Source organism: Tasmannia lanceolata, unplaced genomic scaffold, assembly GCF_043159265.1.
Source record: "Tasmannia lanceolata isolate RefF3 unplaced genomic scaffold, GAP_Taslan_0.1 ptg000008l, whole genome shotgun sequence".
NCBI lineage: Eukaryota > Viridiplantae > Streptophyta > Magnoliopsida > Canellales > Winteraceae > Tasmannia > Tasmannia lanceolata.
In genome coordinates this window covers 14,195,062-14,259,777 of record NW_027518685.1, presented here as the reverse complement: position 1 = coordinate 14,259,777, position 64,716 = coordinate 14,195,062, and the positions used below count along the sequence as shown (strand labels likewise).

At 38.1% G+C, this 64,716-nt stretch overlaps 1 protein-coding gene and 1 long non-coding RNA gene across 4 annotated transcripts; both read right to left on the bottom strand.

Moving 5' to 3' along the window:
• Positions 1-21,415: 21,415 nt before the first annotated feature.
• LOC143884475 (protein NSP-INTERACTING KINASE 3-like) lies at positions 21,416-30,518 on the bottom strand. The gene is made up of 11 exons (XM_077388077.1): positions 29,870-30,518; positions 28,703-28,835; positions 28,499-28,570; positions 28,104-28,247; positions 27,513-27,584; positions 27,333-27,392; positions 27,147-27,238; positions 26,864-27,013; positions 24,857-25,198; positions 23,703-24,094; positions 21,416-21,983 (listed from the first exon to the last, which is right to left on the bottom strand). Exons 1-11 carry the CDS (start codon positions 29,982-29,984, stop codon positions 21,666-21,668), a joined length of 1,890 nt encoding a protein of 629 aa, XP_077244192.1. The 5' UTR covers positions 29,985-30,518; the 3' UTR covers positions 21,416-21,665.
• Positions 30,519-37,472: 6,954 nt separating this feature from the next.
• Positions 37,473-54,556, bottom strand: LOC143884474 (uncharacterized). 3 transcript variants are annotated; one of them, XR_013252929.1, is made up of 7 exons: positions 53,900-54,556; positions 40,739-40,782; positions 40,429-40,643; positions 39,462-39,527; positions 39,149-39,258; positions 38,823-38,892; positions 37,473-38,350 (listed from the first exon to the last, which is right to left on the bottom strand). It is a non-coding gene; the product is annotated as an uncharacterized LOC143884474 (long non-coding RNA). The 3 variants fall into 3 exon arrangements; XR_013252928.1 differs by having other exon boundaries at positions 37,473-37,970; positions 53,900-54,555; XR_013252927.1 differs by lacking the exon at positions 37,473-38,350 and having other exon boundaries at positions 38,358-38,892; positions 40,429-40,651; positions 53,900-54,554.
• Positions 54,557-64,716: the final 10,160 nt, after the last annotated feature.

The following is a 64,716-nucleotide window of genomic DNA, read 5'->3' as shown; positions in this document are numbered from 1 at the left end:
GTAATGTATATATTTGCACTAAAGAGTGGCGTAGTATGATGAAAAAGGCCAAAATACCCTCGTCTTCTTCTTCTTTAATGTTTTTTTATTTTTATTTTTTTCATCTCCACGATTGCCTACGACCATCAGTCCATCACTCCAAATCGAAAGAGGAGGAAGACGAACATAAAGAGGAAGAAAGGAAAAGAAGAATCTAAAAGCACCAGAAAAATGAAAAAAAAACACAGAAAGAAAGAAGAAGGAAAAATGAAGCATAACGTCAAAAAAATAGAAGACATCGGAAAAATGGAAAAATGAGAGAAGGAAAAATGAAGAATAAAGTCGAAAAAATGGGAAAAAAGAGAGAAGGAAAAATGAAGAATAACGTCGAAAAAAATAGAGGACACCGGAAAAAATGGGAAAGAAGAGAAAGAAGAAGAAGGGAAAAAGAATAATCACAACGAAAAAATGGAAGACATCAGAAAGGTGGGGTCATGTCAGAAAAATGCCGGGTCGTATTGAAAAAATACCAGGTCAAGTAAAAATGGTGAAATTTTGGATTGACTCAATAAAAGTTGGGGTGGACTTGGTGAAAGTTGAGGTCGTATCAGTGAAATGTGAGGTCGTGTCGGAAAAACTGGGATCACTTATGCTCTGTTTGGTTGCTGGGTTTTTTTTGTTCCCAGGATTTATGTGGGTAAATGTTTAGTGGTCACATCAGCTTTTTCTTACTAACATCAGCAAAATCTTGTCTTGAAAAGGGTGTTCTCTCTTTCTCTCTCTACCCTCTCTCTCCACTCATCATAATATCTTTCTCTAATTAATGCTTGTCCCCTCTTTTGTCTCTTACCTTTACCCACATAAATCCCAGGAAAAAAAAAAACCCGGCATCCAAACAGAGCATTAGGGTGAATGTTAGGTCATGTCAAGAAAAGTGGGGTTGAGTTGGGAAATGAGGAAGAAGGACGTAAAACCGCCTCGAAAGGTATTTTTGTCTTTTGCCTCGTACGGCGCAATTCTAACGTAAAATCAAAATACGTTGTCATTCAACCATTATTTCAAAAATAAAATGCAATTTCAAGGTCTTTTTCCCAAAATGAAACTTCTTTTATAATAAAAGTCCATCACAATTTGTTCACAATCTTAAAATAAACATTAAAGACTCCTAATCGAAGTAAGACTCTAATCAAACTCTACTTGCATATTTACTAAAAATAGCAATTTTTCTAAAAGGGAAATGATAAATGCACCCCTTTCATTGCATGGACACCAAGCTAGAGTGTATCTATGACTGTAAAGGGGCAGATGTACTTCACATTTGAAGGAATGAAGTGATCTGATTGCCACGAACAATTAGCTTGGTGTCCCTAGTGATGAAAAGGAGCGCATTTATCATTTCCCTTCTAAAATCGTAAAATTTGACTTTCATAAAATAGTAAAATTTGACTCTATCTAAAACTGACTAAAAATCCTTGATTAAGATAATTGGCTAGGGAATGAGTCTTAATTAGAATTTATAGCTGTTTGATTTTCTTCCTCCCTAATTTCTGCTTTTCTTTGTACCATGTTTCTCTAATTCTGTCTCCATTCTTTCTCATTGTATATTTGGGTTCCTCTCAGTCACGAGTTTATTAATGAAATCATTTTACCATTTTTTTTAAAAAAAAGTTCTAATCTAATGGGACACTGACACACTAAAATGACTCAAAACATGTAAGATGAAAACTTTCTAAGAATAGTAAGTTTTGAATTCGAACTAAAATTTAAACATAAAAAAACCTCTTTTGTGATGCCTTAGAATGGTCAATGAACCAAGGTATGGCCCGTCCTCCTCCTTTCCATGGCATGCACAATAATAGTGAATCTGACAAATGTAACTCTAGACTAGGTATGCCATTCGGAAGGTAGGATGTACGATGATGAATGGATGCTTCATCATCTAATTAAAGATGTTTGATTAGTAAAAATTAAACCTGTTTTGGCGTTCGAAAGAAAAGGATCAGACATACCCAGTCTCACAACAGTTTTACTGATATCTTCTCCAAACCAACATTTATTAAGGGCTAAAGGATATGATATGGCGAATGAAAATGCATTGATATCGTCACACACAAAAAACTCGTGCTATGATTGAATTGAAATCGCAATGGCTTAAGGCGTGAATGGGCATTTGAACCAGAATTGTGTTTCCTGGTTCATTGGTTTGCTTGTTTCGGATTTGGGTTCACAATTTCTGGTTTGCAGCTTTCATAGGAATTGGGTTCTTTAGGGGTCGAGTTTAGTTTACTGTAACTCCACCATTAATTGTACTTGGCAAAAAGTTTACATTTATAAGATGTTTGATAGTTAAAAAAATTTACAATTATAGGTAATCTTATAGCTAATTGGAACTTTACATTTATAAAGTTGTAAATAACCTCAGGAGCCACCCAAGTTTTCACATGATAGAGTCTATAAGTTTTTAAATAACCTTAGGAGCTACACAAGTTTTCTCATTATATAAAGTATAAATAATTGTGTTTAATACATATGGAGATATGGACCCAATCACAGTTATTTCCATTAGCAGTTGTTTTGAAAATCTCGTATGAAGATCTCGTAGTCCCCAAAACACACACACACACACACAATTGGGGATTAAGCCTGAAGTCAACTCACAGTACGGGTAATTTGCTAAGATTTAACTTCCATATAACTAATCACAGAATTCCAACATATCAAAACTTTGTAAATACTTCATGAAGGGGTCATTTAAAAATGGTGAAATTTTTTTGAATGGCAAAGAATTGGATTAATACAACACTTAAAATCGTTCTGATCTCCACTTGGAGCCTGCAATCCCAGTGGGGCCTAAGAAAGCCCAATTCGTTCCGCCACCATAATTTTGAAGGAGACCACCACCTACGCTTAATTGCTCGGGTTCCTCAAGCTTGAACCATCAAAGTTCAACTTAAAATATCCACAGTTAGGAGGATCACATGCCTGTGCAATGGACGGCCTCTGCTAACTAGTGGTGAGCACCCCATAAGTCGTATACTGACACAAATCAGATATTAAGAAACTAGGCAAGGCCCTAACCCAAGTTTCTGTCAAGGCAATCATCATAATTAAAAGGTAATGAGGGGTTTTTTTCTAAGCCCCTAACCACCCCGGTGCTCCTCTCTTTCCATAAGTCCCAAATGGTGGTTAACAATGTCGCATTCCTCTCTTTCTATAAAAATTGGCAAATTATTCCGTTATTCACAGGTTTTCGTGAAAATTCGTTTCCTAAAAAATCAACGGGTTATGATACATAATTTTACAATTTTCTAAAATTTTACAAGGATGACTTTATATGAAATAGTAAGAAGTAAAAAAAACATCTTAAACAAATGAGGACAATTCGACTATGTAATTGACACCATAATACTACTAAAATTTTGTTGGGGGGTTCCACATGAAAGCAATTAATCCTACATCGGATAAATGAGCGGATGTGGATGAGCTTAAAAGGATTCGGGCACTCTCCCCTCAACGGCTAGCTTTTGAGGGCGATTTCTACCCGGTTAAATTCCCTGCAAATGGTATCAAAGCCGGGCCGTGGTAACCCCGGTGTACCTCCGAGTACAGAAAAATCCCTCGGGCAAGAATCTCGGTAATCCCAATATGCCTCCAAGGATGGAAAAATCCCTCGGGGAAGATCTCGTAGTCCCCACGTTGCCTCCTCGTGGAGGGGTGAGATTGTCCACGGTGCTTCCACATGGAGGGGGAGATTTTTTTGGGGGTGCCACGTGAATGCAATTAATCCCACATCGGATAAGTGAGTGGATGTGGGTGGGCTTAAAAGGATTCGGGCACCCTTCCCTCAAAAGCTAGCGGTGGCGCCATGGACCGAGGCAACGTGGGAACTACGAGATCTTCCCCGAGGGATTTTTTTGTCCTCGGAGGCACACCGGGGTAACCGCGGCCCGGCGGGAATTTAACCGGGTAGAACTCGCCCTCAAAAGCTAGCCATTAAGGGGAGGGTGCCCGAATCCTTTTAAGCCAATCCACATCTACTCACTTATCCGATGTGGGATTAATTGCTTTCACGTGGAACCCCACCCCCCCCCCCCCCCCCCCCCCCCCCCCCCCAACAAATTTGACATGTCCACTCAAACCAAACTGAGTTACTCAATTGGATAACAAATAGAGAACTTTTCAAACACGATCTACAAAGGTGCAAAACCAACTTTCTACGCACTTTAATTATTAAAAACTATGAAGTGTTGAGAATAACAAAAAAGTCAATTTTTTTTTTCGAGTCATTGATGACTCAATTTACTGTACTAACTCACCTTTGAGGGCCTGTTCAGTTGCGTGCAGGAAACGGAAAGGAAAAGGAAATGACGTGGCAGAAGGAAACGGAAAGGAAAAGAAACAGCTAAAAAAGCAGTAAGAGTGCGCATTCAGTTGCCAGGAAACGAAAAAGAAACAGTAAAGAAACAACAGGAATGTGCATTCAGTTGCCAGGGAAACGGAAAAGAAACATCATAAAATATGTTCTTTACCACATATTAAGCAAGTTATGCCCCATAAGCCTACCAAATAGTCTACTAATACAAAAAAATACTCAAATTGAAACCACAGGGGGTCTACTTGTAACTTTTTAAACATTACAGGTTAAGTTGAATGTGTCAGAAACCACAGGGGGTCTAAGTGTATTTTTCCCTATTTGTTATTATACCCCCTCTATTTTTTTAATTCAAGGTAGTATTTGAAAACTCACAAGCATGGTTGGTGACTTCTTAGTAAAAATATGTGATCTCATTTATGTGCCATGAGCACATTTTACTTTGTTAAAAAAGCAAGGAAAATTATCCCATGAGATATTTGATAAAACACAAATTTTGGGTGGGACCACCCACATGATAATTACCATAATAGGCATGGGAGCACCCAATTTAGATCGCATTGAAGACACGAGAGTGGTCCTAGGGGTGCAACTCGGGTCAATGTTTGGCAAATTGGGTTGAGCTTTTACCATAAAATTGGGTCGGGTTCAAGTTGACTCCAATTCATTTTTTAAGCAAAAGATCAACTCAAACTAACCCAAATCACACCCCTAAGTGGACCCCATTATGAGTGCCCTATAAATCTAAAGGTTACCCTTCCAAAAAACCCAGCCACAAGGGCACCCCGTTAGATCCGGATTAACCGCATTTCAGACTGCATTGAAAATGTAAAATTGAAGAGATGATAAATGTTGTTGGATGATTTGCATCCAATGGGACTCCCTTGTGGTTAGGTTTTCACAATTTCTCACATATATCTATATTAATTAAAATGATGAGGCGGACTCTCCCCATCAAGATCAATGCTAATGGTCCATATTTATGTCTTCGATGGGGACATAATGTGTAATCGTAGCCCTTGATCCTGTTGGGTCTTGTTCCATGCCAAATTGACATCCCATGCCTAACAGGACTTTAAGCGATCAAAGGGCTAAGATCATCTGATCAAAGTATTCTCCACAAAATTGTCCCATTAGGGGCCCCCAAAATTCCATCACTTTTACAATGGAGCCCAAAAAATTGTCCATTAGGAAAGATCCTAACAAGTTGTAGTCATATATATGGTCTGTGAACTTTAATTTCGTTTTGAAGGTCCACACATTAACCAATTCTTTTCTTCTTCCTTTTTGTTTTTGGACTCTCGAAGGTTTTGTTGGGCAACCTTTTTCCGAGAACTGAAAAAACATGTTCCACAAATACCCAATTCTCCAAACCCATCAAAATAGAAAGAAAGAATCAAATTTTCAACTCTTCTTTTTTTCAAAACTTGGTCGACTTGCTTCAGGCAATTCTGATCCCCCCGTTTCTGTCCCCTTTATACCATGAGAATCAGAATCGACAGATATCTGATCTGTGGGTTCCATTTTTTGGTTCTGACCATCCATGGTAGCCCCATCATATAAATGCAAAACAAGCTTAGAAATGAAAAGATAAATGGTATTGCTACGTTGAAGATGGGTTTAGGGCTGCTGTGTTGAAGACGAAAATGGGTTTAACACTATTCTCGTGACGGAAGTCTCGGAAAATAACAAAATCCAACTAAATCTTACGGATTCGAAATGGGGGAAATGGCTTTCACAGGTGGGATAAGTCGGATTCCACGTCGGACTTGCGCTTTCCGAGCGCTTTCCTTACCTGCCAACAAAACGGGCATTTTAGCTCATTTCCACGGAAAATACCCTCCTTTTCCGTTTCCTTTCCATTTCCAAGGCGCAACTGAACACGCCCTGAGTGAAATCGAGTTTGAGGTTTTGAACTATGATTTACAAATGTTACAAGAATGTTACCATGAGGTCCATGACGCCCATGTGAGACGGCAGGAGGTAATTAAGTAGGACACCAGTGTCTGGGTCACAGAACGAGGGTGGAGAGGAGATGGGAAGGGAAGGAAATCCCAGTTCTTGAGATTTCAATATCCTCGAATAAAAAAAAGATGTTTAAATATCTTTCCGTCCCTCCCCCCCCCCCCCCCCCAAACACCAAAGTACATTCTCAAATAAGTTTCCATGCTCCTTGTTTTACATTTTACAAGTGTCAATAAGGGTTGGGACCCATGCACTTAAGTTAACGTTACTCCACGTGGACTTATGTCCCATGCACCTATTGAGGGAACACTAGGACCCCCCATGAAATGATAGAAAAGCCTTTAAAATTAAATGGTTCCAACTTCTACTTATGGGAACATTGACCACAACTTTCACAGTTTGTACAATGGTATGGGTTCTTTACAATGTTATGAGTAATATGGCATGTGGGAGCCATACCCAATTGCTACCAATTATACCTTCACCAATAATACCTTGTTGTTTTAGTATTTACAGCCCCCTCTTTATTTGACACTTTTCACATTAGTTGTCAGAATTCTTTACAACGTCATCTCAGTATCCGATCGGAATGGTTCAAAATAACTTGTCTTAGTGCCAACATCAAAACAAAGGAGTGAGGATATCATCTCTAAGGGGCCATTTGGATACGTGGATTTTAGAATCCGGTATTTCTTCAAAATTGTAGATGAGAGACATGAGAGGAAGCAGACTAGCCATTGTTTTTGATTTCTCGCCCTTCTTTCTGTCAGCAAGAGAGTAGCAGATCATCCCATATTTTCAGGTTTTAGACATCTTAGGATGCGGGAGAGATCTCTAAAACTTGGTTTTCTTACTTAAAATCCAAGAAACGTTGTTCGGACACCTGACACCATCTTGTCATGAACCCTCTTTTACACTGTTTTCAAAGGAAAATCTGGATTCTAAAATCCGCGTATACAAATGACCCCTAAGAGTATTTCGAGAAAAAAAAAGGAAAAAAACATAGAGTGACTTCTATATACTAATCAAACATGCAATCAAAATCAGTTATGCTTTGTTTGGTTGCTTGTAGATAGGTGGGAGATCTAGAGAGAAGAAGAAGTCAAAGGGGGAATTAAAAGCAAATCAGTCAATGGGGAGATTGGAAGCAAATCTAACAGATGTTTGGTTGCGTAGGGAGATGTGAAGGAGGTTGTTGGTAAAATGCAAAAGAATTTGCCCGAGAATTTCTCCCATTTTTCGTTTTGGAGAAATTTATTGAGGGAGTTTAGAGGGTTCCACGTCAACAGACAAGGGCCCGACAACTTTAGTGGTCAAACTCCCCATTTTAGCTAATTTCCAAACCAAATAGCCTTAAGCAAATAAGTAGAATAACATTCCCTGGTATTTTTCTCAAAAAAAGGTAACCAAACAGAGCATTAGAAAACAATAGGGACCATGAGGAAAGAAATACTACATCTTTAAAATAGCTTCTGTGCATATCTCTTTCTTCTTGTGTTTTACTTGTGGCAAACCATAGGAAAACACAAGCGTGTTTCCTTTTTTTGTGAACACAATCTATCCCACCAAATACCTGTCACTTTATGATCATAAAGTCGTCTTTGTGGGTCATCACTAATCTAGCTAGAGAAATTATATGATGGAGGGCATTATGAACAAGTAAAGGTGGTACGATAAAGGTACCACCCTTGATATTTGATCCAACAGCAGGTCCTCAAAAAGGGAGCTGCTGTTGGACCAAATATCAAGGATGGGATGATGAGTACGTGTAAAGGTGGGTACGATAAAGGTACCACCCTTGATATTTGATCCAACAGCAGTTCCTCAAAAAGGGAGTTGTTGTTGGATCAAATACATGGGATGATGAGTACGTGTTCATACGGTCCTCCATCATATATGTCACGCCCCAAACCCCACCCTGGGCATAGGACGTGGCAGCGTCGTACAGTTGCAAGATAAGTCCTACAAATGTACAAGGCTACATAACAATAACAGACATAACCTGGCATTTCATAACTAAAATATTAAAGTCTTAATTAATGCGAACCCAACAAAGTCAAATCAAATCTCAACTCTCCCCTGAGTCAGAACAAAATAAAATAAATGAGGCCTTTACATCTTATTCAAAGTATTCACTTCCTTATAGATTGAAAATAACTAATCTAATCTCCAAGCCAAATTCTGGTTCAAGTACTAAGCGTCATGATCCTCGTTAACCTCACGAGGCTCAAGACCTAAAAAATGTCATATAACCACAGTCAGCTGAAAAGCTCAGTACATTATAAAGCATTACTCTAAGTACAGACCTAAGCATGTTAAGGCTCAATAGGGGTCAGGTAACAGAATCCAAGTTGAATACTGAGGTCTCAACTGAAATAATAGGCACAAATATGATGTAAGTGCATGTCAAATATGGTTCTGAATTAAAGGTGCAATAAAGCGATTCAATATCTAAGTTTTGATCAAAGTCAAAAGTGTTCAGAATTCGAATACACTTCAGAATCATCTGCATGGTCCAGAAGACATGTTATTGCTTACACCGACAGTCCACGGTGTTGGAACTAGTTCCTCATAGTTCAGATACAAGTCGACAGTGCCAGCGTTTTATCCCACTGATGGGCCAGAAGTTCCAATGTACTACCCCCACGGTGGGTTTCAGAATTCGCCAATTATACTACCCCCATATGGCAGGGTTTTAGAAATACCCAAGCCTCCACAGAAGTGTCCAGAAATAGGTTCAGAGATTCATATTCAAATAGTTTCAAAGATTCAAAATTCAAACCGATAGTTTCAAAGGTTCAGAGTTCAGAACAGTTATTTCAAAGGTTCAAAGTAGTAACGGTATCACACTAAATAGGTGAAGCAGAAATAGGCATGCTAGACCTAAGGCTATTTCAAAGGTTCAAAGGTATCAATACAGGGTTCCAAAGTCAATAACTCAATATCAATTCAAGTGCATATGGTTTATAAAATACCTAAAGTAGTACGTTATTACGTACCTCAAAGATGTTTGTTTCCTTCCTTGAATCCGTTTAGGTTTCAATATCCTGATCTGAACAGAACATAGCCCTAGAAGGTAACCCACAAACCAAAGGATCGGAGTTCAAACCCAAAAATGAATTTTCAAATTCCAGGCGGGTTCGGACTCCCGAACCAGATCTTCGGACGCCTGGACGCCCCCTTCGGATCGTCTCTGAGACTTTTTTCCAAAATCCAACTCTCGGGTTTTTAAACCCTTCACATTCGGACGCCCGGACCGGACCCTCGAACAGCCCCTTCGGGCGCCCGAACACCCTAAGTCGGGCATCCGAAGTGCGGGCTGGGTTTTTGACCAAAAATTCCAGATTTATTCCGATTTTCTCAAAAATTCAGAAATTCATATCTTATTCGTTCAGACTCCAAATTGCGCAAGGTCGAATCCGATGGATTCGTATCGACGAGAGCAATCCACTAAATCCGATTTCACGCTCCGAATTCAAACATACGATTTAAGAAAAATAGCTAAAGATTCTATGTTGAATCTCCAAAACTCTAATTTCTTGATCTTGAGTTTGTTGGAATTAAGAACGATGCTAATCCCAAGGAGTTCAAGATCAGTTCTTATTTCTTTAACGAAATCAAACATCTAAATCGATTCTTATAAACCCTAAAACTCTTAAGTTAGAGTTTCTAACATACGAAATCTCACAATAAACATAGATCTTATCTTGGTTCGCGGCTTCGACTCCGGAATCGCGATCTCCTCGGTCTTCTCTTTATCTTTCTTTGATTTCTTTCTCTAGGGCTGAACAAAACGTTTAGGGTTTGTTTTAACCACAAAATGATATATTTATAGGCTTTCTTAAGAAGCCCTAATCAAAGCCGAATTCCAACTGACAAAACCGCCCATCTTATTATAGGGGAACGAAATTTTAATAGGGGGTATTTTTGGGTATTTACAATGTAATTTCTCAGCTAGCCATTGCCTTTGTTCCCACCAAGATTGGAAAAGCATGTTTTAAACCTCAAACTCAACTTGGGATCGTTCCATCGCAGTGAGACCAAGTGTAATGAGTTAGACTAGTGGCCCACCATATTGATGGACTCTGTCACAGTTTCACCCTCAATTAAGTGTGACGTGTTTTATGAAAAAATGTTTGTGTTTTCTTAACTGCCTTTAGAATTTTGAGAAATTATATGATGGCCGACTGTGATAATAAAGGGCGGAGAGAGACAAAACCTCTCTCCCTTGATTTTAAATCTAAGAGAAAGCTCCGTTTTGACTTTTCCTTGGTTTTTGCCGAGGCATCATGTTTTGTCTCCTTCCACCCTTTACATTCTCACGGTCGGGCATCATATAATTTCTCTAGAATTTTAATTAGAAAATGATATCCACGCTAGTCCCTTATTTAATTAAGGACAAATCTTTTGTGATGAGCATTGTTTTTGTTAAGAAAATCATGGCATTCGCCATCATAAATCCGGCCCATTGCCCTAAATCACTCTCTATAGGATGATTCTAGACGCTTGATCAAGCGTGATGATCCTTGAAGTTGTCATTAAACAAGCTGTTGATTTTGCACGCCTCAATCTTTGCGAATGAGATCTTTCATTTGAACGTTCCTGACCACCGAGCATGTGTAACATGTGCAGGTCATGAACTTCTTAGTTTGAGATTGTTCTGCTACTCGACCTTTATAATAAACACACTCCAAAGAAATGCAGTTATATGTGTAACACATGTTTTAATCACATTTTTTTCAAGGAAAAAAAACTGCCATTGAAAACTGCATTGTTTTGAGAAATAGTAGCAAGTGCATAGCCGTCATGTCCAGACTTAGACAACATAACACGCCTACTTTCCTCACTTTATACGTAAGCATAAACTTGATTGTGTAAAGAGGGAGGAGGGTTCTGTAGAAATTTATGTAGTAAAAATATAAAACACAAGAGGAGAATAAAGTTTTTATTGAATGTTGAGAACACAACAGATAGTGGACACGATTTTTTTCTTCTTCTTAAAATTTCCTCATACTAAACAAATAACCACAACAGCCCTTAAATAGACTTGTGGCTTTACACGGTCAACATCCCAAAGAAACTCACGTTTTACACTTTTACCAGTTCTATTCTAACTCTACCACACATTTGACTGGATAGACCATGTTGCCTATTAAATAGCTATAGAATAACAATAAACAAAACTCATTCAAGATGGAAAGTCAATTCCTACTCAAACTCAAAGAACTCTATACCGACTTGGGTGGCCCCACATGATTGAATTATTAATTCCAACAGGTTCTACCAATTATTTAAATTCTAGAGTGCTCATACTCTGAATTCAACGCTGCTAGAAATTCAAATGCCTAAGTCTGGTCAATAAACTGCTTAAATTGTGGAGCATCTAAGGAATATATTTGGTGTATACTACTGCTAGAGATTGTAGGATGAATGTTGCACATTACTGTCTTGATAGCAATGCCGATGCAGTAGATTTTTTTTTTCCCACGCTAGTAATTCAAACATGTTCAAGCTCACACGCTGCAAGAAGGTGTTCAGCCTAGTCTATCTTGAAGCTTAATCACTTTTCTCTACTAATGTAGATCGGGGTTTGGAGTTGCTTCATCACATACAAATAACTGGCATCTTTGACATACAATGGAGTCGGGGGGGGGGGGGGGGGGGGGGGGGGGGGTACCCTTCTCTTGCCCTAGTTGATACTTATAGTTGTTTGAGACTACATGATTAGGAGTGTCAATGATAATTTATAGGATTTTGGAACAGCTAATGGATCCGAACCATGTCCATTGGATTCATATCCTACGGTCCAAAAGTGTTTCAGATCGTGAGCAACTGTAAACACAATCTGATGGACCGTCCTAGACCTGAATGGAGGGCATCAATGTACAAAAATATCCTTCATATTATTGTACATTCATGTATATTCACTAGAGGTATTTTGCAAAATTTAAAAAACCTACTCAAAACGACATGAGGGGTGTTTTTTAATGTTAAAAGATGATGAACCCCCCCCCCCCCCCCCCCCCCCCCCCCCCACACACACACACACACACACACACACACAAATCTCTCTCTCTCTCTCTCTCTCTCTCTCTCTCTCTCTCTCTCTCTCCTAGGGGTGTAAACGAGCCGAGCTTGGCCCAGCTCAGCCAGGCTCGCTAGCCTTACCAAGCTTGGGTTATATTAAGGGCAATGATATATTCACACCCCTCATCTTCCCTAGACACCCCTATCTAGTGTAATTTAACTACTCTTTTCACACCACGGGGGGGTGGTCCAAGTAACAAATGGGGTTCCAAAAAAGAAGTGACATATTTTGCCTCCCTTTTTCACTCCCTGGACAACCCTTATAGTGTATATATATATATATATATATATATATATATGAGAAAACGGTTCCTACACATATGTGTAGAGAGTTCTCTACACACTAGCTTAAAATACAATGGGGGGCCACATTGTTTGGGTGATCCAAGCCATCCATTTTAAAGGCCCTCACATAGATAGGGTGTCTACAAAAAAATCAGATCCATAGGATCATCGCAACCCTACGATTTGTGGAGGTAAAATGGATGTCTTTAAACTTTCACAAATTAGTCCATTTTTTGCCTCCACAGTTCGAATGGTTAGGATGATCCTATGGATCTGATTTTTTGTGGACACCTTATCTATGTGAGGGCCTTAAAAATGAATGGTTTGGATCACCCAAATAATGTGGCCCCCACTGTATTTTAAGCTAGTGTGTAGATAACTTATCTACACATATGTGTAGGAACCGTTTTCTATATATATATATATATATATATATATATATATATATATATATATATATATATATATATATATATATATATTTAAATAAATTAAATCCTTAACGAGCCGAGCCTGGCCTAGCTCGGGCTCGGCTCGTTAAGCTTAATGAGCCTGGCCAGCCGGCTCGTTAAGGATTCGAGCTGATCTCGAGCGAGCTTCCGAGCCCGAGCCAAAATTGACACCCTTACTCTCACCCTAACTCATAAATGGTAAGTGGACCCAGGACACTCCCATGGACACTCAGATTAGAAAGGGATCGTAAGCCTGACTTCGAAAGTATGATCCCAATAGGACTCCTAAAAGGATCTGTCGACACTTCTATACATGGTTTAGCACTTCAAATGCGCATGCAAAGCTTCCAAGCTAATTAAAGCAAGCCTTTGGATGGTTTACAGTAAACTTGATTTCTTTTATGTAATTTAAATACTAGAACTTGTACTTGTTTTTATAATTTTATCAGGCTAAAATCCTTTGTTGAATACTGATCCTGCATGACATCCATATTTAACTTTTTTATTTTTTCTTTTTCTTTTTTCAATCATAATATCAATCAGGAATTCTGATTTAGGTAATTAAGGATCCAATCTGTTGTTTAAGTGGATGTAGGCATATATTGCATTGACTCATCAAATATCAAATAACCCTCAAATAATTAAGCATGCATTTTTATCCCTAAGCTATACATGGTGGTGCTTGATTTCTTCAGCCTATAATTTTTCTCTAGTTAAGTGATAATTGACTTTAACATGTCATGTTCAAGCATGATAGACATAATTTGAGCATATGCAAACTACTTTGACTATCATAGTGCACCATAGTGTCACAAGTTTCTTCATTTAGATCCTTGAGAATGAGTTCCAGACTTGTTATTTCATTTCTTGCTTCTTATAAAGCCTTATCTACCTTTAAATGACCCAATTACAATTTTTTTTAGCTTTATGCTAATCCATGAAAGTTGCTTACCAAATAAATTATAGAATGTGAACATGAACTGCTAATCATTTTGATTCCTAGCCAACTAACATCAGTTTACACATTGTAAATACACCTCATTTTGTTTTCAACTGAACTGACATTTATCGCCTCGGGCGGGAGACGATGATGAATGTGTTGAAAAAGTGCCTAGAGCTGGAAACTTAAACATGTCTCCTTACGAAAGGATGAATTTTCAAAAATTGCTCGCACTTCAAACCTAAGATCTTCAAAACTAGTATCCAAAAAATGTTTTCCAGAACACCCAAGCCTCGTAAGATCATGAAATTAACCTAGTAAAACTCTTAGAAAACAAATATAACCCTTGAGAACTAATAGAAAACTCAAACTAGGGTCCACCCAACTTATCGGCACCTTATCTAACTGATTGGCTAGACTAGGACCGATTGGCCAAAGAGTACTCTGATCGACCGTCCTTAAAATTAGGGTTTGGATTTCCTTCGTGATTAATGTGTAATATAATTCAATTTTTCTTCTCCTTAGATGGGCTTCTAAGCAGGGGAATGTGATAAGCACCCTCCAACATTGAAGTTTATCAATCTAAAAACATAAACTTTAATTCTACACCTTATCTTTCCTCAAAAAAATAATCTTCAGCTTGACCATTGCTTTCAGCCCCCAATCATTTTCCTAACTCAAAAACCTTAGTCCTACATTGGAAAAAATGTGTATTCCTCTCGAGGATCTAAAACCTATAGAAGGAGACCATAAGCAAAGAACTAAAATTGACTAGAAGGATAAATCTTGACAACAATTCGCTTAAAGAACAAGAAACGAAGATCCTAAACAAATGGGCTGAGAGAATACCATAGTATACGAATGGACTATGAGTTTAGAAGTTGATTCATAGTTTGGATTTGGTAAATAAAACCTTTTTCCTTCACATCCTCCACAGAACAGGCTTGACATGTTGAGCTACGCCTAGGAGTGCAAATTCAATTATTTTGAAGACATGTTATGAATATGTGCCATATGAAATCAGAGTAAAATTAGTGTTTAAGGCCAAATGGAACATTGAAGAGGTAGATGATCGAAGTAATATGCAATTCACTTCTCCATATCCATATTTTTCACTACGCATTATAAGTTCTAAAGAAATAACAGGTATTGTTAGCCTAACTCTATGAGCAATTTAAAATGACCCTGATGATAATGATGGTAATCGACTGACATCCGCTAAGATCAAGCTCAAAATTAAAACAGCCTCAAGGACCCAAGTTAAAATCAAGAAAAATCATCAAGGTATGAGTTAAACATTTGGGTATTTGTTAATTTCATGGGAAAAGAGGTAACTTGAACCAACCCCATTCAATTTTCAATTATAGGTCCCTTCAATTTATGATAATATTCCTCTAAATTAACAATAATCATATCATTTCCCTCTAAATTAAGGTAAGAAAAAAAATCTCCAGTAGAAATGCTTTTCTTGCAATCCAAACAGGACATTAATGTTTATAATTTTCCCTAAATTTTATTTTGCTTAAAAAAGAAATGTGATCCACGCTCAATAATGCAAGATCCCATGAAGAAACATAGAAGTGCTTTGGTTATTTGTTTGTTTCCTTTGGAAAAGAGGAATCCAGCTGAGAAAAGAGAGACGTAAGTGGATAGTCTAACTAGCTACTATTAGTTGGGTGCATTTCTGAGGAGGAGGTCACTTTCCATCTGTACACAATCAAGAGAGACTTGAAGGAGAACCTGTCGTTCTTCAAAAGTTCAAACCCATAAACTCTCCCACTTTAGGCAAGTAGCCACATAATTGGTGCCACGCTTGTGGGTGTGGATAATGGGAACAGTGGACACACCTGATGTGATTCCCACACAGCCTAAAGGAAAGGAGTCGAGGAGGATTATTAGCCAGCTGGTTGCACCATAGCCTTGACTTGGCTTGAGCCATGGCTCCACTCTGCTTAAACCATTGGGTTGAAACCCTCTGATTTGGCTTTATCTTCTGGTTTATGTATATAATGTGACCATAGTTAGCAAACAGATACGGCAAAAAAGGGGATGGGAAAAATTCGAGTTTAATACAGTATTGGCAAAAAAATAAACATAGTAAAAAAATAGACAAATGAATGAAAATACAAAAAAATACCTCATTTACAAAATAGGAGAAATTATAAGATGCCCGACTGTCAAAATAAAGGGCGGAGAGAGACAAACCCTCTCTCCCTTGATTTTTAATCCAAGGGAAAGCACCGTTTTTTACTTTTCCTTGGTTCAAAAACCAAGGCAGCAGGTTTTGTCTCCTTCTGCCCTTTACATTTTGACTGTCGGGCATCATATAAAAACTCTATAAAATAGAGGTGTGGTAAATTTTGAAAGTTGGTAAAAAACCCAATTAATACGTTTAAACGTGTTTCAAAAATTTAGTTGGTAGAAAGTTTTAAATGAAGCTTTAAACGGGCGAACCTAGAAAAGACGTTTTTTTAAAGGGCCCTTGCCATTAGTCAAATTGAAACGGGCTCAGCCTAGCCGAGCTATTGCCTTAGCCACCAAGCCTTAAACGGCTCGATGGGCGCGATCTGAGCTGTCACAAAAGGATGCCAATTAGTGGAGAATTAGAAGGGCTTTGAAATTAAGAAAAGTTGTGGATAAGCATGGGTTAGTGGATTCTCTCATATGCACAAGAAAGGAAATTAAAAGGTCATACACTTGAGAAAGAGTTGTTCTATTCTCCAGAATCAATTTACACCCAAATGATAATAATGTCCCCATTTGCTCAAAAAGTTTCAAAAGTGGCCACAGGCAAGAGTGCTTGATGAGTTCATCTAACTAGAATGAAATGACTAAATTGCCCTTCACAGCAAAAGAAACATGGGTCCATTGGCACCTCCCAAAGGATGAACCGATGAAGGGTGGTTTTGTCATTTTTCCCAAAACCAAATATGTAACCCACTCATTTTTGTAGTTTTTGCAATTCTGACCAAAACAAAAGGGTATTTCGGGAAATTGACTTTGGTTCTTTAATGTGCATGTCTGTTCTAAATTTCACATCCCAACATCTATTTATAGACCACAATCAGAATCAAAAATCCCAACTTGCTTTCATTAGATCCAATTGGATAGAATCAAATGGAAAATCTCTGGCAGGAATCCATCCATGGGTCTTAAAAAGCATGGAATTTGGTGGGAGGAGAGAGATTCCACCCTCCACCAAATTCATCAGTTTGCCTTTCTTTAGCTTTTAGCTTTGCTAAATTTAGCAAAGCTTAGGCTAATTCATAGCAAACCGGCAAGTCACGGAACGGCAATAGAGTACCCGGATACGGGTCCATGTATTTTCCATTTTTAACTTCGGTTAGTTCTTTTATGAGGAAGCAATAACTGGCTATCTTCCTCTCTCAGTATAATGCTGCTTGGTAAGTTGGTAATATAGTTTTATGTCTGAAGTTCACAACAATTCTCTAGAGTAAAATGATTGGCAGTGATGTACTAGCACAGTCCTTGATAATAATATTGTCTTCCTTTGTTTCAAATCTTCTAACCATTTTCTTCTTTTGATTACTACTGTTTGCTTTCCTTGGTTTGATCCCAGAAAACTCACCAAAAGAAATTCACTTCTTTTGAGGTTTTGGAGGATCTATGAATTTCTGTGCATGAGAGAGAGAGAGAGAGAGCATACCTGCACAATAACTGGTTTCTAGTTTCAATATATTGCTGAAGAAATCTGCCACATATCATCACGAAGATTCTTACACTGTAATTCCCCCTCACAAGATACCGCTACTGGTAAAAAATTTCTGATTCTACAGCAACCAAGGAAGATGTTGTTACAACAAACATACATTTTCTAAGTAATCAAAGAACTTCTATCACCCATGATGCAATTTCAATAAATAACTTCATAGGCCATAATATAGGACTGGATCGTGTGTGTGTGAGAGAGACAGAGACTCTTGTAGGACTGGATCATACAGCTATAATATAGATTGATTAATTTTGTGATCCAACCACAAAAAATACAGATTAACATTGATCTATCTAATCTAATTCGTCTAACCATCTATAGATCTAATAATCTATCCATAGATCTGTGATTTATCTGATTAATCTAACTAATCTAATGTCTCAAGTATCATACTCATCTGCAGTACGAAGCCTTATGTTCGCCAAGGTATATACAAGACCTTGTTTGAGAAAAAATTGTGTACTGGTTCAATCTAAGAAAAGATAAGATGATAGGAAGATGCTTCAAGGCGCGTAAACGCTTTCCTTAAGACGATATTCGCCCCCACCAGTAGTGTGCACAGGGGACCACGAACTCGCCTCCAAAATATAATGAAGCCTGGTTCCAAACCGATTGTCTGATGACGTTCTGCACTGAACGGAATCAAGCCTGAATCACCTTTGAATTTTGCAAGTATTTGAGACCCAAGTTTTCTGTTTCTGTAGAAAACAGAATACTTGATAGTATATTCAAAATTGTAAAAAACAGTAACTTTATAAAGGTTTAGGGAGAGAGAATTGTGCTGAAAATAGTAATTTTGGGTATGCCAAAGTAGAAATTCGAATTTTTTTTAGAATGAGTATTTTCTACTGTTTTTATAGAGCTTCTGGTGGCTTTTTCCGTTGGAAAACACCCTTTCTGAACATCTTTTCAACGGGTTTGAATTTTGACCATTAGATCGTGTCTAATCGCGACTCTACGGCTCAGATCAATCATGGAGTGACTGTTGACTTGTGTAAAAACCCTTCCAATTCCGAACCGCTAGATTGTCCATCCATGGTGCAGATCGCACCCTTCGGGCCTTTGATCATTGAGTAGATGGGACACCATCCAACAGTCATCTTCCACTAGCCGTTACACTACGATCCGACGCTTCGGATCGCACCCGCTCACGCACTATCCATTGGAGCCCCTAGGCCTGCTGGGCCAACCGTTGGGCCAGAACTCAGGCTCAACCCGATCAAACCATTCGGTCTACCCACTTGACCGATCCAAGTCGATCTTGATCCAACGGTCCGGATCAAATCGGAAAAAATGAAAGGCTCCAATCGCTCCTCGCTACAATGCGGAGTGCGCGCCTAAAAAAGCGTCACTATGCGCCCTATAGCCCGTTGCCCATTGCCCATTGCCCACGGCGCGCACGCGAACGGTGCGGTCCACCATCCCACGGTTCAACTCATGGCTAAGACCCATTGTGCACCATAACAAAGAAAGAAATAGTAAAGCTTTATAAGCCCAAATCTTTCTTTCTTATGAGTCGGTACGGGACTATATTTTCACACTACTTTTGCACTCTTCTCTTTCTCTTGCAAAAAGCAACTCTTTTCAAAGAAAAGTTTTTCTTTTCCAAAACACACTTAGAAAACATTTTCTAAACACTATCTTTTGACCAAAAAATAAGATTTTGAAAATCAAAATCTAACCGACCCGACACTACTTAGCAAGTACATGACGAATCTTGGTTGTGTTCATTGGAATGTTGTGAGGTGAATCTTTGGATAGTAAAGGGTTACTTCTGATTTTGTCCAATGTTGTGGTGGCAAGGATTGTAATTGTGTTGGTTTTGATAATACTAATTTTATTAGGGGCAGGGATAAAAGGTCTATCATAGGATATATTTTGTCCATGGCAGGTGGTGTGGTTGGTTGGGTATTAAAGTATCATAAGACTACTTCAATTGTCCCCTTCTTGTATCCTCATTGTCTACCCACATAGTATAATCCAAGGAAAAAACACCAAGCAGAATTTTGGGATCAATGCTCTCTCTCTCTCTCTCTCTCTCTCTCTCTCTCTCTCTCTCTCTCTCTCTCTCTCTCTCTCTCTCTGTGTGTGTAATGACCCCCCTACACTATTCTATGTGGTTTACAACCAAACACAGCTTACCAGTTACCACTACGTAACTACAAGAAGACAACTTGGCTTGTCTCATCCCAGTTGACTACTTAAGTTTTAATTCACTGCTACTCTACAAGCTAACTAACCGCCACCAAACTGATATATGTATATTGATTCCCCTTGTGAATTAAAAAAAAAAACACTTGTCACCATTGATAGTGAAGAAAACGTACGGTAAGAAACAAGTTGGTTTTGTTTTCATTCTTCTCGTGTTCTTGGGGTTTTTTTCAAGAGATTGATCCAAAACTGATTTATACTTGCCACCATTGATAGTGAAGAATAAGAGATTGGCACCCGTGGATGCAAAGTCAAGGACCGAATCACGTATATATCTCCTTCCCTTGCTTCTTGTGTTCTTTATTTTCTTTGATTATTATTGTTTATTTTGTAGATTGTAGAAGCATTGGATTTTCTTAACATTTAGAAGATTTTAAATAACCTCATGGGAGAAATTGACATGGGTGGCATGCATAATTTCCATCCATTATTAGAGCAGAGATCAGGGAAACAGCCTCTGTACGAAGCAAAGGCAAGGCTGCGCACATCTAGTCCTCCCCAAACTCTGCAATGGCGGGAGCCTCGTGCACTGGGACGCCCTTTTTTTTTCTTATCAGAGCAGCGATCTTTTTCTCTTGTCTAAACCAAAACCTCAACAAAGGGTTAGACAGCAAGAGTCTAGGACAAACGAAGGTCTGGTGTAATACTATATCATGGCACAAAATGACATGTACCTCGGTAGCATTCTCTATTTCTTATGAGGTTGGAGGTTTGATTATACAGTGGATCAACTAGATGGACGGACTAAGATTGTCTTGGGTTTTCTATGTGAACTGCCACAGAACAGATCTTATACTTGACGAACCCAAAACTGGCCCATATTTTATGAAGTTAATTTGGGACTATCATCTATCTGCACTGCATTCTTTGCTCGTGATGACCAAAGCCTGGACACTATCGTAGATGGACACTCGGGATTTTCTGGGATATACAGTCTATAGAGTCCTGCCAAAGATCAGATGACCCTTCCATAAAAAGCCCCAACGAATGAACAGTCCAACAGATTATGCATGTGTAAAATACACTGTTTAAAAGGTCACTAAACGTCTAAACTTAACACACGGTTCGACTGGGTTTCTCCTTGGCAAGTTCTCTGCCCAAGTTTTGAGCTACCAACTGCTGGTGATAATATAACAATGGGGTAGGCCATTGGATCTAATACCTGATCTAATAATCTAATGGTTACATGATTTTATTATTATTCATCTCATTAAACTGACATTACTTTAAAAAAAAAAACTTAACTGAAAGTTCATTTGACACAGCCCTCTCAATTAAAAGACTCGTTGACCTGCCTGAGTTGACTCATTTTATCCGAATTCTAGTCATGGTCCTTGTTTTTCAATACTAATAAAAAACGTGACTGATTGTCCATGCATAACAATTGCATCAGCGAGAGAGAGCACTTGTCACTGATTTTTATACAATAAATTTCCACATTTTATAATAGAAACTCAATCAGCCCAAGTAATATTTTACAATAACAGAATCAATCATGACTTTTCAGGCCTTTTTTTTTTTTTTCTGCTTTTGTACAGATAAATACATGCATCAACCTAGAACACAAAAATTCCATCTGAAAAATGTACTTCCATTTCTAACCTTGCAAACTTACAGATACAAAACCCATAGAGATTCATGTCATCTTGGCCCAGAAAGCTCAATTGCTTCGCAAACTATCGAAGATTCCTCTATAAAGTCCATGTATCTTGGAGGTGGGTTCTCATAGGATCGGGATCGTGGTGTCTCAATCTTCTGTGAGGCCTCCCATTTTTCGTTAAGGCCATCACCTTCCAACATTCTCACCACCTCTGACATTTTTGGGCGGAGAGAAGGGTGGAACTGCGTACATAGTAAAGCAACCTTAACAATCTCTTCTAACTCAACTCTGTCAAAATTGTTCTTTATATCTTTATCCACCATGAGATTTAGCTTATTCTCTTGATGAAGCTTCTTCACCTGCAAAAAAGCAAAGTAAAAATGGTGCATGCAGATTTATTGCAAATGCAATCAAAGTGCTTTTGTATTTTTCCTTTGTATCAAAGGGGCTAAGGATTAAACGTTTGTGAATGCAGCAATGCAGACGGACTAGTTATTTTGGAATACAGTATAGAAAGCTAAGGAATTTGTTGTGCGACACATTGGGTTGAGGCAGAGTTCTCTATATCCATGCAGCTACTACAAAAAATAAGATCATGAATTGACTGAAGACAAAATAGGTGGTGACTAAAATTGCAATCTTCCTATCGTAGCAACTGCTGAGAACAGTTGAAGCAAAGTTAGTGCCCCCTATGGAATGGTGTAAATGTAAATACACTCGAGCATCACTGAAAATCAAGGGAGGTTTTGTCAATCAATCAGGAGGTAGGTGATCTTTTGTGATTGTGAGAGTGCATCAGTAAATGACCAGGAAATTGACCAAAATCTCTTTAAGGGAAACGAGTACACTATGAAATGGGAGTGTTTAACTCGGATAAAATATTGTCGAGGTAAAAAGGACTCGATTCGGTAAGACAATGATTCACGTGCTAAATTTTCCACTAACTGATGCGAGCCAACGGAGTTTTGATTGACTTTGTGGGTGGTAAAATCCAACTGAAACTGAGTAAAGCGTGTCAACTCAGGCGTGTTGATGATCGACTTAAGGGGTTCTTAAACAGTGATGGGATGGACTTATTTAAGAGTTACTATGTTATGCAGTCACTTGGCACACCCTCATGATGAGATCTGCACTCCTCCAATCACTCAGGTCCAACATGGAGATTCCAAAGCCCAAATAAATCACACACATGACTCGAATAATCTCTATCCCTTCCATTGGAAAGCAAACAAATTGTATCACAAATGAGCAACATATAGTGCTGAATGTAATTTTCTAACTACTTAGATGAAATAACAAGTCTGCAACTAATAGGAAAACCATGCTCTGTGTCTTAACAGAAAGACAAGTCAGTATGTCATTAGGAATAGTTTTATACCTAGATTGCACTAATGCTACCATGCAAAAATCCATGAACTTGCCTTCTGTCTTAAAGACATCTCCAAATTAAGGGAAAAGAAGCGAGAATGCGCTCTCAATATAGACCACTTTCATGTGTTTCCAATACCAGAGATAGTATGACCATCACTTTAAAAACGGGTGCATTATTGTGGTCATAAATTTCTACAGGGATAAGAGCTAACACTAGTGTTCAAACACTCATACTAGAACAAAAACTCGACCTAGGTAAACAGGTTGGGGATATAAATGATTGACGGTCAAATTTAAATAAATGATTGACATTGTCAAATTTTCATTAACTATGGCAAGTCAAAGGAGTTTCTGATCGACTTACTAGGGGAAAACTTCTTTGCAATAGAACCCGGCCAAGGTAAAATCAAGTTTTAAAAAAAAATGTGTAAAACCAAGTTGACTCTCGCTAGTCCATGAATGACTCGGGGTGTTTTCAAACAGTGCTTAAAGACCAGATCAGACACAGGGACAGTTATTCATCCAATATATCAATCACGATTAAGGACAGGGAAAGCTTAGATGATGCAGACTGTACAGGGTACCTGACCCAATACCCAGTTGCTTCACAATAAGCCACATGTTTTTCATATCAGAAAAGTCCAGGATATTTGATGATTTCTATGGTTCCTGCAAATAAGAATAAAAGGAGAGAGAACAAAGCTTACCCAATCGAGCATTACACCCTTCTGGTTCGCTGCCCGTCCAAAATCTAATGCCTTCTGACCGGTGATTAACTCAAGGAGTAAGATACCATAGCCAAACACATCTGTCTTTTCTGAAGATTGGCCTGTTGATAAGTATTCTGGAGCTATATGCCCAACAGTGCCCCGCACGGCCGTGGTCACGTGAGAGTCATGGTGATCCAAGAGCCTTGCCAGCCCGAAATCTCCCACAACTGCTTCAAACTCTTCATCAAGAAGAATGTTGGCAGCTTTTACGTCACGATGAATTATTTTAGGGTCACATTGTTCGTGCAAATACAATAATCCCCTCGCCGTCCCTAATGCTATTCTCTTTCGCCGTGACCAATCTAAAGCTGGCTTCCCATGAATATGATCTGCTAGACAGACAAGGAAAGTACAAACATATTTGAAGGAAACTAAACCATTCTTATGTTTTATAAATTAAAAATAAAAATAAAAACTGGAATAAAGATCTTCATTGATAGAAGAAATGCTGTGGTGGTTGTAGGCTGTCGGACCTCCTATGACTTGTCAGGGTGTTAGGGATGGTCCCACTGCCCCACAACTAGAAAAGCAAGTCAGTGCTTTAACTGATTTGAGAAAGCATTTTCTGTTATTTAGAATGCATGAAAATGACCACAGTACTAAAGCAAGCAGTCTAGTAACAGGGGAAAATCCCTATAAAAATGAGATCTAAACTCCATTGCGATGAAGTTGGTCACACAAAAAATGAAAATGTTTCAATGGATGACATTAGATAAGACTCATTTTGAATTGCAATCTCAGCCTTCCGCAAAAAAAATGAAGGGCTTATTTTTATTTAACAAAGCTCTGTTGCAATGGATCATAGACCACATTTAGAAAAAATGATTAATTTTTTATCAATATCTATTATAAAAGCCACAGAAGTTACATCCTAGTAAAATATCTTCCAACAAAATTAGTGGTGCAACTTGGGTACATCCAGCCAAGTTGAAACTTTTGCGAGAAAATAAATCAGAATCCATCTAGATAAGTTTTGAGAAAAACAAAGAGAAAATCTATCTTTTTCCTAAATGTAATTTGTTCAAAAGATTCAAGGCGCCCAGTTTTAGTTGTCATGTTACAATATAGTACTAACGGCCAAGTCTACTCACCTCTTAATCGAGAAGCAACACTCCCATTTGGCATATAAGGGTAGACAAGGAGCCGCTCATTCTCTGACGTGCAAAATCCACATAACCGAAGGAGATTTCGGTGAACGGCCAAACTTATCAACTCAACTTCCGTTTGGAATTGAAGTTCGCCACGAATCTCATTATAATCTTTCAATCTTTTTACAGCCACAAGTGTACCATCTTGCAAGCATCCCTTGTACACAATTCCAAATCCCCCCATCCCTAAGATATTTTTTGAATTGAAATGATCGGTAGCTGTACGGAGCTCCTTAAAAGAATACCTCTTCAAATGACCCAAGCATACCTCCGTATCATATTGATCTGCCAAACACAATTGAGTTACATAAGCAGGAATAGACATGTCCATGCACAAATGTACATGTACAATGGTGATTTTCTACCACTTAACAGGCAAATAATCATAGCTTACTCAGGTCCTAAATCTAGTTTTTCTGTTGGATAAAATGCCATTAGTGAGTCATTTTTCATGTGGATAACAAATGAGCCACTCGAGAAGCAATGTAATGATAATATTGTAGGGATGTAGACCAATGCAGAGTGCCTGCAAAGATAATGGCCACTCAACAGAAGATACTGAACAAATAACAAAGATAAATGATTACTAGTACATAAGAAAATAGGTGATTAAGAGCCACGCCGTGTGTGACTACTTTTGGCAGTTCCCACACCGATTACCAAATAAGTCACCACAGATTATTATGGCAGTTCCCACACCGATTACCAAATAAGTCACCACAGATTATTATGGCAGTTCCCACGCCAATTACCAAATAAGTGGGTAACAAATAGCAAAGACTATTATGGCAGTTCCCACACTGATACCAATAAGTGACTACTTTTTTTGCAGAATTTTAAGGCAGAGATCTAAACTAAAATCTCATCATAGAGATCCAATGAAAAACAAATGGAAAAGAAAAGAAAAGAAAATAGCCTTTTAACTGTCTAGGACTAGAAACCGAATTACCTTTTGGTTCTCCCTGAAAAGGACCTGGCTTTTTTACCCCATTGTTAAAGAATTTCGAAAAAATGGAAACATTAAAAAAAAAAGAAAAAAAAGAAGAAAGAATTCAATGGAAGGGGCACGTAGATCTGGCCTTCTCTATTTTCTGTCATCAAAAGATGATAAGGAGCACCTTCATAGAGTTCTCCTTATGATTACTTTGATCCTCTTATACCATTGGCACCGTTGGAAGTATATATATATATATATATATATATATATATATATATAGGCTACTGATATTCGCACTACCTTGTTTTGATAATTGGGTGAACTCACCTTGTCTTTTATATTTTAACCAGCTGTCAAAGGCTATTACAATTCCCAGTTATCAAAAGACAAGGTGATAATTGGGTATTATCAAAACAAGGTAGTACGAATATGAGTTGCCTATGTATATGCATATATGTTTATAGGGATTTTGCTAAGCAAATTCTCAGGAAGCCACTTCTCAGCCATCTTTTACGTGTGATGGCAGCCACACATGATGACTTTTTAGCAGACTTTGGCTTATTCATTTAATTCAGCAGACATGGATGTCATCACTTGCAAAAGACGGCTGAGAAGTGGCTTCCTGAGAAATTGGCTAGCAAGTCCCATGTTTATACACACACACACACACATGCGTACATACATATATCATCCTATGATACATGTGAATTTTAGCTAGAAAATAAAAGAGATTATTAGTTATAAAACCTGGAACTAAGTTGGCTCCTCAGAAATAACTTATTATTAGAGGTTATAAGTTAATCGAACATTAATTATTAGAGGTCCTAGTCACAAACACATCTATGGTACATGTGAATATTAAAGGAACTAATCACTAGTGTGGGACTGTGTGGTTGTATACAGTAAAAAGAGTAGAAGACAATACGCACAAAAACAGAGAATCACATCCACCAAAATGGCAAGTAATCTAATAAACCAAAGAAAAATGTGGGTTGAAGCAAAACAAAACCAACCATTGACATCAAAGAAAATCTGTGGATGGTGTCTGTGCCGCCACCAAAGAAGCAACCCAACAATGACAATAAGCACAAAAACAGAACAAAGGATTGCACCAACTGCAATAGCCACCCTGTGGCTCCTTGGTCCACCAGATTGCGACCGACCTGAGAAATAGAAGATGGATATATAGCTTAGATTGGCCATGCAAGGAAAATATCCAGCTGGTTCGGAATATTGATTATAGATGGAAAACATAAACTCTGAGATTATGCGAACATTTCATATGTGAAAGAACACCTGCATCTGGTGGGAACGAATGCAACTCTGAGGATACTGCTGAACAGTTGGTTTCTGAACTTGGCCCACAAATTAAAGGATTTCCAAGAATGCTAGAAAAAAGGGAAAGGGGGAAAAAAATTTCAATAACCAAGTAGCAGTTAAAAATAGTACCACACATATGGTAAAAAGAAAGGATCTGCTTACTTGAAAGTTCTAGCAGATATTTTCGGCAAGGATCCACTCAGATTATTGAAAGAGAGATCTCTGCAAGTAATTTAGGCTTAGAAACTTCAAAAGCTTATTGACCATCGGACAGAACAAATAAATTCACAGGTTCAATGACAGAACTAGAATCAAAGAAGAGATAAAGAAATAGAGACATACACAAGAGTGAGACCTTTGATGCTGGACAGAGAATCGGGGCAGGGTCCAATAAGACTGTTGTTATTCAATCGCCTAACTTGTCCATAAGCAAAAACAGAAGGGACCAGTTAGCTTCATTGAACATTAAAATCAATGAAAACTCCCATGCACATCAACAAGAATTGCTCCATTCAATTGCCAAGCATTTGACAGAGACCAAGTTTACAGGGAAATTGGCTTAGGGCCCGTTTGGATGCCGAGGAGATTTTGATTTGGAATTCTCACATTTACAGCCCTTTTTGCGTTGACATTTGGATCCCAATCAAATCCTTGAATTTTCAATTCAGCGACTGGCAGTGAAAAAAAATCAGATTTCCAAACAAGCTGTGGAAATAAGAAATTGGCTCCTCAACCTCTCCCCTGCAGCAGGAATTACCTCCTTCCCTCTCTGTCTCCCTCAACATGAGCTGGCAGATCTATTCATTTTGTAATGAAAACTCAATTCCAAATCCAAATACAAAATCTGAGGTATCCAAACGGGCCCTTAAAGAAATTCAGTTCAGATCAGATTCTGGTTATGGAAATCCAAACATATAAATTCTTCAATCTTACAGATAGTTCAGATTCTTCAATTTCCCCAACGAACTAGGTATTCCACCACCGAAATGATTGTTCGAGAGATCGAGTGTTTGGAGCTTGCCAAGCTTTCCAATGTCAGCGGGAATAGGACCCGTAATGGCATTGTTCTGCAGCAAACTGTACGAGAAAACGATGCATATTAAATCTATGATTCTATAACCTTTTAAGTTTAATGCCAAAAAATGATTCTATAATCTTTGAATTCATGCAATGAATAAAAATGCAGGTTGAAGACTTTCAGTCAAAGGAAAAGCAAAGAGGATTCTTTATACATTTGTTATATCACGAGATTTGAATTCAATCACAATGCTCAATATCAGTATGCTAAAAATTCAATTCAAAAGAAAGATGAAGCTGTTTCAACTCACACAGATTGCAGATTACTGAGGTTTCCAATCCCTGGAGATAAGGTCCCAGACAAGCTCTGACTAGGCAGCCCTCTGATAATATAAACGAAGAAGAAACAACATGACAAGTTTAAAACATAAAATGATTGGATAATGCTGGGTGTGTTCTTTCTTAATTGTAGTCTATTGCAAAAGGTTAGAGGGGAGAGAGGATTAGAGTCTTACAGAGCAGACACATAGCCATCAGCAGAGCAGGTAACCATCCTCCAGCCACAGGGATCTACTGAATTGATATCCCAGTTCTCCAATAGATTATTTGGGTCATTCAGATCATTTTTTATGGCCATCAAAGCTACGACTGCAAATGAGAGAAAGAGAGAACAATTAGTAATTTGTGATCGAATCAATAAGAAATTTGAATTTGAGAATTGAAGAACAAAAACCCGATCATTAGGATATTCTGCATGTCCACAAGCCTCAACTAAAGGGAGCAGAAATATCAATTGAAATAAAACACTCTGACCATCAAACGAAGAAGCTAGGAATTGGAAATTTCATACCAATTAAATATGATATTTAAATAGGGATACCTGTGCAAGAGTAAGCATCAATAGTTCATCATCAAATGAACACAAACAAGAACAAAAAGTAGTAGAAGGGTCATATGTAAGACATTTAATGTACTTGCGTAGCACATGCTTTGGCTTTTATAAAAACGGCTTTTATAAAAACCAGATTGTAGGGAATGTTTGACTATAGTAAAGAGTAATCTAGATCGGCTCATAGACGGTTAATGATCAATGAGGCTTTGAGCCAGGAATACCTTAGCCGCGTGTGTTCATGTTGGAAAGGGTATGGTAATGGGCTAACAATATGTGTGGGCCCGATGTAAGCCCAATAAGGTTAGTCTGCTTATTTGAGGAACATAAGTACTTAATGGGTAGACTCTAGGGTTTCCTTTCTGAGTTGATATTAATATGGGATAAGTCCATGCTCTCACACTTATGGTTGTTATTCCCATTAGGATAAGAGGTATTTAAGCTCGACCTCTTCTTGTGTTTGATTTCTTGAATCAGATGCTTATGATTTGATCACACAAAATAGTTTTACATCATATAGAAAAATTCTCTCAGATAATCAAAGCAACTAGTAAAAGAGAAAAAAGAACAAATGCATACAACAAAATGAATGAAAAAATAAATAAAAATCTTATCAAATCAACAAACCCAAAAGGAAGCAAGAAACTCATCTTCAATTTTCACCATAGAGTATGAACAAAATCACTAACTCGTCTAATTAAAGAACTTTGCATAATGATTTGGCTTTCAATATAGAAAAATAGAAAGTAGGCAGAGAGAGAGAGAGAGGCAAAGGAACCCAAGATCTACTGACCTTCATAGTTTATACCAGAAGGAGAAAGGGTTGCAGAGAAGCTCTCCAGCCATGCAAAACCCATCAAAACCACTACCCAAAAAAGGAAATCCCTTCTTCCCATCCTCTCTTTCATTCCAAAAAACTCTCACTTTCTCTTCACACTCAAAACCCAAATGCTAAACCCACCATACCCAGAAAGGAAACCATTTCCAAATGAAACTTCCTCCACAAAACCACCGTATCAACAAAAAAAAACACAAGAGAACAAATACCTCTACCAAAGTAATAAAGACTTAAAACCCAGATAAGAAAACCACCATATCCCAAAAAGGAAATCTCTCCACGTGAAATTCTCACCCCAAAACCACCATTTCAGCAGCAAAAGTAGCTACTGAAAAAGCAATATGTGAAGAGAACATACAACCAAACAAGCAAAGAGGCCAGTACAAAATGCCAAAAAGACACGGATACAGATAGAGAGGAAGAAAAGGAATCAAATTTTTCAAGAAGAGGTAGAATTTTTTTTCTTTTTCGATCTCTGTGTTTGAGTGATTGGACTGAAAGATGTGGGGATGATCAGAAAGAACAAGAGGATGTGAAAAAAAGGCAGGTAAATTTCTTTGCAGATCACGTGCTTTCTTGTCGCAGGCTTTGTTGGCTTTTGGCTTTTGGCTTTTTGAAAGTTTGAATAAACAGACATATAAAAGCTGGAAAGAGAAAAGATTTCTTTTTTGGGCAGGGTATGTCTTTGGATTCTAAAAAATGGGTCTTTGGGTCCCACATGGATCTCTTTGTTTACTCCCTTGGGTATTATTAATCTTTGAATTCTCTATTTTTTTAATTTCTACATATTCTTGTTGGAAAGAATGGGAATGTTTATTTTCGTTTTTAAATGACATTATATTCAGAGGAATGATATCCTTACTAACATATTTTGATAATGCCACTAATCACTTCATTTTATACTTTTCTAACCTGCTGTCAAAAGCTATTACAGTTCTTAAAAAGCTTTCAGTAGCCAATCGGACAAGTGTAAAATGAAGTGATTAGGGCCATTATCAAAATAGGGTAGTGTGGATGTTAGTAACTTATGTTTACCCTCCTTTTGTTTGGTGGATAGAGAACATTTTTTCTTTAGGGTGCTGTTCAACATATTTGATACTTGCACCGACTCATCTTGTCTTTTATAGTTTAAACAGCTGTAAAATTTTAAAGGTTATTACAATTCAGTAAAAGCTATAAAAAACCTTTAAAACAGAAAAGACAAGCTCATCTTGTGCAATTATTAAAACATGATAGTGTCAATATTAGTAGCCTTTCTTTATTTAAACATGAAAGAAAAGACAAGCTCATCTTGTGCAACCCTTTTTTAATTTTGAAATCATAAAGTTTAGTAATTGGTTCAGAATGTTGGGCCACCAAGAAGCATAAAGTTTAAAATGCCAGCCATGTTGTACGGCTCAAATGTTGAGCCACCAAGAAGCAGCATGTGCATAAGATGAGTGTAGTGGAGATGCAGATGCTTAGATGGATGTGCGGCCACACAAGGGTAGATTGAATTAAAAATGAAGACATCTGTAAAAAGGTAGGGGTGGTACCAATTTATGAGAAGATGAGAGAGCACCACTTAAGATGGTTTGGGTAGAGGTGGCCAACCGGTTCGGTTCTCGGTTCCTTTTTTTTCGGTTCTCGGTTCCATGAACCGTAAGAACCGAACCGAACCGTAGTACACAGTAGGACCGAACCGAACCGAACCGAACCGGACCGAACATAATCGGTTCGGTCCGGTCCGGTTCTTCGGTTCTAATGGCTAATTATTAATTATTAATTATAATTTATAAAAACTTTTAATTAAAGTTATAATATAAGTTACTTTCTTATTATAAGAATAGTATTAACTATTACTTATTAATATTATAAGTAATTTATATTATTAAGTATATGTATAATAGAAATATAAAAATATTATATATATATATATATATATATATATATGTATATTCAAAGTTCGGTTCTTCGGTTCCGGAACCGAACCGAGAACATTAGACCCGGAACCGAACCGAATAAGTTTGATTCTTCATCAGTGGAACCGAACCGGACAAAAAATATTTTTTTACAGTTCGGTTCCGGTTCGGTTCTTCGGTTCTGGTTCGGTTCTGGCCACCCCTAGGTTTGGGCATATCCAATGTAGGTCCTTGGATGCTCCAGTGAGAAGAAGTGACTCGTGCCAAGTTGATGGAGCTAAAAAAGGTAGGGGCAAGTTGAAAACAACTAGGGTAGGAACAGTGAGAAAAGACTTGACGGCTAAGAATATAACAGAGAACATGACCTTATATAGGATAGAATGGAAGAAAATGATCCATGTAGATGAGCCCAACTAGTGTCAGGATTAGACTTAGTCAGTTTGAGCCGGATAGATCCTTTCACCTTCTTCATGAAACTTTTTTAAAGGATTCATTAGCTGACCCCAACCAGTTTTGGACAAAAGCTTAGCTGAGTTGAGTTGAGTTGAGTTGAGAAAGTTTAGTAATTGGTTTCGTACTTAAGCTTTGGATATGTAAAACAGTCATTGAAAAGAAAGGGACTGCTCGACTCAAACCCACTTCCCTGTTTTTAGTGTCAGTTCTAACTTTTTTACTACCATATACAGTGCCTCGTCCCCTTAGGATGAATGATCCTAACCCTTGATCAGTGGCTATGGAATCTGATCTAAAAGGTCCCTTATTATGGAGGGTCAGGATCAAGTGATTAGTGTGAGACCAAATAACATAACCTTGTCATGAGCTAGAAAATGACAAGTAAGAAATTGGACAAGAAAGAGGATGTAGCCTCACAAGTATTTTGGTCATGGTATCTATTTTGCATTAACACATAATTAAATGGAGGTTTATGTTTTGGTCCTCTTATCTATTTTGCATTAACAATTATTATTAAAGGGAGGGAGGTTTATGACAAAATTAGGTTAGTACTTCCAAAACAAAAGGAAAGTTGATTAGCCCAATGCATCTTTCCTTAAAAATAACATGGAAAACAAAATAGGAAAATGGACACAAGTTTATTTAAAAGGAAATAATGTATTCGCCCCTTTTTCTTCCTTGAGCCACTCGCTGGTAGTGTAAAAGGGTAGTCATAAATACACTAGAGGGAGCTGGCCCAGGGAGAAAAGGGGACGAATATATCACTTCCCTTATTTAAGATTTACTTCATAAAGCTAAAATTATGAGAGTAGCATAAGGACCCTTCTGAATATTTTTAATTATATGCTCTGTTATAGGGGAAGTAATATACATGCCTCCTTTTCTTCACTGGGCCACCAACATCAAGTGAATTTATGACTACTCCTTTTAAACTACAGAGGGGTAGGGATTGGTTGTGTGGCTTTATTTCTCAACCTTGAGGTCCCCGGTCTGATGATACGAGGGAGTGGGCCGGGTAAGAAAAGGGGACGAGTATAATCATTTTCCTTGTTTTATGTCATAATTAGGCACAAACACTAAATCAAAGTTTATTTCATAATTAATCACAAACACTTTCTGAACTTTCAAAACTGAGTCTAGTCCTTCCTTCAGCAGACCCACTTGGGGCTGCTTTTCACATGGGCAAATCATAATTTTTAACTACTTTTTTACTGTCTAGTGTCTACGTCACCCATCCCTCTCGGCTCTCCCAGGAAGAAACGGGGGTTGGCAACCAAATATTATAATATTTTTTTAATATCTTTTGGTTACTACTGATGTTCAATAATTGCACAAAATCATATTGTCTTTTCGTTTTAAATATCTGTCAAAGGTTATTACAGTTTCCAAAAAACTGGCAGAAGCCAATTAAAAAAAAAAGACAATCTAAGTTTGTCAATTAATAAAACATGGTAGTGCCTATATGAACGGCCTGTCTTTTCAGAGGAATTAACCTGCCACCTGAGGTCCTAAACCCCGGTTTAAGTTTTTTTTCTGGAAAACGGATTTGGACTTTCAGAATTCAGACCCACTAAATTTTCAACAATGACGTCGCATGTGAGTATGTGACCTTTCTTGGAGAAGCCAGAGAGAGAATAGTTAGGAGAACTGGGCTCTGTTTGGCTCTAGGGAAAAGAATTTCTCAGAAAAAAAATTCCTTGAAATTTGTTTTCTAGGGTTTGGCTAGCCATTTATTTAAGCATGGGGTATACCCGTTGCACATGTGACGAAGACCCTTTGGGTCACTTCTATAAGTGCATGATCGGACCATGAACACAATCATGATCGGACCGTGAACACCCACTAGTAATTTAAGATTCACTCTTCAAATGTCTAAATCATTATCCAATAAAAGACATGGACAGTTCCACAATTTAACCTTTCCCATTTCATTTTTATTTCCTTTTTCCAATAACTGAATGTACTTTCCTAATATTATCTATCTATCCATCTGTAATAGGATTTGCTAGATGATCCATGGCAGAAGGCATTTCGCGGATGGCTTTGCACGTTAGAGCAGCCACCTCATGAATGAAGATAACATCTGCTGAAAAGTGAAAAGTGAGCCTGTGTGGCTGCTCTTACATGCAATAGACCATCCATGAAATACCTTTTGCTGTGGAGGCTAGCAAATCCCATCTATAATATATTCTAAACCAAGTTTCCGAGTTTTTATATGCAACAAAGGCAGAGAAAGGGAGAAAAAACCCTCTCCCTTGATTTTTGATCCAGGTCAAACTCTCTGTTTTGACTTTTACCTTTATAACACTCTCCGCCCTTTATATGTAAAGGGCGGCCATCATATAATTTCTCCCAAGTTTCTTTCCTTTGTCATTAGTTTTCTTTTCAAAATTTTTTTATTGAAAAACCATTTCTTACGTAAAATTTACCGGAGTCTTTTCTAATGTGGATCGTTTTTACACCTCATACGCGCCGTGGGTGGGGCCCATCATTTTACAACACACGTTTGTTTTGATAAGGTGAGGCCCGTCATATTACACCCATGCATGGTATGGCTAGGACCCACAATTTACACCTAATGCTTTACCATTCGTTTATTTCAGGGAAATATTTTTACCCTAAATATTCGGTTTTTACACTTATATTTGCCCCTCAGTGAATTCATTTATTTTTATCTTTTATTTTTTTTGGGATAGGTGGGGGGGGGGGACACCTCTGCACAAACCCATGCATAAGGCAGGCCCCACCAGTTTACACATATGGGCGGGTCTAAGTGATGCACAGATGGGCCCATCATTTCACACCATGTTTTGATAGGGTAGGGCCCACCATTTTACGCCTCATATTTTGAGGGGTTAGTGCCATTAACACATACACGGTATGGGCCAATAATGCTAGTAGAATATAAACGCCTGCATCTACTCTCTATCCCAAAGGTATTTTTGTCGCTTTGGGGGAAATGAAGGTAGAAAAAAGCATACAACTGTTCAATCCAAAAAGGACCACACGTTTCTCATCTCCAATCTAAAGATGCCATCTCTCTCTCTCTCTCTCGGGAGCTTTCAAAGTGTGGGGAAAACATAGAGTTCTCGGGCATTAATAAAGCGAGATTCGAAGGAAAACATAAATTCTCTCGACCCGTGTTGTGTTGTTTAGTTTTTTTATCGGTGTTGGTTTTGCGTGTATGATGATGTGACGATGCATGATACCATATTAATGTTGTGGGCTCCCATTATTAAAAAAGAGAGTGCATTCATACTATAAAGCTTCCTTAATGCACTCGGTATATTGTTGGAAGAAGTGAAGACAACGTTTAAAATTGATGTAAAAATGGAGGAGCTTGTGTGGTCCCGAATGCCACTGCTATCTTTGTATTTTAAAATTCTACTAGCCAATATGAGAGAGAGAGAGAGAGAGAGAGAGAGATGTAGCACCATTTGACAGGTAGATGTGTATTTAGAAAGTAGATAATACATGGCTGTTTTGGTTTTTTTTTAATGAGATTATGATATTTTTGTCATTTTCTATAAGACTAGTAAAAGTGCGACTAAGGTACTTCCATGTTCCCCCGCTAGTAGGCATGTAAACGTGAAGGAGATAACTACATTCATAAGATGTGGCTGCAACCAAGGTTTAAAATTTCGGTTTCGGCACCGGTTTCGGACCTTGAAATTTTAAAATTTCGGTCAAAATCTGGTGCAAAAATCGAAACCAATATTTTATTCAATATTAAATTTCGGCCAAAATTTCGCTCCAAAATTTCAGATTTCGGTTGAAATTTAAAACCCCATGGCTGCAAGCAACCCCAAATTAGGCTATAAAACCTTGTCAAAGTGCAATGCACTTTTGTTGTTCTCAGCTCCAATTGCATGATTCATGTTGCACGATCCACGATTGCTGCTTTCCATCAAGGAAGTCTTAGCTCAAACTTTATGGAGTTGGATTTTTTAGAACTCCGAGGGGATAGGAATGATTGAAGCATCTGGTCTAAATGTTTTCACATCTTCAACAATAACTTTTATTCCATCATGTCATCTAGCAATCTGTCACCTTAAAAAGCCATAATCTATATTAGAGAACACTAATAAAGAGAGCATACAATTGTTAATTCATATATGTGATTCCAAGAGAAACCTACACAATTGTTGTATGAATATTGTTCAAGATTTTTTCAGAAGATTGCCAATGTTTTTAAATATCATTTTTAATGATAAAAATAATGAAAAAAAAATCGTTAGAGAAAAAAAGCCAAGCAAATATCAAGATTTTTTTAATCTCATAAACATCTATTGAGATCTCTCCATCATCCAATCGGACTTCACTTTGTTTACAAATAGCAATTTCCGTGACAAAATAACATAAACAGAATAGCATCAACCAACAACTCCACTTGCTATTTTAGAAACAAGTTTAGCATCCACTTCCTAAGACCATATATATATATATATATATATATATATATATATATATATATATATATATATATATATAATTTTAAATCAACTTCTTGTCAATATTTGTACAATAAATAGTTCTTACGCACATCTCACGTTCATCTTCAGACTATAGACCACAATGAGACTTTAGCCACAAACTTTTAAGAAATAAATCATCCAGAGCAACTCGAATAGAAGGATCAAAATATCTTATCAACCATCTTCCTTTAAAATTCCTAACGTGCCCAGCTCCCACGGCCTTAGATTACCCTGCTGAATTTGTTTAAAAGGATCCCATACGTTGGTTACCAAACCTATTTTGGTCTTTTCGTCCACACAATTACCATTCCAAAACGCCAAGAAGTCACTGCAGCCTCTTCCAATGCATGCCTTTCTTCTCTGCCTGCTGCTGCTTTTCTCCAGCCGGGTAGTGGAGAAGATGGTGAAGAGCGGTCGATTCCGCTCTTTCTACCTATGATAGCTGCTCTTCTCCACCTAGCATCCAAAGGACAACACCTGTCGCCTGAACTATCTATTGCTTATCTCTTGTTCTTGCAGGGCATAAACAGCTTCTTTCCCCACACCCAAAGCTTCAGTCTGCCACACACCCTCTTTTAAAAGGGTGTGAATTATCCTACTGGGGGTGCGACTTAATCATCGCCCTATCTTAATGTTTAAGGAACATAGATAAAATGGTACAAAAGAACGCATTGAATATCAAATACTCAAAAGTACGCAGACTATAGTTCAATTTCTGCTGCAATAAACTTACGTTAATCAAAATTTAATTAGATAAACCTACCAAACCAAAAACATAAGGCAAATATTTGGAAAAAATTAAATTAAATGTCGGGACCTGATGCTACATACCGGATGATAGATGTGGGACCACTCAACAAAGATTTGAAAGAGAATGCAAAATAAAAGGTCTCTTACCAATTCACCATCGCAGAGAACTTTGAAAGCACCAGAACTTTGCTGGAAGAATTGCATGACATTACCAAGAAGCCAATGCTTGCCATAGTGCCAAACATATTAGCGCGCGAAGAGTAGTACCAAGGAGGTGAGGTCAGAGATCCTAGCCTAAGAAAAATATGTTTGCCTGCCATTGCAATGCTAAAAACTCCGACTTGAAACAACTGGTATACTTTTGTGGTATCACTTCAGCTGAGAAAGCATTTTCGGAGGAATGGTAATGATTTGAAAGAACAATATCAATGCCAAGGAAATGAATTTTCCATCATCTGCATTGGTACTGCAGTCGCCCTACCCAAAATATATACAAGCCAAGATAGATTACGAATGAAATTTGGACATCTTCAAATAAAATAATATTCATCTCAACAGAATGAAAGTAAAATCCGTATTGTACAAAATTCTGCAAGCTTATCTATTAAAAATATAGTTTCCACATTAACATCAGAAAGTAGAGAAACACAAAAATTGCAAGATAATTGGAAAACACACAACTCTTGCTGGCATTATAACTGACAGCTTAGAAAATCTGCATCTTGAACTATAGAAATTTGAAATTATTTGCTTCCAAATTCTCAAAAAACAGAACACCCCATATAAACCATTTCCCATCTAGTTTATTTGGAAAATAATACTTAATGTAAGGCAGTGACCATTAGCAGTGCCTGCAACTGCAACAACACAGCTAGAACATGTTATCACTTCTCACACATAAAGTGATTCCCAATCCAAGAAAAGTGAAAAATAAACCTTCAGTTGGGCATGGAAGCAACTCAGTTTTTCATTTGTAATCAAGCAATTGAAAAATAAGGCTTTTACAACGAAATGATACGTGGAGATTAGAAATCTCTACATTCCTATGACAATAATTTTCTTGCCTAAAGCTGCCCCTTTCAAGTTCCTAAGATATTCAATAGCTACTCTATTAATATTTTTAAGAATAATATCTTTCATCATATTCAAATTACAGGTAAATATACCCGCCTTACTCTCAAATGAGACACTGAAAATAAAACCATTTTATGCACCAGATAATCAGGTCAAGAATCTAAACTATAAATTGGATAATTCTGCTTCATAAGCTATGATTGTAAACGTGTTATAAATAAAAAATTATGCAAAAAAAAGTGAAAGGAAACTTACTGATTCTATGGGTCTTGTCTAACTGGTCCCTTGCCTTTCTTGGTTGTGGTTTCTTGGCGGCCACAACGAACTGAATAATGAATTATCAGAATTTATTGCGAGAACAAAGGATCGAAAATAAAATAAATTGGGAGATATTTGATATTTGATATTTTCTACATTTTTGTGTATTTCATGATGAAAACGTCAATTGAAGTTTAGATTGGTAAATCCCAAAAAGGGAGAGAATAGCTTGCAAATAAAAACAACCATATATTTTTAATTTATGTTCAAAATCCAGACAACATAAAATCTGATACGAAGCCCAATTATAATAAGACCTGTACCTTGTGCAATTCCATCTACAACTGAGACCACTCGACCGATCCAATCCACTTGAAAATGAGTGTAAAAGTTTGTCATTCTTCTTTCTAATAGAGTCGTGAGTTCCGCAGCTCTGGTAGAGAATTCCATACATAAAAAATGGGCAGATAGAGTCAAGGGAGAAAGCTAAATCTTTATATATGAAAAGGCAACACAAATGACTAGAAATTATAAATGAAAGAAAATGTTATCTGATTAATTCATCAAATCTATCAAGTAAATTATGCCAGATACAATTAATGAAAATGCCACTAAAATGATCCTCTTTAACTCCACCTTAGGAGGTGTAGGATCTTGATAGAAACTGGGCATGCGTCATCCCGACAAGAAATGGAACACAACCTGCACAAGAGAATAGCTTCTTAATATAGTATTAATTGTGAAAAAAATTAAAATGCAGCAGGAAAGTCATTTAAAACAATATTAAACAAATTTATTAAAAAATGGAAATTGTTCGCAAAAGAACCAAATAAAAGATGCATTAAAGAACCAAATAAAAGATGCATTAAAGAACCAAATAAAAGATGCATTGGAGGTGTATCTCCATGCAAGTTTGTGCACAAATGTTAAAAACCAAAAGGGTGCAAATATATGTACAAATTTGTGTTTACACATTTAACTTGTGCATACATAAACTATGACAGTTGATTTGGAACCTGAATTTTCCAATCAATTCAAGAGACCCAAAAATGAGGGGAAAACATTTTTTATTTGCTAGAATAAGTTGTAGGTTCAATTCCTACTGCGTCCTCTTTCAATGAAAACTACTGGCTGCGACTCTAGCTCAATTGGTCAAGGCTTTTTGCTTCAACCTAGAGGACGTAGGTTCGATCCCAGTTTTCTACCAACCACAAAGAAAAGAAACTCTATTAAGACTCAATATATATCAAAATAAGAACAATGAATACATACCTTACACTCTGTTAGCATTGCATTATTAGCAAACTTTGTCAAAACTCATTTTGAAAAGCTTGATATCTTGGTAGGAAATAGAGCAATTCATAAACAAAATCATCTCTCTCTCTCTCTCTCTCTCTCTCTCTCTCTCTCTCTCTCTCTCTCTCTCTCTCTCTCTTCATTTGATAGAACAAAGAACAAAGAGAAGAATCTAATAATAGTTAACAGGATATCTATGAAAGGAAAATGGCAGTTTCAGCACATCAGATTATAACTTTGCAGTTTGTCTGAATTAGTAGCCAAAGATTAAACACGCACTACAAAAGAAGCAGCAGCAGCAATTTACCTCCGTATTATGGAAAGAGAACCTCCAATCATAGGCAGTCATGTGCATTTTCTTCCCATCATATCCAATTCGCGCCATGTTCTCAATAAGAACTACCCAAACATAGTTCCCACGAGCGAAATAATTTGGCGCGACCAGCCCAGGGACAACGCAAACCCAGATTCCCGAGAGTCCAAGCCCTGTCTCATTTTCCAGTGACATATGCTCCAACCACCCTAGAGGCCTGCATTTTCAGTTTCCCATCTCAAAAAAAAAAAACCCATTCAATTGAACTCAATTGAATCAAGCCTCTGTTTTCAGATTTCCAAACCTTTAAAAATGTCAGTTGTGACAAAGCTGCTCCCGGAAGAACATCTGGAACAAAAAACTCAGAGATTAAAAATTGTATTTTTCGTCTATTACTTCTAAAATCAGTGATGAAAAACAGTGTTTTAGCATCTCAAAGGAGAAGATATTAATCAATTAGTCAGATGCATTATTGTGCTTTAAAACTACAAAGTAGCATGCAAGAGAAAATCTTTAAAAAAAAAAATACATGAGAAAATGCTGTAAAAGAGAAGGAAAAAACTGGAAAGAGAGAGATTGAGTGAGGGAAAGATCTAGAGAGACTAATAGTGAGAGGGAGACAGTTGAGAAAAAAGGGATTGAGAGAGAAAGAGAGCATACCAGGGAAAATCGCTGGAAAAATTGACGAACACAGAGAGAAGAGACACAAATAAGTTTTGAGAGCAAAGAAAACCGTGGTTGTAGAAATTTGAGATGAAATGGACTCATTTTGGAAAAATACCTAGACCAAATTACGAAAATATCCAAGAGACTTGCTACAACTACAAGGGTATTGACTTTCTTCAGAACAAATGAGAAAGTAAAGAGGGAAAAAGGATATTTTTGGTATTTTAATTGTTTGATAAGATTCTCCGATGATACCGAAGTAAATGAGCATACGAGAGACACCTGGCGGGTTGACAACAGACAAAAATGCATAAAAAATAGGAACACCTGGTGGGATTTTTGGACGTATCTCCAAGGGCAAAGCACAGCCGGAAATGACGAAAAACCCTAATGATAAGAGGGCATATCCGGAAGTTTTAGAAAAGAAAAAGTGGGAATCAAATGGGATTTGTGCCAAAGATGGTTGACGAAATTTCCAGGTTTAGGCTTTTAGAATAGTAAGGATAAGAGCATTTTTGTTAGTTTCTATGAGATTAGGGCATTTTGGCCATTTTGATAAGGGAAATGATTTCTGCGCTCCAGTGTTTTAATAAACATGCGCTCCACTTGTTTGTCATATAGCATTTAAAGGGATGTCAGAGGATATTACGGTTCTCAAAAAGCTCTTAAAGCCCTTTCAATATTACACGACAAACAAGTGAGCGCATGTTTATCAAAACATTGGAGCTCTGAAATCATTTCCCTTTTGATAATTTTCTACAACATTGGGGTATTTTTGTCATTTTCTAAAGATAGGGCGTTTTGGTTATTTTGAGGTAAGGGGATTTTGGTCATTTCATAATGGCATTTTGGTCCCTTAGTCGAATAGGGGCGCCATAGTCAGCACGACAGCCCCACACATGGTAGCCATGGATACTGCTGCACTAGAACGGATCCGTAAAGGATCGAAGGGGCTAGACGACCACCCTCCCTTATCTTATGGACAGGTGACGTACCACTGAACATAAAATCACAATAAGGAAAGTACTCTTTACCAAAGCTACGATAAGGTCAAGAGACCAGGACTATTCTGACAGGCGCTCGCGCCCTTAAAAGGTTGAGAGTTGGGGCGGTCCCTTTATTAGTAATGCCGCAGTTTGCTGGGCGGCATCTCAAGTCGCCCTTCTTTGTTCATCTTTCTTTTTTCCACGCTTTCCGTTGGTCAACAACCAACTACAGCTCTCGTTTAGTTCTTCCCTACTCGTACAGGAAGGAGTCTCTTTCTGTTTGAAGGGATTCATTTTTTTTTTCAATCAATCATGCCTCAACTGGATAAATTCACTTATTTCACACAATTCTTCTGGTCATGCCTTCTCCTCTTGACTTTTTATATTCCCATATGCAATGATAGAGACATAAATCTACAGATTTTTGGTATGAAGATTTGTTGTTTTCTACACTCTTTGAAATTAGTCATTGCACTATGCTAAACAATAAAAACCCGACTTGACTCAACAAACTATCTCAGAAAGGGTCGGGATTATGAATCTCGGGCTTTGCCATAAAAGACTAGACCCGACCAACCTGATATAATTTCTCGGACAGCGTAGGTGGGGGTTAAGAAAAACCCGACCTACCAGACCCGAGTTGCAACCCTAGTTTCAATCGTGCATTTGCAGGCCTCCTCTTGGCTTATTGGAATATTTTTCCAATCGTTAATTAGGCTATGGTAAAGCCACGATTAATACTTATGCGAGGGTACCATATAGGCACATCTCATAATATCCTTTCCCCAAAGTGTCAATGTTTTGAAGATGGATAGCAAATTGACGGAAGGAAGTACAAATATATGCAATCATAAAGTTTGGTGTGAGTCAACATCACAACCATTAATCCCGGCATATACCTGTGGCTACTATGGCTAGTATTATCACTTGGCTCTCAACTCAACTCAACTCAACTCAACAAAGCCTTTGTCCCAAACTAGTTGGGGTCGGCTAAATGAATCCTTTAGAAAAATTTCATGAAGAAGGGAAAGGAATCTCCCTAGCTCTAATCCTGGCTCTAGTTGGGTTCTTCTATGTGGACCATCTTCTTCCATTCTATCATATCCAAGGTCATGTTCTCTGTTATGTTCCTAGCTATCAAGTCTTTCCTCACTATTTCTACCCAGCCCCTACTTCTTTTTACTCCATCAACTTGGGGCACAAGTCACCTCTTCTCACTGGAGGATCCAACGGCTTACGGTGGATATGTCCAAACCATCTTAAGCGGTGCTCTCTCATCTTCTCCTCAATTGGTGCCACCTCCACCTTTTTACGAATGTCTTCATTTTTAATTCTATCTAACCTTGTGTGGCAGCACATCCATCTAAACATTCGCATCTCCGCTACACTCATCTTATGCACATGCTGCTTCTTGGTGGCCCAACATTTTGAGCCATATAAAACTTTCCCTTCAACTTTGTAGGGATTTTACGGTCGCACAAAACTCCTGAGGCAAGCTTTCACTTCAACCAACCTGCTCTTATTCTATGGTTAACATCCTCTTCAATCTCTCATTCCTTATGTAGAATTGAACCAAGGTACCGAAAGATATCCCTCTTAGGTACCTGCTCTTATTCTATGGTTAACATCCTCTTCAATCTCTCCTTCCTTATGTAGAATTGAACCAAGATACCGAAATATATCCCTCTTAGGTACCTCCTGTCCAGCCATATGTACTACATCCTCGCCCCCCCTCCTTACATTACTAAAGTTGCACTCCATATACTGTCTTAGTCCTACTTAGTTTAAATTCTAAAACCTTTGGATTCCAAAGCAATTCTCCATAGCATTAACTCCGGCTTTGGTTTCGTCGATTAATACTATGTCATCTGCAAATAACATACACCACGGCACCTCATCCTGGATACCCTCTGTAAGCTCATCCATAACTAGCGTAAAAAGATAAGGGTTTAGAGCTGATCCTTGGTGCAATCCTATTGTAATTAGAAACTCACTAGACATGCCATCGGTGGTTCTGATATTAGTTGCTGTTCCATCGTACATATCCTTAATCACATCAACATATTTAGTAGGCACTTTTTTCCTTTCAAGGACCCACCGCATAACACTCTTGGGAACCCTATCATACGTTTTCTCTAAATCAATGAAAACCATATGAAGGTCCTTTTTTATTTTCTCTAAATCTCTCCATTAACCGCCTAATCAAGAAGATAGCTTCCATAGTTGATCGTCCGGGCATGAAGCCAAACTAATTCTCTGACACCTTAGTCTATTTTCGTAGTCTATGCTCAATTACCCTCTCCCAAAGCTTCATTGTGTGACTCATTAGCTTAATTCCCCGGTAATTGGTGCAACACTGAATATCCCCTTTATTCTTATAAATAGGTACTAATGTACTCTTCCTCCACTCATCAGGCATATTCTTAGTCTTCAAAATATTGTTAAATAATCTAGTTAATCAAACCAAACCCACATCACCCAAGCATCTCCAAGTCTGAGTAGGAATATCGTCAGACCCCCTAGCCTTACCTAATTTCATATTTTTCATAGCTACTCTGACTTCTGATGTTCGGATTCTACGAACAAACCTCCGGTTTGTATCATCAAAAGCGTTATCAAGTTCTCCCAAATTCGCTACAGGTCGACTTATGATGATATACAAGTCATCTGTGTTGACTTCACACATATTTAGCCCCTTTGGGACCCAAAAATTGTGTGCTACCATTATTGACCCTGCCAATGAGTTTCTGTCTTGTTGTTCTCTTAATCCATTTAAATTTTGTTTTTACCAATCTATGGTCAGATTTCTCTTCAAATCCACATAATTTGGACAATGAGAAGGCGATTATCACCTAGTTTATTCATCAAAATTTACGAAATCATCTATTGCTCTGTCCATAAAATTAAGAAAAACAATACAATATTTCTAAAGTTTTGTGTGGACCATTGGGACTAGAAGAATCACTAGCTTATCTCTGGCCAAAGAATTCTCTGCTCTGCATAGACCCATTGATAATTGAACTTTAAATTTGTAAAGCTCATTTGAAAACATAATATATTTACATAAAATATATATATTAATAAAACATGTGATTCAATAATTTTATGAAATCAACACTACAAGCATTAGATTTGTAAAGGCCAATACATATGGGATACGATCTAAAATATTCTCTCCAATTGGAGTGGTGGATTATATATTGAGCATATACATATCTCATATGTTGTGTGTGTAACCCAACATACCCGTACATTTCCCCTGATTCTGAATCATGGTTTGGTGATATCATAGTTACACAGACAACACACCAGATAATTTGAACCCCTCGTGTCTAGAGAATAATTGTATCATGTAAATAGAATAATCCCCAAAGATCTAGTAGTGATTCTTTCATTAGGTATTCTATAAACTTATATCATGCTAATTGTACATATCAATTATGCATACCGAGGGTCTCTACTCAAATGACAGATAGAATTCACACTGTCCCATAGTAGCAAGGTGTACCACAAAGAGAATTCTGGTCATTATTCTTAGTTGAAAATTATTAATTAATCACACTGTCCCATAATGTCTACAAGAAGCTAAAACGACATATCTCCTACAATATATTAATTAATCAAATGCACTATGTTCCTATAACTACCTAAGGAACCTTTTTATCAATATCAACTGTAACATTCAAATCACAGTACTCATAAACAGTCAAGATAGTAAAAATAATAAATCCAAAATAATAATTTTCTTTTGAAATCGAAGTGGGTAAGGCAAAGAAAAACGCCTCTTTCCGAATCCTGTTTTCCAATGAGCGCAATATAGAAGGGCGATGGAGGGGAGAATTGTGAATTGTGGGTTAGACAAAAGCTAGGCAAGGCCTCTCTTTAATTTGGAGTTGGAAAGAATGGGGGCAATTCTATCTCATTCTTTCCTTTCATTCTCATCCAATCTAAAGGTCTGTTTGGATGCACCAAGAAGTGAGAAAATCAAAAGGACACATTTTCCATTTCCTAGCTGGGTTTGTTTGTCGTTTTACTATTCACATGGCTGTCCTTGTCAGATGCTTCTTTCTACAAAGAAACTTCTCCTATGTGAGTGCTAAAATGTTGCCTTAAGATGACCTTTAAAAGGTTGATAAACTTATAATACCTACCAGTCGTATCTGTCTATCCTCCAGCCTGATCCTTGCTGACCCTGAAGCCATATAGCAATTCACTAGAAGTAGCTCACTAAAGAATCATGTTGAGCATCTTTATTCTAATACTAATAAGGGATGGTGGATCTCCCTAGCAGAGGATACAATAGGACAAGAAAAACCCTAGGGAGTCCCATTACTCGGGGTCATAAAACGAGCTAGTTTCATGCGCTGGTACTTCCATCTTTTTCACTTGATGCTGAACCTAATTCATTCCAACTCCAGATGAAGAAACATCCACTCGACCCAATCATATGTTGATGAAACTTATAAAAGATAGCTAAATCAATCTTTAACTTTTATACAAATGGACCAAAATATGCTCAAATTAGGGCTTTAGTGGAACTTTTCAAAAATAGATCAGATATGAAAGTTCTATGTCTCAGAATTCACACCTAGTGTTTATCATATGTCAATTCAACTTGAAATCAGTCTGATCTGACCATTGGATTTTGAGATTAGCCTAATCAATAATAAACCAATAAAAAAAAAATCTATTGATTGATATTGACTCAAAGTCTCAAACCATTAGCTATTTTTTTAGATCATTTGTTCATATTGTTCCCTCTCAATGATATTAATTTTTTTTTTTGAAAGATGACATATTTTTATTGATACTATAATAATTACATTAGGGACCAGGAGTCCCGCCTGACATTACATAGTATCAAATAGAGCTGGCCAGGGCATACCCTAAACCCTATGTTGCATGGATTCGGATTCGCGTGTCGGGATCCGACACGGATTCAAGGTCTTGGATTCGGCAAGCCCCCAAAAGTAGGATTCAGTAAATTTTAAATAAATAAAAATTTCAAAATTAAAAATTTTAATATGTATATATATATATATATATATATATATATATATATATATATATATATATATATATATATATATATATTGTGTGTATGCATATGTATATATATATTCATGAAAAATTTGAGGGCAGTGTTGCGAGTTTTGTATTAAGAGAGTCGAAGGATGATAGGGGGTTGTGCACTGCGGTTTTTATTAAAAGAGTACATGTTGTGCTTTCATTTTAAAAAAAGTTAAGAAAACACATTTAAAGGGAAAATATATAGGATGCACATTTCAAAGAGACAACGATGAATCGGATTCACCTGAAAAAAATAGGTTTCGTGTGGAAAAGAGGCAATGATGAATCAGATTCGCCTGAAAAAAACAGCATTCGTACGGGACACGGCTACGACAAAAATCCGGGTGTGTCCCACGTGAATCCATGCCCGATTCGCATGTGGAGACGTGTCGACACAGATTCGGCATAGGAGGCAAAGAATCCATGCAACATAGCCTGAACAAGAGAGCCTAAACCAAAAACTAGATTCTTCGTTTCTAAATCTTGTCATATGCAGTTCATATACTTCCCCAATCAAGCCATACCAAATACCTTATAATATAGTCAGTTTATCCTTCATCCATCAGCTGTCTCCACCTCCAAACCCCCAAAGTCATTCCCAGGTTCATCCAGAAAGCTTTGAAAGAGGGGAGACGGCAAACCCATGCAATTGCATCCGGATTTCTTTCCAGGAAGCAAGGGCATGATCGAATTTCAATTTCTCCCTCTAGGTAAGAGATGGTCGCCTCTCTCGAAGCCTCCCATAGTCTACTCCGCCGTCTCCTATCCTCCAGCGAAGTTCCAGAGATATCATGAAACATGTTAGTGATTGCTAACTCTTCATCAAAAACCATTCCTCTTATCTTATGAAGTACTAAATTCAGCACCATGATTTCCATGAAAAGATTCCTCTACCTCCCCCTTGGACAAGAGGATGATTCCTGGGGCATAACCTCCTGACCCTCCATCTTTACTAACTTGGGTACACCCTTACGAAAGCTTTTTAGCTAGGGTTTTGTCAGGGGGGGTCTGATCCTAAACCAAGTATCCCAAAGGAACTTTAACAGAGAGTAGTCATAATTACATTTATTCGAGCCATCTCATCAAGGGAGACCTGCGCACCTTCCCAAGATGGGAGTTAAAGGCCGGAACATAAAAAAAAGTAACATTTCCTTGACCTTCCACTTATGACCACGGAAGATTAATCGTGGGATGGGCCAATCCTTCCCGATTTAGCAAAAGATCTTAGGATCTTAAGCAACCTATTTGTCCTTGATCCAGAGATCGAAGCCAGTGCATTCACCAAGTGATTCATCTTTTTATTGTGATGGGACTGAGGCCACTTTGCCGCCGACTTTAAACCATTATAGACTCTAGCAGGCCTTTTATAGCCTAACATTTTCCTGGATCTTGGATGCAGGTCAGCTGACTTTGTAGACGTGCTCAACCCAGGCTACTTGTCGCTTATGAGCAGAAATTCTAGGCTTAGGAGCTACCGGACAAAGCAACGACTTTTCGGGGCAGACAAAAAGGTCTTTCTCGTGAACCCCACCCTGCAGATCTGAATATTTGAAATTTGAAATCCCATTGTTCAACGGCTCGCCGGACAGGCAACCCCCAATCACCCGAGACTGTTCCTCCGGCAAATAATGATCTGACCCAGGGAAGATTGAATCAGGGACCGCCTTCGAAAGCTCTCAATGATATTAGTAAAACCTAACTATCCATGAGAACTTTAAAATTCGAAACCCATAATCAGAGGGAGCCTTTCAAATTTCGAACAAGATAAAGAAAGTAGAAGGTGAAGATATATTAATGTGGAATATGAAGAAAGAAGGAAATATAGAACTCTAAGACATCACACCATTGAACCAAGGCATCAAACCTAAAGGCAATTGAGAAATCTTCAAGATGTAAGGAAAAGAAGAATTCTTCAAGTTGCAAGCAAAAGCTATGTTTTTCATAAACATAACGTGTCTCAAGACTCAAGAGATGGCCCTAAGGCCTACGTATATAGAGAAGCAAAGGGGTTATAGAGAATTCAAAAACATTATAAAAGACCATCTAATTAACCATTTACCTTCCATATGAGTCCATTTCTTTAGTGAAGCTCCAAATCGAGTCTTGGGGTTGACTACTTTGACTCGGGGTGTCATGGAAATGGCCATTTTTTGCCTTTCTTGTTCCTGCAGTTGTATACTTTGAATTTATCCCTGTGATATGTCTTCTATACATCAAGCTTACAAAAAAAGGCTTGAAAGCGACCCCTCGAAGCTTGTTCCCAAGTCCAAAACTTGCTAGAATTTGTGTCCTTTTTTAGCAACCCTCTATATCCAGTTAATAGAACTTATCACTTTTTCACTACATTGGCAAGACCTTTACATCTTGTAGATTTCTTTGACCATATTGTGGCGTTAAAAGTCTCTCAAGTCAATGTATTAATAATCTTTGGTGTAACCATTCAAAAGAGAGAGAAAATATTTGGTGTAAGCATTGTAAAGGTAGAACTCAGTCTTATGGGTATTATGATAGAAGTAAAACTCATTCATGAATAACTTAACTGTTGGAGAACCATCCCCCAAAACTCTCTCTAGCAAGAAGGCAATAGAGAAACCAAAATTCTTTATACTTCGACCATGTTCAAGTTATAATCTACTGCTTTGGTCTCACCATTTGTTCCTCCAAACACAGCTTGTTATTGGGTGGCAAACTGGGGAGCACGTCCTCCAAAATACAGCTTGAAGTTGAGTGAAAGGCATGACAAATGGGTTTCTTACTTGCAAGAGTTCATCTTTACTAAAAACACAAGTTCGGGGTGCAGAAAAAGGCGGCGACCTCATGTCATTTCATGCCCATCATGGGCGGCCCTGGCAGTATGACCGTAGCATCGATTATGATGTGCAAAAAAATGACTTTTCCTTCGTTAAGAATATGCTGAAGGTGACACTTTTACCTCACAAATAAAGAATCGATGGAAGGCGACTCTCTTACCTCATCAAGGGGAAATTAATAAGTTAGCTCCTAAGAAGCGGAACACTTACCTCTCTAGATCCGAGTTTGAGGAAGTCATGGGAGACACTAAAGACATATTTGCCTTAGTTGACACTACCATTTCAGTAGATAGTGTTAATGAAGGAATGACCACATTATCCCCTCAAGTTATGAAGGTCATTGAAGGGTTCCACGATATTTTACCTCAAGAGCACCCTCCTGAGTTGCCTCCTATGAGAGAGGTCCAACGCCACATCGATCTTCTTCCTGAGGTCGTACTTCCTAATAAAGCCTATTACCGCATGTCTTCCGAGGAGCAGGAGAAACTACGCCGAAAAGTGGAAGAATTGCTAAGGATGGGCTTCATCAGAGAAATCATGTCTCTGTGTTGTCCCCCATCCTAATTGTGCCAAAGAAGGATAGCACTTGGAGAATGTCTGTAGACAGCGATCAACCACATCAAGATTAAGTATCGGTTCCCCATACCTTAAAGAAATATTATGTTGGATCAGTTGGGTAGGGTTGGGTTGATCGCGCATCATAATTAAGTATCGGTTCCCCATACCTCGACTAAATGATATGCAGGATCCGTTGAGCAGGGCCATGGTCTTCTCCAAGATCAACCTGAAAAGCGGCTATCATCAGATGCGGATTAGGCGAAGTGATAAGTGGGAGACAACCTTTAAAACCCGAGATAGGTTGGTTTTGTCATTCGGCCTTTCAAACGCACCTAGCACGTTCATGAGGGTCATGAACTAGTTTATCAGTGCTTCACATACCTCTTTAGCATGATTGTAGCTCTGATTATAGATTTTATGTGAAAGGATGACTTTATGATGACCCCATCGGCCCAACGAGCCTTTAAAGAGAAAAGGCTTACCTAACAAGAGCTCTAGTGTTGGCACTTCCCAATTTCACTAAGGTATTTGAGGTACACATTGATGCCTCCAAATGGGAATTAGTGCGGTCCTGAGCCAAGTTGGTCGACTAGTTGGGTACTACAGTGAGAAGCTGCACTCAAGTACTTTAGATATGACTTAAAACTTTTACCCATAGTAAAAGCATTGTACTATTGGCGGCATTATCTGGTCCAGAAGCAATTTGTACTATACTTGGATCATCAAGCCCTTAAATTTCAACAAGTGCAGCAAAAGCTGAGTAAAAGGCATGCCAAGTGGGACGCTTGCCTGCAAGAGCTCACCTTTACCATAAAACACAAGTCCGGAGTGCAAAATAAGGTAGCCAACGTCATGTCATTTCATGTCCTCATAAATGATCAATGGAAGGTGACTATGTTACCTCATAAAGGGAAAATTAATAAACTAGCTCTTGAGAATTGAGATGCAGATCACTTGCCTCTTCAAATCCGAGTTTGAGGTCATGGGGACTCTAAAGTCATATTTGCCTTCATTGCCACTACCTTTGCAATAGACAGTGTTAATGAGAGAATGGCCAAATTATTATCCCCTCAATTTATGAAGGTGGTTGAAAAGTAATAGGATATTTTTTCCTTAAGAGCTCCCACCTATGTTGCCTCCTAAGAGATAGGTCCAGCGTCCAACTTCTGCTAAAGATGGGCTAAGATTGCCAAAGACGCACTTCATCAGAGAAAGCATAAGTCCTTGTGTTGTCCTCGTCCAACTTCTGCTAAACAAGGATGGCACTCGGAGAATATGTATAGATAGTCGTGCGATCAGTCGCATCATGATTAAGTATTGGTTCCCTATACCTCGACTAGTGATACATTGGATCAGTTGGGCAGGGCCATGGTCTTCTCCAAGATCAAACTGAAAAGAGGCTATCATCAGATGAGGAAGAATTGCCACAGATGGGCTTCATCAGAGAAAGCGTAAGTCCTTGTGTTGTCCTCGTCCAACTTCTGCTAAACAAGGATGGCATTTGGAGAATGTGTATAGATAGTCGTGCGATCAATCGCATCATGATTAAGTATTGGTTCCCTATACCTCGACTAGTGATACATTGGATTAGTTGGGTGGGGCCACGATCTTCTCCAAGATCAAAACTGAAAAGCGGCTATCATCAAATGAGGATTAGGTCGCCTGTCATATCCTTCTTGGGCGGCCCGGGCAGCATGGCCATAGCATCCATTATGAAGGGCGTAAAAATGTCTATTCCTCATAAATAAAGGATCGATGGAGAGTGTCTCTCTTACCTCATAAATAAAGGACCGACGAAAAGTGACTCTCTTACCTCATAAAGGGGAAATTAATAAGCCAACTACTGAGAAGGGGATCACTTGCCTCTCTAAATCTGAGTTTGAGTAGGACAAGGAGGACTCTGAAGTCATATTTGTCTTAGTTGCCACTACAATTTCAGTTGTCTGTTAATGATGGAATGGCCACATTATCCGCTCAAGTTATGAAGTTCATTCAAGAGTTCTTAGATGTTTTTCCTTAAGTGCTCCAATCAGAGTTGTCTCCTGTGAGAGAGAGGTCCAGCGCCACATCGATCTTCTTCATGAGGACATGCTCCCTAACAAGACCCATTACCGCATGTCACCTAAGGATCAGGAGGAACTACGCCGAAAAGTGGAAGAATTGCTGAGGATCAGCTTCATCAGAGAAATGATAAGTCCTTATGTTGTCTCCGTCCTACTTGTGCAAAAGAAGGATGGCACTTGGAGAATGTGTGTAGACAGTCGCACCATTAAATGCATCATGCTTAACTATTGGTTTCCAATACCACGACTAGATGATACGTTGGATCAGGTGAGCGGAACCACGTTCTTTTCCAAGATCCACTTGAAATTGGCTATCATCAGATGCGGATTAGGCGAGGAGATGAGTGGAAGGCGGCCTTTAAAAACCAAGAAAAGTTATTTAAATTGATGGTTATGCCATTCGGCCTATCAAACGCACCTGGTACCTGAGGGTCATGAACCAGGTTTTACGACCCTTCATTGGCAGTTTCCAGGTTGTTTACTTTGACGACATTCTCATATACAGTCGGAGTGAGGAAGATCATTTACACCAACTCTGATCCGTCCCAGAGACTTTGAAGACTGAGAAACTATTTGTAAATTTTAAGTAATGCGTCTAGATGGCCACACAGCTCATCTTCCCGGGTTATCACATATCTTCTAGTATTTACCCCTATGAAGACAAAGTACCGGACGTTGTTGAGTGGCCGACACCTCCGAACATTCATGATACGCGATCCTTTCACGGATAGGCTAATTGTGTCAATGCTTTACACACTCGTTTAACATGAATATGGCTCCGATAATGGAACTTATGCGGAAGAGCGACTTTATATGGATCCCAGCGACCCAACGAGCCTTGGAAAGAAAAGAAAAAAAGCGCTTGTCTGACAAGAGATATATTGTTGGCACTTTCCGATTTCACTAAAGTAATTGAGGTAGATTGTGATGCCTCAAAATGGGAATCGGTGCGCTCCTGAGCCAAGCCAGTCGACCAGTTAGGTACTACAGTGTGAAAGCAAGGATGAACTGCACTCTAGTACTCTACATATGACCTCGAGCTTTTCGCCATAGTAAAACCTATTATGTACTATTGACGACATTTTGTGGTCTGGAGGGAATTTGTACTAAATTCAGACCATCAAGCCCTTAAATTTTTACAGCGGTAGCAGAAAGTGTGGATGTCAATATAAAATTCATAATATTCATAATGATCAATAACAAAAAACTTCTGAAGAGTGATCTAGTTTAGGTCTATACCAGAAACCATATCAAAGCAAAACAAGATACAAACACATCGGAAATTAGAAAAAAAAAATTAGAAATTTCAAACCTCGTGACCATTCGGAGACGATCCTCTCCTTAAGCATCCCCACCGTAGAATTAGAAGAATACCGGATCGGACCGATATCTGATCCATCATAGAGACGAAACTTAAGCTCGATTAATTCCTCCTCTGGTATTGGATCTCTCCCCAACGGTTCCAAATTTCCGATCAAATCAGGACCGCCCAAGATATTCAAACGAATTTCTCCAGATCACTTCAAATTCACCTAATTAGGGTTGTTTCATCCGCCAGAAGAAGAAAAAACCCTAACTTCAACAGAATTCGAAATCTTGAAACAAATTTCTCCCAATCACTTCCGATTAACCTGATTAGGGTTTCATCCACCACCAAAAGAAGAAAAATACCCTAACTTCAACAGAATTTGAAAAAATCGGTGTTTGACAAGTTCAACCACCGAGATCAGATGTAGAACAACTCAATTTGATCCAAATCCACGGCAAAGATCAGATCATAAATTTATAATGAGCGATAGGGATCAGGAAACGAGAGATCTGCAAAACCCTAGAAGCGATCGTGATGCCACTTTTGTGCAGGGGCTTCGTTCTTTTTTCTATTTCTGTTCTTTCCGCAGGGGAAGTGAGATTAGGGGGTTCGAATCTCTCTCTCTCTCTCTCTCTCTCTCTCTCTCCCCCCTTTTATTAATGCCTTATGCTCTGTCTGGATGCCGGTAATTCGTTGGGAGATCTATATCGGGTCAAAGGGGAGATTAAAGGGGAGATCTAAAGCAGATCAGAGATTAAGGGTGGAAGAAAGAAATATTGGGGGGGGGGGGGGGTGGGTTGTTTGGGATAAGGGCAAAAAAATCTCCCCAAAATCGTCTCCACAAATTTCTTTGATTTGAAGAAATTTGAAGAGAAGATCTCGAGCGTGCCAAATCACCCGACAGCGCTATTGGTCAAATACCTTAAAAGGCATTAGTGCTCACGCAAATTAGAAAGTCACTCTTCCCTCTCTCTCTCTCTATCTCCCCCTCCTTTTATTAATGATTTAATGGCCACGCAAATTAGAAAGTGGCACCACGTTGCAAAGAACAACTAACGGTAACAATTCTCTTTTAATCTCAGCCATTCACAAAAATATGAACGGCTGATTTCTTGGAGACGCATTTTATGGGGAAGTGAGACTCTTATAAAACTTTTCAGTTGGGTGCAAAAAGGCAACTACTATTTGTCAAAAGCGCACTCTATGAAAAGAAATTTCAAAAGAAACCGTAGTCTAGATCTCGGAGTGGGGTCCATGGTCTAATGGGCCTACCATAAGTTAAAGGCAAATCAGATGGTCCCTCCACCACGCGATGGATCTAGTTCTTATGGTTTCAAATTTCAGTTTCGGAATGCGTTTCGGTCCTAGCCATCCCTTATACAGAATTTCGGCAGGAATTCTGAAATTTCATGAAATTTTGGGATGGTATTAAATAATTATAAAATATCGGTGAAATTCCTTAAATTTCATAAACGAAGTTTCGACCAAAATCTCAAAATTTTGGCTGAAATAAACTATTGTTTCGGGCATTACCAATTTCAGTTTCAGTTTCGGTCTCAACATAAACCCGAATTTCGGACCTCGGTCGAAATTTATAACCATGCTAGTTCTGTGGTAAATAGTAGGGCCTAAAAACGAGAGACCCCTTTTAATTGGAAATGATATCAGCACAACAATGTTTTAGTAATCTCATAAACCTAGCCTTTTCTTTTCTTTTTCTTTTTTTAATTGGCTTTTGATAGCTTTTTGGGAACTCTTTAATAACCTTTCACAGCTCTTTAAATAATAAACGACAAGATGGGTTAGTGGAAAAAATAAAAAAACTGTTGTGCTGGTATCATTTCACTTTTTGTCTTTGCAAAATTAAAGCCTATAATTAATGATTAATGATAAACTTTCATTGGAAAATTAAAGCCTATAATCATGACCATTGATCGGGTGGAATATTGCAAGTATACCCACATGGCCCTGGTGTCATGTCTCATGGGGATCTCGTTGGTCTACATAATTAGGGATTTGCTAGCGTCCATCGCAAGAAGGCATTGCGCAGATGGTCTGTTGATCATATCACACCATAGAATAAGGAACTTCCGCTTACAAAAGGGAACCCTCCATTCTAAACCCAAGGTAACACACCATCTTCCTGTGCTAAGCTTTCATTCTGTTGATCTCAAAACTGACTTGAGCATTGGAGGGTTTCCCGGGAGTTCCAACTCCGAGTGGTCCCTAACTTGTTGTCCATGAGCGCAGGTCACAGGTTGAGCCAACCTTCTTGCCATCAGCGTCGAACAACCGGCGCGATCAGTACCATCAGTCATTTGTTCGCTTGGCCGAATTTGAGCACCAATAAAGATATTGAATGAGGAATGCTAAACTAAAGGGCGCATTTGTTAGACGATTAAACACCATGTTTTTTTTCTTTTTTGTCTTATTTTTGTCTACTGAGGGCCCACAACCAACATGGACATCGGATGTCTTACCTTCATGATTCTGGTAGTCCACCATTGGTCGTTCATGACCAAAATCCAGTGATGTCACAGGCAGCCAAAAATCCATTTTTTTACTTAAAATTGATTCTAGACCTCTATGATTGGATCTAATGCCAACTGAAATACCCCAAACATGGAAACGGGTATTTTTGTCCCCAAATATAAAATTATAAAATATTAAATTAAAAATTAGAAACAAGTTAATTTCCTAGTTAGAATGAGTTAGGTTTTCCAAAAGCCTGCTAAATTAGGACTCTTAAAAACAATAGTCTATAAATAAACTCTTAAGCTACAAATTTTAGGACTTTAACCCTAAGGATAAATTTTGTGGAGCTTTAGGAGAGGAGAAAGAAGAAAAGCTTGGAAATCCACGCCTTCTATGTTACAGGTGGAGAATAGTAGATGCTTGATTTCGCGGGCTTGGGAGTGAGCAAGGGCGACAACTTAGGATTTATTATTTCCAGCTATTCAGACAATAGCTTTTGTTGGAATGAACAATTAGTTATTTAATTTGGTTTTAAATTGACGTAGTCCGTTGGACAAGAGATTTTAGTTTCCGCATTGATTACTCTGACGGTTAAGGATAGTTAATTAATTAGTTATTTGTTTTAGTAGCTTTGTTTATTGCATGGTTCCAGTGTGAATGCCTTACATATTCGTGATTGATGAATATGTGGCACTGTTATGTGGCTAGACCGGAAACTCGGTTTGGGGTGTGACAGTTTTGTGGTATCAGAGCATAGGTTTGAAAACCTAGAGATCTTAGACACCTAGAACACATATTCGACGTGAGAGTGGGGATCACACAGGAAATGATATATGTATATAAGTATATGTATATCTAATATCTAATTTTGTTAGATAAAGGTTTTATAAGATCAAGTTTGTTGCCTTGGAGAGAGCCAGTATTATTTGTGAAAAAGAAAGATGGTAGCATGTGACTTTGCATAGGCTACAGGGAATTAAACAATAGCAAAATTGAATTGACTTGGACGAGTCCACGATTGACTTAGGGAGTTCTAAAATATTGTGTTATATTTCTTTAAGATACTAAGGCTGGCTTGCTTGGATTTTACTAGATGTTTGGCCACAAATACAATGGTGTCTTCTACATGAAAATTGCAGTAGACTAGTAGTGATAAAGAGTCTTGAACTACTAGGCGTAATGTAGATATCGTAACCGTCTAATAAGTAATGATTATATGTGCCATGATACCCCCTAAAAACACCAGTATGCGAGGCCAAGATTTATAACTCACATGAAGTGACAATTAGTTGTTGGATTTCATAATGAATGAAATATAGTAGCAGACCTTTCAACAAAGGATGCAAGTGTGGTTGTAAATTTCAGCCAAAACATTTCGTTTCAGCTGAAATATTTCGATTTCGGCTGCTGAAATGAAATCCACTTGGATTTGGAAAATTACAAGATTTCGCCCAAAATTTTGGGATTTCATTAATGTTTTGGTCGAAACATACAAAACATGCAACTTTTCAGATAAGAAAAAGCCAACTTTCTGTCGACCCCGATTAGAGGTGCAACTCGGGTCGGGTTCAACCCGGAAAAAGTTTGGGTCAGGTTCGGGTTTAGGTTGATTTTTCCCAACCTGGGTTGAGTTTGGGTTGGGTTCGGGTTGAGGGTTTGGCAAACCGACCCAAGTGTAACCCAACATTTTTTATTTTTTATTTTTAGGCTTAAAAACTTGGGTTGGGTCGTGTTGAAGTCGGGTTGGGTTGAACCTCGTCGGGTTGGAAATTGGGTCGGGTTCGGGTTATGTTGGCCTCAACCCAACCCGGCCCAAGTTGCACCCTAACCCCGATAAAAATCAACTCCACTCGTAGAAAAAGAAGAAAAATGAGATTGCTTTAAGATGTCTAAAAGAATGACAAAAAAATAAGAAGAAACCGGTTCAAAGAATCTTACTTGGATTTCGGCTATGGTTTCGTACCAAAATATTCTCTGATTTTACAAGATTTCGGTTTGCACTAAAACCGAAATGTTTCTGTTTCGTTGATGACTGAAACCGAAACTAAAATTTAAAACCTTGGGTGCAAATACAAAAGTGTTTCTCAAGTATGTTGCCTTGATGGTGCCAAGAGAGTGAAAAATAGGATCCATTTTTTCGGTGTGTTAGGTATGATCATCATGCATTTTGAGAAAAATAGAGGGCCAGATCTCCTTATTTATTATTATTTTGTTTTTATACTGGGTGTTTTTGTTCTACTTCATTTTATGTCTTCTAAAATATTTCTTTCTTCCAAATTATATAATTTGCCTCTTTACTTGAGCACTAAAAATACAATCCTTAAAAAATATGATGGCAGGTAGTCTTGGTTTTGAATTATGTTAGATTTTTTATTCCTCCATATACTTCCGCAGGATATTTATCAACATAATGTATTCTAATTCATAAAATGGTTCAGTCTATATAGAATTTTAGATATCCAGCAGTTTTTGCACCATCTTATTGGAAAGGTGACGCAGGTTTAAGGATATCTTTCAGGAGGTATATGAAGAAAAATGGAAGGACAAATTTGAAGAGCAATCAATATGGTTATCGTGCATCTCTGGGGATTCTGCAAGCCAATACTTCTTCTCCCAACATATCTTGAAGTACTCTATTGTAAATTTTCTTTTTCATTCAGGTATGAGCATCGGCTAATTGATGACATGGTGGCTTATGCACTGAAAAGTGATGGTGGCTATGTGTGGGCTTGCAAAAACTATGATGGGGATGTTTAGAGTGATTTCCTTGCTCAAGGTGCCTGTGTACTTCAGAGATTTTAGTTATGCACTTATGCTTAATCAGTGAAAGAAAACGCATAATTATCTCTTTCTTAAACTCATGGGTTTAACCATTCAGCTTGATATTTTATAAATGCTGACAATTTAAAATGCTTGCATTTTTTTTTTCTTTCTTATTAGAACACTGATTTGTAATGTTTGTGTGTGTGCGTGCGTGCGCACATACACACGCTTACATTTTTAAGGGACCTGGTATTGCCACGCTCTTGTTTTGGTAATTTTCACCCAGTCACTTTCATTTAGAGTTTTCTCGTACATTTCAAAATAACTTCAGTCCATTGAAGTTCTAAATCTCTCTCCACCGTTACCTGGACAAACATCTTTGAATGGGCAGAGATTCCTCTAATATTGTTTGTTTGGGCCAATGGCAAATGCTCAGGTCCTTGGAGATTTGCCAACTTTATTTTGAACATGTGAGACTTTTGATGTACTCTATCTTGGCCTCTTATATTCTTCATTTGACCAACGAGATGGGAGTTGAGTTGGCTAGGGGTATGTCGAAAAGGGCTAGTTTGATTGTATCTTCTTTTGTTCCAATTCCCTAATGTAGTTGCAGATTTTGTCTTTTCTTCTTTCTATTTTCCTGTTTGGGCAGCATCTCATCCCTTTTGTGCTTGTGTCTTCTTGTGTCTTTAATTAAAAAACTATCTTTCAAAAAGAAGAGTTCTAAATAGAACTGATGGACGGAAAGTACCAGAATAAGTGAGTGGCAACTGGGTCACACCTTTCCAATGTTATTTTAAGCCTTCAACAATGTATTAAAACGTGAAGTCGTAACAATGTATTAAAACTTCCATAGTTTTTTTTTTTCTTTAGATGTCTTGTCATTCATGGAAACCCACCGAGTATACATAGATGTAAATATGCATATAAAAATGTACAGATCTGCAGTTTTGTTTCTAAGAGTTAAAAGTAGAAAGGACGATTCCTTTCTTTTCCTGTTGCATTTCAACTTCAGCTAGTTTTAGGTTCTAATGGACCTTGCATCTAGCGGAAAATATGCTGAATCCCTATTCTTGTTGCATTAAATCTAAATAAATGCAAAGAGAAAATCAAGGATTTTAATTTCCAGCTGTGCCACCAGAATACCAGAAATAATTAGATGTACATTGTTTTTAACTTGATTAATCTAGCCACTAAACTGTACATTGTTTTCCTGCTTTAAAAGTTGTTTGGTGGGTGCAGGATTTGTGGCGCAGCCTAAATACCAAGATTAAACAAAACCAAGAAATAACAAGTAACAAGAAGAACTTGTACGAAATCTCACGTATGCCGTGGAAGATAAAATTTTATTCAATCTCAAAAACTCCCCAATTCCAATCCTCCATCTCTTTTATTACATTTCAAAAAGATTTCCAAAATCTAAAAAAAACATAAAATTATATTGGCATATCTACCTAAAACACTAAACTTCCCCTACGCTAAAAACTAACTATAAATAAGTAAAGCAAATATAGCTTATCAAATCTAGAAAACAAACTAAATAAGAAAATGATAACTAAGCTTTAGGAAACAAAATAAGAGAATAGGAAATAGCATTTTCCCAAATCTTCAAGATTGCAGGAACTTGCAAGTTTCCAATAACACACATTTCCAATAACTCCACCATGTAAACTTGCAAGTTTCTTCCAAAAATAGTTCCTTATTCACGAAAACTTTCATATTTTTCACTTTTGAATCTTCCTAAAATAACCATCCTCAAAATTTGCTGCTAATTTTTGGATTGCATCAATTTGGTTCTCTGGGCTTAATGGCATCTGTGCTGGTAGTTATCGATTTATTATAATTTTCTTAATGGCTTTCATCATGTTGACTTAATTTATTTCGGCATTAATAACAAATAAGTTTTAAGAACCCTCTGGATCCATTTCAAAAAAAGAACCCTCTGGATGCTTGCGTTTACAGTTGTCCTCTGACGGGAAGACATTAGAAGCTGAAGCTGCGCATGGAACTGTAACTCAGCATTTTCGTATGCATCAAAAGGGACAAGAAACTAGTACAAATAGTATTTGCTTCTATATTTGCCTGGACTCGTGGGCTTGAGCACAGGTACCTTTAGATGTTGTCGTTGTACTAAACTGCTGATTTTAGCTTGATTAATCTGCAATAATTTATCTAAGCTAGTCAACTGTAATTAGTGCTAAGATGAAATGAAAGCTATAAGCAGCTGAGATATTCCATCTAACATCCATCGCAATGAAGTTAGTTGCGGAAGTTTGGGTTACTAACATATGTTTTCTTTTTTTCTTTTTTTTTTTCAACCTTAACTACTCATAAAAGTGAATGACGGCACGACAAATGCTTGCTAGACCACCTCTGCCTCTTAAGCAGGAAACTCGACTTAATTTGTCAAATATTTAGCAGTTAACAGGTTGTATTGAACTTGATATTTGAAGTCTTCAGTGTTCTAAAACTGTTTTGTTTTATTTTCATGCTCAACTACTTGCAGGGCGAAACATGATAACCACGATAGATTGTTGGATTTTGTGCACAAGCTAGAGGCTGCTTGTGTTGAAACAGTCGAGTGAGGCAAAATGACTAAGGATCTTGGCCTTCTGATCCATGGGCCCAAGTTAGTATTATTTTTCTGTTCTCCAATCGTGATTTCTCTTGCAGTTTTCTTCTTTGCATTATTCCTTATTGATTCACTAACCTTTTCCTAGTATTCCTGAACCATAGACCTGTGTTAGTACTCTATCTCTTCATGTTTTATGGTCAATAAGTTCACATTTTCTGATACAGTTTGTATTGAAGGATTGATTAAATATATGTATGGGCTACTTATAATATTCTGCTGAGTCTCCTCTCTGTGATCACCTCGATCATGGGTTGGTAGCTGCATTTCTCCTTTTTTTCTCCCCTCTGAAAAGATAACTCATTAAATTAAAAAAAAGAAAGATAGAGAACTACAAAGGGGGCAGAAATTGCCCCTCATACATTCCAGCCCTATGAACGCCCGATTTAGCAAGTAAATGGGGCAACTCAGTTTCCGATATAGGAATACAAGGAAAAACAAAACAAATTGCAATGTCCTTTCAACATTCAACAATCTCATCCATATAAGACACTAACTTCCAAGGGCCCGAGCTTCTCGGTCCTTTTCTCTCCTGGTTTTTTAATAAAATTCGCTGCCATTCAAGAACCAAAAAAACCTGCCAAGGTCCTGAGCTTCTGCCCTCCACCAGCAAAACAGTGTGGACGAATCATCTTCTAAGATAAGCAGGGCATTAAAGCACTCTTATCCTGGTAAGGAGAGCTCTGATTTCCAGCTCGTTGGTGTCGCTCTTCCAATTGGTCTGGACCAAGAGAGCAAGATCTCACTGAAATTATCCCTAAACACTTCCCCCACTCTGGATTGAGCCGGATTACCCAGGGATTAGCCATCAAAATGAAGCCTTATCTCATTGCCTGTCGGCTTCCTCCAAACTGTCCATACCTTCTTTTTAGGGGACTACCCAATATGATGATATCCCACATGCGAATCAAATCTTGGGAGGAGTATCCGGTGAAGTTGGATTTAACGACGGTCCATCGGATCATCGACTCCTTGATAGACCAAATCCACCTAACAGTAGATGAAGACCTGCCCTCAAGCATCCAACTGTTTCTTTCCATCCAAGTGCTCCATACTACAGCAAATAATGCGGCCCACCAAAGAATTCAGCCCATAGAATTCACATGCTTCCAGATCAACAAACTGAAACAATCAGGCATCGTCTTTGGAACGACTCATTGTAAACTGAATGACCTGAAAGCAGTATGTGAAAGGCGGACTTACTCTGGTCCACTGGGTATATCGGATTCTACTAATGCAGAAGTACACACTCTCCTAACTGGAATTCACTTGGTAGATGAAGAAGAACATGATTGACTCTTTGTGGAAGGGGACTCACTCATTGTGATCCCATGGATAAGCTATGAAGGCTCTTTTCCACGGAGATGTGCAGACTCATTAGAAGAGGTCTTGGATAGGTTTGCGGAGCATTCAGTTAGATTTTATGACGTTTTGGAAATGGCAAATAGCAAGGCTGATCGGCTTGCTTGAGTAGGAGTTGGCATGCTAGCTTTGGAGATTTTTTGTTTCTTACCAATTAATTTCTTGCTATGACAAGTAGAAAGGGGTATAGCACGGCTTCATTCAATAGTGGGCAGATCTATCTTCATTACCCAGCAATCTGAAAACGCACTTGACAAAGAATTGACCTCTAGAATCTGGTCCACAGCTGTCATTTTCAGCCCGTGACACAAAAACAGATTCCAAAAGAAAAAGGAGATTAACCAAGCTATAGACTTCAGACTCTCTTAGGTTACAATAGAAAACCCATCCCCAAACTACCCTTCCCTATCTCTCAATACAATCTGACATAGACAACGCATTGTCCCTGAAGCTTGCTTAACTCTTTGTTCAGTTTCATAATGTTCCTCGCCAACAATCCTAGGTTGGAGCATAGTTGACGTTGAATCTAAAGGATCTACTGCTAGATAGATACCTTTGGCAGCTAATCCTCTTGATAGTACAATAGGAGCATCTCCTACTATCAGGCCCCTTGGTAGAGAATACCCAAGGTGAAAATAACCCGGATGAGGCCAAATATTTGCTGGAAAAAGAATGAGCGTGTCAATTTTTAGATGGATTTCTGTTCCAATAAAAAACTTGTATCCGGCTGTATTTTCTCAGCCTAAAATCTGAAACTGATCACCCTTTCAAGATAAATGCCCCGTCAATGAATAAGGGGAACAACGATTACTGAATGGTTGGTGGGAAATGGCGAGAAAAATGCTGATTTCGGCGAGAGATGCCGGCGACTATTGTGTAATCAAGCTTCTGCTGCATTAATACATTCTGTGAGGAACAAAATGGTGGGCATTTACAACTGATTGAACGTTGTTGTTAGCAAACTATGATAAAAACAGCTCACAGAACACCCACATCTGTCCCCTCAAGGAACATGGGCGATGATTAATGCAGAAAACTGAGCAATGTAAACAATCTGGAAACATTCAAGTTTCCAACATTGATGAACGGGCAACTCCGAAGATCACTTGCTATGATACCACTGAAAGGTTTGGAGAATAGTTCGGTCGGATGCCGTGAGACGGGTTATCTCGACCGGTCATCGCAAGATCCTAAACCAGCATCTTTTTCTTGACTCTCCATCTTTTAATAGACGATGAAATGTCTAACGGGCATGTCCTTTGCAAGACTCTGAGAAAGGTTGTGTCGGCAACAGACACAACCCCTTGTTTGAATTCATGGGAGCGGTGTGTGCTAATGGCTTATCCTGTCCACGGCGGCCCATCTTGTCCACACACCAACACAAATGAATTTAATGTTGATGTTTCAAAATCTGCAACGCAGATTGCTGAAGCTACCGATTAATCAGCTGTCATATTTTTCGGTATTTAAATACTTGAGCAAGAACTTGTGTTAATTTAACTTGATCAAGGTTCTGGTCCCTTGGTTCTTTTCAATCCAAAAGGTAAAAAAAACTTGATTTGAAACTTGAAAGACTCAGATCAAGTAC

Coding starts and splice junctions, on each gene's coding strand:
- LOC143884475 (XM_077388077.1), bottom strand. CDS start 29,984: ATGAAAGAGAGGATGGGAAGAAGGGATTTCCTTTTTTGGGTAGTGGTT. Junction 28,571..28,702: donor GATGGCTATGTGTCTGCTCT/GTAAGACTCTAA, acceptor TTATATTATCAG/AGGGCTGCCTAGTCAGAGCT. Junction 21,984..23,702: donor AGGGTGTAATGCTCGATTGG/GTAAGCTTTGTT, acceptor GCTTTTTTGCAG/GTGAAGAAGCTTCATCAAGA.